At 46.0% G+C, this 72,089-nt stretch overlaps 2 protein-coding genes across 10 annotated transcripts; both read right to left on the bottom strand.

Moving 5' to 3' along the window:
• Positions 1 to 3,136: 3,136 nt before the first annotated feature.
• Positions 3,137 to 5,140, bottom strand: LOC144938428 (voltage-gated potassium channel regulatory subunit KCNF1-like). Its single transcript, XM_078866209.1, has 2 exons — positions 5,028 to 5,140; positions 3,137 to 4,553 (listed from the first exon to the last, which is right to left on the bottom strand). The coding sequence occupies exons 1-2, from the start codon at positions 5,138 to 5,140 to the stop codon at positions 3,179 to 3,181; spliced, it is 1,488 nt and encodes a 495-aa protein (XP_078722335.1). The 3' UTR covers positions 3,137 to 3,178.
• Positions 5,141 to 21,236: 16,096 nt separating this feature from the next.
• CSPP1 (centrosome and spindle pole associated protein 1) lies at positions 21,237 to 52,927 on the bottom strand. Of its 9 annotated transcripts, none has more exons than XM_078866379.1 (30): positions 52,842 to 52,927; positions 49,440 to 49,567; positions 48,887 to 48,986; positions 48,591 to 48,694; positions 47,702 to 47,773; positions 47,309 to 47,389; positions 46,900 to 47,030; positions 44,617 to 44,756; positions 43,600 to 43,696; positions 40,126 to 40,146; positions 39,581 to 39,638; positions 37,595 to 37,892; positions 36,655 to 36,817; positions 35,566 to 35,752; positions 35,083 to 35,230; positions 34,438 to 34,596; positions 33,685 to 33,797; positions 32,388 to 32,537; positions 31,498 to 31,650; positions 30,156 to 30,254; positions 28,541 to 28,756; positions 27,995 to 28,061; positions 27,483 to 27,615; positions 26,693 to 26,853; positions 26,267 to 26,350; positions 25,492 to 25,541; positions 25,191 to 25,263; positions 24,256 to 24,416; positions 23,416 to 23,545; positions 21,237 to 22,592 (listed from the first exon to the last, which is right to left on the bottom strand). In XM_078866379.1, exons 2-30 carry the CDS (start codon positions 49,539 to 49,541, stop codon positions 22,435 to 22,437), a joined length of 3,609 nt encoding a protein of 1,202 aa, XP_078722505.1. In that variant the 5' UTR covers positions 49,542 to 49,567; positions 52,842 to 52,927; the 3' UTR covers positions 21,237 to 22,434. The 9 variants fall into 9 exon arrangements, with proteins under 9 accessions (XP_078722505.1, XP_078722504.1, XP_078722503.1 ...); XM_078866378.1 differs by having other exon boundaries at positions 49,440 to 49,546; positions 52,816 to 52,916; XM_078866377.1 differs by having other exon boundaries at positions 49,440 to 49,546; positions 52,842 to 52,916.
• Positions 52,928 to 72,089: the final 19,162 nt, after the last annotated feature.

The raw sequence follows: 72,089 nt of genomic DNA, 5'->3' as shown, positions 1-72,089 counted from the left end.
GTTTAAGAGTTCGTAAGCCCACACCAGAGACTTCGCTTGTCCGTACGCCCCTGAAGTGCCGTGCCGCGACTTTAGCGGTGGCAATTTTCTTTGTGGCTAAAACGGCGAATTATGCAAAAAAAAACACGCGGAATGAGTGGTTTAACAAAATGTTTATTCGTATTAGCCATGTAAATAGATTGGTAAGATTCAAGTTTCGCTACAATTGGGTGTCACCGCGGATTTTAATAGCGAGTGGCTGAAATCTGCAGGTTTGAAAACCCAGGGTCTCAGCGGTTCCATCTCAGTGCTCTGAAACAGCCCAGGGCTTAATTTCACACTCGATATTTTCCGGAACGCTGTCAGTCTGGCTTGGAGTAGGGATTATTGGTGTAAGGCACTACCAATTGAGGACAAGGCTCACCCGTGCAATGTCTAATAATCCTAGCTTATTGTGCCATACGTTACTATAATCTCGTGATGATAATTACAAACTGAGTAATCATTGGAAAGATGTGATTAACCATGCAAAAAAGATTTAACTACACTTATTTGGACCATCTTATTTGACAGACAACTAGTACAGGTTATTGATAGACAGCCAGTTTTGTTTGACCAGGTTTAGTTTTTTCTTTCTTCACACTTTTGTTATGTAGGCTAGGCGTAGTCACAAACCGTACCTCTCCATAACAAAGGCTCAGTCTTTTGTTATGCAGTCTATTCTTAGTCTTAAGCCTCACCTTATCATATTAATAAAAAGTGTGCCGTACTTGGCCCTTCCCCTCTTCAACCATTATATATACGGAGTGGTAGCTCTTGTAATCTCTCATTTACTTGATACAGCTGTCGTGGCTGTGACGGTTCCACCTGAAGACTTGTGTTGCCTCCGAAACGTCGTGATTTTTATTTTATTTTACTTTTATTAATTTTAATTTTTTACCTACGTGACTTTACCGAAAAACCCTAAGAACACGTTTTATATACATCACAAAATAAGACCAGATGGATGCGGCGTGCTGAAATATTTCCGGATTGTTTCCAGCTGAAATAAAGCACCGAGTACATCCGCTGCGAGCTTCTGCCAACACCGTTATTCAGCCTCTTAAATGTCTCGGGGGCATTCGGCAGATACGGCGGCACATGCAGTGCCGTGGCCTAATGAATGAGTTGTCACTCGGGTTTGATTTACTTGCCAAGTAAACCGCAGCGGAGCGGCACTTGAATCAACGTCTTCAAGAAGCATCATTCAAACGGGCATTGTTACTGCTAAATTGCTTCTCTGAGAATGAATTGAAATTTGCGCTTGGGGCGCGGGTGGAGGGGGTGGGGGGGCTAGGGAAGGGTGAGCGAGGGGGGGGGTTACGGTTGTAATACATCGCGGTAGTTTGTGGTAGTTTGCAGTGAATAGTCGGATCGCCCGTGTCATTGGCTCATGGCTTACTGGCACCAAGGGGGGGGGGGGGGGGAAAGAGTAACATCGCAGCCGAGAGGAGTGAGCGAGAGGGATTTTTGTTCGTGGCGGTCATCATTCATTGCGAATTTTATTTCAAGCATCGTGCCACAACAAATGCCGGCAATGGATCAAGCGTGGACATTACTTAGGGGCCGTCCATAAATGACGTCACGCGATTTTGGACGATTTTTTACCCCCCCCCCCTCGTCACATGGCGTCACAAAAAGTCAGGCCCCCCTCAAATATGACGTCACAAAGCTCTGCCCCCCCCCCAAAAAAAAAAAAAACCGTGCTTCAAATCGCTCTAAACTATTGTCATTGTTGTGCGTATTTAATGTGCACTCTGATGTTGTAGGAGAAAACATGTATTATAAAGTCTATTTAATTAAGTAGAACGTGTTGTCTATATTTATTTAAAGTTTCGCATTTTGATGTGACGTCACATTTCTCAACCCCCCCCCCCCCTCGTCACACATCGTCACAAATGTCTGACCAACCCCCACCTATTTGCGTGACATCATTTATGGAGGGCCACTGAAACGAGAATGCAAGACGAGCAGAGCCCCATGGTCTGGCTCCACAGATACACGGACGGATGTTGAGTCCATCAACCCATCGGCATCCCAGGCCAATATCATTCGCCAGCGTTTTGGTTTCAAGCAAGCGAACTCTGGAGATAGGAACGGGCTCGCTGAATAGACGCTGCTAGATGAACAGCTGTCACTGGGAAGAGCACTCCATATGAAATATTGGGGGGGGGGGACAAACGCAAATACTGTAGCAATAGCGAACACAGGCACCATTATGCGTTATAGCGAGGCAGGCAGACAAGGAGGGTGTGAAAGGGTAGGTTGGTGAGGTCGAAAGACAGGTAGGTGGTGGGTGGGAGAGGTATCTACCCCAAGGGAGCTATCGTAGTCATAGTATTGTGTTGTCACGCTCGACCCACGCGTGCAGAGTTGCGGGAGAGTCGTGTGTCAATGTTGAGTAGCTGGTTCCTGGACCCAAAAAAAATAAATCACAATTTGCCCCTAATTTTGTCACCGTAAGCAGAACACGTGTAAAATAAATATCTTAAGGCGTTCAAATAAAGTGGCCACGGGAGATTAATTACGGGGTTCCCCCGTTTAATGCGGGTTCGGGTTTGCGCGATTTAGCCCTGGATATGCGGCTAACCAATTGCGAAACAAAATGCGCTCAATGATGCGGTTTGAATTCACTCATGCGGGACAACGTTATGTGTGTAGTGTGTGTACTGTGTGCACTCTGCGTATTGTGTGTACTATGTGTGTACTGTGCGTATTGTGTGTGTACTCTGTGTGTACTCGGTGCATTGTGTGTACTGTGTGTGTACTATGCGTATTGTGTGTGTACTGTGTGTGTGTACTGTGTGTGTACTGTGTGTACTCTGTGTATTGTGTGTGTACTGTGTGTGTGTACTGTGTGTATTGTGTGTGTGTGCACTGTGTGTGCACTGTGTGTGCACTGTGTGTGCACTGTGTGTGCACTGTGTGTGCACTGTGTGTGCACTGTGTGTGCACTGTGTGTGCACTGTGTGTGCACTGTGTGTGCACTGTGTGTGCACTGTGTGTGTGTACTGTGTGTACTGTGTGTGTGTATTGTGTGTGTACTGTGTGTGTGTGTACTGTGTGTGTACTGTGTGTGCACTGTGTGTATTGTGTGTGTGTACTGTGTGTACTGTGTGTGTGTACTGTGTGTGCACTGTGTGTACACTGTGCGCTGTATTTAGGGCTTGGCGGCCACGATGTTGGAGTGAACGAGATGGCCGTGACTGAGCTGAGAGCGTCCAGAAGCCCGCGACTCGCGCTGGTGCCCGTTGCAACAACACCGCTCGTTGGGACTGAGTCTCATCCCTCCTTCTGCTCCTCCTCCTCCCGCGTCCTCTTCCTCCGCATCTCCTCCTCCTCCTCCGCCTGCCGACGACGCTGCGATCATCTCGCCCGCGAGCCGCTCGGAGACACTAAGCAGCTCCAGCTGATGCTTGGCGGCCATCTCCAGCACCCGCTGCTTGTTGTAGAACTTGACGAAGTTGTTGATGATCGGGTGGATGGGCAGGGCGATCGCCAGGATGCCGCACAGGAAGCTCACGGCCGCGTTGATTTTGCCCAGCTCCGTCTTGGGGTAGATGTCGCCGTAGCCCACCGTGGTCATGGTGATGATGGCCCACCAGAAAGAGTGCGGGATGCTGCTGAAGAGCGTCTCCGGGTGGCTCTGCTCCACCGTGTAGCCCAGCGCCGAGAACAGGTAGACGCCCACGCCCAGGTAGAGCAGCAGCAGCCCCAGCTCCTTGAAGCTGCTCTTGAGCGCGTACGTGAGCGTCTGCAGGCCGCTCGAGTGCCGCGCCAGCTTGAAGATGCGCGCCACCCGCATGATGCGCAGCGCCTGCACGCCCTGCTGCATGCTCGCCAGGCCCATCACGGAGCCGCCCATCTCGGTGAGGGCCAGCACCACGAAGTAGGGCAGCACGGCCAGCAGGTCCACCACGTTCATGGGCGACGACATGAACTTGACGCGGTCCGGCGCGGAGAAGAAGCGCAGGGCGAACTCGACGGTGAACCAGCCGATGCACACCGTCTCGATGGCGGTGATGGTCGGGTGCTCCTCGCCCGCCGCGCCGTCGGCCCCCGGGCTCAGCTGCAGCTCGGGGATGGTCCCCAGGCACATGACGACGGAGGACACGACGATGAACGCGAACGAGGTGAGCGCCAGCGAACGGGCCAGCCTCGACGAGTCGGGCTTTTCCATGAGCTGCCAAACGCCGACCCTCGCCCGCTCGCAGTGCCCGCGGCTCGCGGCGCCCGCCGTCCCGGAGTCCCTTAGCTCCGTCTCCACCATCTGCACGATCTCGTCGAGCTCTTCCTGCAGCTCGGAGTAGCGGAAGCGGCAGCAGTCGTCCAGGTGGTCGGCGCCCACCCCCCAGAAGTCCATCTCATGCTTGAAGCACATGGGGCACGCCGAGCGGTCCATGTGCACCTCGCCAAAGTGGTACGCGTCGAGGATGCGGTCGAAGGCGCGCGGGTCGCGGTCGAAGAAGAACTCGCCGCTGTCGGGGTCGAAGTCGTCGTAGGGTGGAGACGAGGCGCGCGCGGACGAGGAGGAGGTGGAGGAGCAGGAGGGGTTGTGGACGTGGCGTTTGGCTGCCTCGGTCGGGACCTCTCCTCTCTGCGTATCTACAGGGCGTGCGTCACGCGGCCGTGGATCTCCTCCCTGCGTACCACTCGGCCGAACGTCTTCTCCTTGTTTCTCCCCTCCTTGCGTCTTCCCTCCCCGTGCCCCTCCTCTGCGCGACGACCTCCGCGTCTTCACGCGAGACCTCCTGCACGCGCGCCTCTGCGTCCCCGCGTCCGACCCCGAGAGCGTCTCCCTCTCCGTTCGCTCCCCCGCGTCCACCCCCGTCGCGTCCCCGTCTCCCGCGTCCCTCCTCGCCGACGAGTTCCTCTCGAAACCGCCTCGCCCCCCGGCACGCGACGTCGCCGTCTCGTCTCTCGTCGTCCCCGCGTCCGTCCGCGTCATCGCCGCCGCCTCGGCCGCCTCGCGTCCTGCGGTTGCGCTCGGCCGCGTCGCTGCCCCCGGGCGCACGATGAGCGTGGCGAGCAGCGAGTCGGGGAGCCGCGCGAGGAGCTCGGAGCGCAGCACGTGTCGAGAACCCCCCACGTTGACCGCGAGCTCGCGGTGAGGCGACCCCATTGCGCCGCGATCCGCCAACCTCCGCACGCCGTCCACAGCAGAGGTCCTCTTCATTCTGAAAGGGAAGTTGGCGCAGCCAGTGACAGTAACAATAATATCAAATATCGAGAAGTTATTATGGGCTGAGTCGTTAATGCCACCACGCTCCTCGCCAACGCTTGCTGAAAGATAAAGAGCCGAAATGATTTCCTGCTCAAACGATAATCGAGACGGTGCTCCTGTCCTGCTAACAGACCTGAGCCGGTGGTGGGAATGCCTCGTTCCTATGGCAGGTGTAAGTTGACGCCAAGGACACGTGCTTTTTTAACCGCGGCTTATATTCTCATATAATATTTTCCGGGGCCTTCCAACCCCTTAGACCCTGCCGCAGGGAAGGCTAGGGGTGGAAGGGGGTAGGGGAGGGAAATATAAAAAATATCTTTTTTAGAGCTCAGCCCAGAACAACTTCTGCTGAAATTGTGCCCTGCTTTCTACCCTCTGCTAGATGCCACAGCTGCGAAGTAAACTAAAACTACGATTTTTTTTTATTTTAGCAGGTGAGGCCCACTGAGCTATACAGCTCTTTTTCAGAAGCAACCTGTCCACACGTGATAGTCCAGTGAAGTGGTTTATCACGTGGACACGTATATCAGAAAAATACTCATAAACGCATCACCGATGTTGATTCTAAATGTGGAGGGAAAACCTGCGGAGGGACTGGAGAAAGTTCCACGTGATCACAGGGAGAGCACGCAAACTCCAATTATACAACCCACGACCTCCTGTTTACCAGGCGCGCCCCAAGGGGACAAACGCGACGCCGCCACCTCCCGTTGTCACAACCTTACACAATCGCTACAGCAATGCTCGTGGCAGGAGCGGTGGCGCAGCGGTTGGCGCACTGCACGGTGAACCCGATTCCCGGTCATGGCTGACATCGGTGGGTGGCGGGTGAGATATGAACCGTGCGTGGGCCTTCTCCGAATGCCAAACAAACGCGGCATTCATAATAGAGGTTTTTGTGTGTGGGTGAGATCGCGTAAATATAAATGTGTCGTTAAACCCGCCACCACCCGACACAGCCAATTAGTAAGGTTGGTCACGTAAAGAGAACGTACCAATTCGTTACTAGTACATCAGACCGGTGTGTTGGAGAGTAAACCCACAACATTTACAATGCGAGTACGACGTTTTGCCAGTAATTTTGTTCACGTGACAAACCTTACTAATTGGCTGTGTCGGCTGGTGGCGGGTTTAACGAAACATTTATATATTTACGCGATCTAACCCAAAAAAAAGCACTTATGGATATTGAGGCATTTATTTGAGCAAAAATATCATAGCAAGCATTAATATTAATGTATAAGTGTGTAAGGTGGAGGGGGGGGGGGTAAGCCCCCTACAACGGACGGGCAGCCGTGTCCATGCGTACGAGAAGAGGAATTCTTACCACTTAGCGCCTGGTAGAGGTGACTGCTGATATGCACAGAAGAGACGCGGGGAATGTGTGTTGAACCAGAGTGGATGTTGACTGTGAGCACAAGGCCCCCGTGTAAGTCTCGTTTCGTCCTCGTCAGTGTCGTCTCGCTCCTGCTCAAGTGGAGATCTAGAAGGGACGAGTAAACGAGAACTCTCCAAACGTGAAAGTTAAGTTTTAGATATTGTGCCACTGCACCTTTACGCGTTTTGCTGCTGTGCCTTTATGCATGCGTGCGCATTTGTATTTGTTTCTGCATGTGTGTGTCTGTGTGTATGCATGTGTGTGCGTGTGGTGTGTCTGTTTGTTACGTCTGTCTGTATGTACGTATTTGTATGCGTGTCGTCGGTGTGTTTTGTATTCGTATATATTGGTATGTTTGTGTGTCTTTGTATGATGAGGCACGTGCCTCTTTGCCAATGAATGTTAGTATGTATGTGTTTAGGGATATGAATGTGTCTGTGTATGCGAGTCTGTGTTCATTTATATTCGTGTGCACTATTGTGTGCCTTTCCCTGTGTCCCTGCGTGTCTCTCTGTCTGTGTGTGTATATGTTGCGTGTATTTATCTGTGTGTGTGTGCCTGACCCGCTATCCGACTGCGAGTCTTGAGTGAATCTGCCCGCGTGTCTATATCGTCTCCTGCCTTATAAACGGCGCTGCTATGCGGGCGCCACCCCTCTCGCCATATGCTAAACAAGCCCAGCATCCGTTGTGCACGAATCAAAGTCTTAGTGATCCTACACACAAAGGAGCACCGACGCTGAACTCAATTCCTGATTACAGCCCTGAGCCAAGTGATGGAAATTCAACATTCCCATGGCAGGGACGAGACAATCCATACGACTACCGCTGCTGAGTTTCTTACATTTTTTTATTGACCCGGGGAGATGTGATGAGCTTCTGGATCCACCAAGGGTATGATGATAACGACGATAATTCCATTCTAATCTTGCGTATGGCAATATGCTCAGGAGCTAAATGCCACTGTCGAGGTCTGTTGGCCACGACGAGAGGGCTTCAGGAGAGTTCGTTCGTGTAGTTTTGATCGTTCTCTTCCTTTGAACGAGCGCAGACCACAGCGGGTTCACGATTTGCTCCATACCTTTGGTTGCATGGCCACACTCGTGCGGTGGCTTATTTTAAACGTTCAATTTACGAAGGAGGATGGGTGCACCAGACTGTTGGTGTTTTGATGCGGTCGATGGTTAAACACCCCAGTGTATTTGAGGAGGAATGTCAAAGCCGGGAGGTGTGATGTTTTGGCCTGGACCTCAGCATGACGATCATGATGAATGTAAGAGATTGGAAAATCCCCCCCAAGAGATCAGCATTATTTTTTGCTGTAATATTTTTTTGCGTCTTTCAAGAATCCAGGACACAGTGGGGCAATCAAAAGGAGGGAGGAACAACAGATAACGTACAACAGGCCAGGAGTAATGCTCACCCTCAACATTGGGGAACGAATGAGGGCATCCGGGCTCGCTGCCCTACCGCGGTAGGGGGGTAACGATCAGGAGCAGTGAATTTAAGGGGCGAGGAAGAAAATGGGAGAAAGGGCGAGATAGGGGGGGGGGGGGGAGACAATGTAACGGTACAGAACCCAACATAAAATAACATAAACGCGATGTCCAAGTTGATCAGTCTTGTTATCATCTCCTAGGAGCAGCGATTACCACGCATTGAGGAAGGGTTGTTGTTAAAGATCCGAAATGTTCAAATCCGAAACTCATCCCGAGCGCGCGCGCGCGTGCTGTGTGCGTGTTGTGTGTCAGTTGCTCAGAAACAATCGCAAGCACAAACAACAACAACCGCCCTGTCATCAATGGATCCAGCGAGGCCGAGGAGTAAAATTTCCATCTGCGCCTTCCCCCGTCGGCCCCAACCCTCACTCAACTCCCCACACGGCAATGAAACTCCAACCTTCGCGGTCACAATTAAAACACGGGGTGGTCCATATGTCTTGTAACCCCCCCCCCACCCATTAAATTATCTAAAACTTTAAGATGGTTTTTTTTCATTTGAAAAGCAGGTTTATTTAAAACAGCAATTAATATTTAATGGCAAAACACACATGGTAGGCGTCAATTATTTGGGGGTCACAAGACATCTGGAGCGCCCTGTGTACCGTAAATTCGATCACAACCACCATTTGTAAATACGACCACATTATAAGATGCTACAGAAAGTTGTATGCACCCAAAAGTTTGGCAAAGGTGAGGGTTTGTTGTTGCTGTTAATTGTGCTTGTGCCCCATTTCCGACGCAGCGCGGCTTTTGGCCAACCATCGAACAAAGATGGCATCGCTCGCTTTCAGATGCTGCTTCTGCGGCCGTCTGGAACGCTCTTCCTTCCGATATTAGGAAGCCACTGGAGCTATGCACCTTTAAATAATCTAGATTTCTAAAAACAATTCTTCGTGATAACTTTTTGTCTTTAGTTTGTTGTCCTTCCCCCGCACCTCCGATGAGCGCGGTTTGGCTACGTACGGTGCGAAAGAAGTTTAAGATGCGTACGTTCAATTACAGCAGCAGCGTCACCTAATAATGTTTGCCAAACTTTGGGGTAATTTTGAAATAAGAGTCTGTTTTATAACCGCGCCGGGCGGTGGTGGCGATGCACGTGGCTTGTAATCCAGCACTGGTGGAGGCATGGAGGGTTGGTGGATTGGAACAATTACAAATGTAGTGAGAATCCCTTCGGGTGAGCATGGGGGAGGTGGAATCCGCCTGGCTTGCCAATAGAATTTAGTCCAGCAAAGTGTGGACTAATATCATCGGTCCCTTCTGTGTGGGATATAGAGTGTTGCCTTTCTGTCCTCTGGCTGATAATGTAATGGTTATGGAGAAGAGTCTTCCAGAAGGTTATTTGAAAAGCTAGCCAAAATCTAAGTTATCTTTATCTCGTCTGTATCTCTCTTCTCTCATCTCACTCCAACTTTGTCTCTTGTCTAAATCTCTCAGTCATCTCCATCTCTCATCTCAATACAGCTCTCTACCTTTTGCCTCACTCGGAATGTATGAATCCACAGGGGTGGTGGGGTGTGCAGGGATATTCTTCACAGGCCCCCCCAATGGGCATGGATGGGTTGGGGTAGGCATGATGGGGGGGGGGGGGCATTGTCTTCCCAATGCGTGCTTTTGATGTTCAGCTTTGAGTCGTGGGGCTGAGAGCGTGGGAGGGCGGCGGGTGGTCCAGGTTGCAGTCATCGTCCTAAACGCGACCTTGCCTTGATTAAATGTGGGCTTACCGCCTTGGCAGCAGCTGATGAATGGTGTCGCGGTGTAGAAAGAACGGACTCACAAGGGCGCAGGGCGGTTTGGGTTCCCACGTGCGCGCCGAGTCATTTAAAAAAGGGGGATCAAGGGACAGAGAGCCACTGTGAGGAGGGCGTGTAAGCCAGCCGATCTCCACCTGTGTGGGGGAGCAGGCCACGGCGTGGATACTGTGCAGGAGAAATGTCGAATGTGTGTCAGCATCACTTTGCGTCGACACAACACACTGATATCCAACGTGAAACATCCACCTTACTAACACAAAACACACCGATACACAAAGTACATCGCATGGCTTACTAACACGATACGCGCCGATACAAAAAGTGCACCACATGGCTTACAAACACAAAACACACCGATAAACAATGCTCATCGAATGGCTTACTAACACAAATACATCGATACACAACATGCAACACACGGCTAAATAACACAAAAACACCGATACAGAACGGTGAAACGCATGGCTTACTAACACAACAACACACCGATACACATCGTGCAACACACGGCTTACCAACACCGCGTTGTCTCGAGGCGTGGGCAGCAGCTGCCAGTTAAAGTAATTCACGCGCGCCAATAGAGATGTTTAAGTGCCATGCGGGGGGGCTGGGTGGAGGGGGGGCTGGGTGGAGGGGAGGGTGGGGCTGGGTGGAGAGGGGGGGATAAGGAGGGGGGGGGGCAGAGACCAATACTCTTGATGGGGTTTCCACAATCCCAAGTAGGATATATATTTTTAAAAATATGTATTATAATTTTGAATACCGCTTAATCCAGATTGTGCTATCTACTCAAGCGGATCTTAGTGCAATCTCCAAAAATTGCTTGAGGTCATCTCTGGTCCACACACTGCTAGAGGGGCGAGGACTTCCCACTCGTTCTGCATACGAGAGTCAGGTTCGTCCCGTGGCATTCAAACCGATATTCTATTCACTGCACTACCCGCGTTCCATTCTATCTCGGGCACCTTTTTGCCAGTATGATGAACAACAGTGGTGAGACAATGCCATAGAGAAGGCTGTCTTTGATGGAGGCCAGGGGTGGGGAACCTTTTTTCTGCCAAGGGCCATTTGGATATTTAAAACATCATTCGCGGGCCATACAAAATTATCAACTTAAAAATTAGGCTGTTATATTTGGTCAAACATTTAATTGACTCGCCCCTAATGTGATGGCTGGAACTGCTTCTCTTTGGTAAGGCGTGTGATGTTAGCTGGTATTGATGATGTTGCTACTCGCAACTGCTTTTCCAGGTTTGCTCCTAGATTTATTGAATTTCGAGTCCCGCCTGCGGTTGCCTTGGCAGGGCCGGACGTTCCCCACCCTGGTGTAGGCCAATCCGTTTCAAAGACAAGACGTATTTCATCAGAGCGTGTTTGTTTGCATGTTTTGCCACACGTATGTGTGGTTCATGCAGACTTGATTTCTTGCAATAGGTATCTATTTGATGTTTGAACAGCTTAACGCCTGTTTCATTGCCAGGAAGGGTCAAAACTATTCTTATTTTTCATCAGTGACAAATACATGAACCGGTCCTGGGCCTCCCCTAGGTCGACTCAGGCTTAAATGAACACCCGGTGAAGTGTGTAAATACATCAGCGATGGGCAGACTATTACCTCGTGTGCCTTCACCGGTGCTCGCTAACATCACTTGCCCCATCAGTTGTGTGGTTATCAGGGGGATCTTTGTATGTGTGGTCATTGTTTAAATGCTCCCGTGCTCAGCTGGGATCGATGCATCTCGTTAGGGTAAGAGGCTTGCTAATCTTGCTTTACTTGCCTTTTGCCCGTCCAAGGACGGGTGTATTGCAGTAAATCTGAAGCTTGCAAGCGAAAAGCAGACCGCGACGTAATATTCACTGCATCAATTCGTGTGCAATTTGCAAGGGCGCGGTGACACAGACCTATTTCATTTTAAGGTTATAATCCCTTGTTCATCGTGACGTCCTTTTTACTTCGATGTCTCAACAGCGTGACGGAGATCGCGTGACGTGAGGGTTCTGCCTTTGTAGTGAGGGTTGTGAGTTGACGCCGAGGAGGGGGGAGGAGGCGCCTCGCTCCCCCCATGTGGAGTGACGTCAGCCGCTAATTAATATTAATGGGGGGGGGGGGGTGTCCATTTGGAGGACGTCACCTTATAATGATTTTTAATGAGAGGGGCTGTTCGATGTGGAGTGACGTCACCTGCTCATGATTATTAATGAGGGGGGAGGGTGCTCCATGTGGAGTGACGTCACTTGCTCATGATTATTAATGAGGGGGGTGGTTAATGTGGAGGACGTAACCTGTTCATGATAATTAATGTGGGGGGCTGGTCGACGTGGAGTGACGTCACGAGCGTTGCACACAGACATTCTTGGCTCATTAGAGTAGGTAATCATAATGGAGGGGTGTCAATTTGGAAGACGTCACCAGCTCATGATTATTTTTTTTCCCTGAAGACGACCGCTTGTGTTGCGATCAAAACGTCGTAGTTTTTATTTGAACCTATCTACGTGACTTAACCGAAAAACCCAAAGAATATGAATTCCTGCAGTCACGAAAGCATTACGTCAAGATTCAGCTCATGATCATTAATGAGGGGGGCTGTTCGATGTGGAGTGACGTCATTTGCGGATGATTATTAGTGAGGGGGGGGGAGTACTCCATATTGAGTGACGTCACCCGCTCATGATTATTAATGAGGAGTGGGAGGTGTCTATTTGGAAGACGTCATCTGCTCATGAATATTAATGAGGGGGGCTGGTCGATGTGGAGTGACGTCACGAGCGTTAAGGACAGACATTCCTGTATGATTATAGAGGGTATGTGCGGACACGTGCCGGGCAGCCTGTACTTTCCTTTAGGGAAACGGGGATAAGTACACATACAAGTAGCGTGTATCATCACATGCCAGTGTATAGAAAATTTTCCCACTCCAGCAAAAAAAAAATCATTGCTGTGGTTTTCTCACCTCATGATGATTGATTGTGTTGCAATCGAAACGTCGTGATTACATTTATTTTATTTTATACCTACGTGACTTTACCGACAGAACCAAAGAGTACTGCAGAATAGATCACGTGAGTGACGTGGCACCGGAGCCTTGCGTGCCCTTCACGTAACCGACCCGGACTGAGCGCTTCATCTTTGTGAGATCGGGTTATTGGGGGCGACGGGCGGTCACTAATTTGCTCTTAATATTTCATTATTGACGCTTCGCTTTGCAATGCTCTTCCTTGAGGGAAATGCTGCTTGGCGCGATGGGGCTTAAAGCAAAAAAAAATCCCTGCCGCCCACTTTTCAAGGGTGAAACGGAAAGGCCATGGCAGAGAGAGAGAGAAATCTATAAAATAAAATAAATTCAAAGGTTGGGGTGCAGTCCCTGCAATTTCTTGCTTACGCCACTGTTGATAGAAGAGCCTTCTCCACGATACAGGCGTGCTCCAGATGTATTGTGACCCTCCCCATTTAATTCTCTAAGACGTAACATCTTCTAAAAGTAAGGTTTTATTTAAAACAGAAATGAATACGCAAAGTAAAAAAAAATTAGGTGGTGAATTGGGGGAGGGGGGGGTGTCGTCACAAGACATTTGGACCACCCTGTAGATTGGAGTTTGAGAGCAGTGGTTTCTCGCCTAGTTTCAGTTTCGTTTATTTGGTAGAGCCCTGTGAGCCATTCGGCTCTTGAATCGGGTGCAACCGCAACAAACAAAAACATGAACAAGAAACATATTAAAGTGACTCCGCTGGTAGTCCACGAGGCCCTGTCAAGTGGTCCGTGGAACCGTTGCAGGTTAAAAAAAATGTCCACTAAACATCAGAATGATTTACTGCATGCTGGCCCACAAAAAAAACCCGTTACGGTTGACAGAAATGTTGAGTAGAACCACCCTTCTGGAGAGTTCCTCTGCAGGGTATTTTGGCCTCCTCTTCAACGATGGCCAGTGGTCTCGGAAGAGGTGGGAATAGCCACGCTTTACCCCCACCACATGCGGCCTACTTATTTGTCTAACAGCGCTGCACACAATTTTTCCCGATGGCTAATCAGAGGTGGCAGCGTTTACGAAACTTTGCCAGAATTTCAGCCTCCTATAAATTTATAAAGCGTGCAACAAAACTATGCCACGTGGCTTTGAGGCGGCCGTCCTTCACTGAATTATTTGTGGCACTGTCGAAGTGGATTTGAACAAAAGTTTTGAAACTGCACCATTGATTTTTCTTGCTTTCACGTTAAACATGACCATGCTTAAAACACAATGATTGGCCTTGCCCTGTTGTTTGTTGTTTGTAAGTACAGCGGTCATTAATTTTTTGAAACGCATGGCAATATGCCAGGACGACGATGCATAAACATTGTATAATCCTTCCGTCAATAAGTTGCGAGATGAAGGCCTCCCCATGTATCGTTTGTGGATATTGTTTAACCATACTTCACTTTGATAGTCAGGGCGTTGGTGAACAGGGTGGGGGGCAGAGAGTTACAGACCCGAGGGGCATCAGAGGGGAGTGAGACGACCTTCCACGAAGCGAAGTTTAAATGGGTTCATCGATTTAATATCTTGGTTGCTGGAGTAGAGAAACCAACAAGGGGAGAGGTTCATTGAGGTGGAGGCGCAGAAACAAATGCATGGAGGTTGAACTTCTTTCGCACCGCACGTAGCCAGCCGTGCTCATCGGAGGCCGCCAGGGTGAAGCCTTCCAGTGTGACTCGAGTTTATGGGCACTGCAGCTCGGAGTCGAGGGGGTGGCAGTGGTGTGTCACGGTGGCGAGATGTTGACTACCTCGCCTGGTATACAGGAGGTCGAGGGTTCCATCTGGACCGGGACGCCTGCTGTATGCTTGCAGGTTGCACGTTCTCTCCGTGGTCGCCTGGATTTTTTCTCCGGGTTCTCAGTTTTTTCCCCTCCACATTTAGAATTAACATGCTTGAAGAGTATATATATACACATTTCCACAGTATCAGCTATCATTTATGGCCAGGTCGCTTCTGAAAAAGAGCCACATAGTTCAGTGCAACTTACCTGGTAAAATATTTTTTTTTAATAGTTTAGTTTGGTATGGTGCCATAGCCACACGTTGGGGGTGGGGGTATGGGGGGCAGGGAGCCCTACTCTTACCACTACCCTGGACGAGCACAGGCCCGTGGGCTGTGGGGTGGGGTCGGGGTTTATGGGGTTAAGTGTTTTACAGGATCCGGGGTTTTCGGAGGCAGTCCGACTCCCCTGTCATTACCTCCCGTGGCCACTAGCCCACTCACATTACCTCCCGTCGCCACTACCCCATTCACACTGCAGGCTGACTCCCCTGTCATTACCTCCCGTGGCCACTAGTCCACTCACACTGCAGGCTGACTTCCCTGTCATTACCTCCGTGGCCACTAGTGCATTTGCACTGCAGGCTGACTCCCCTGTCATTTCCTCCCGTGGCCACTAGTCCACTCACACCTCATGGAGGCTCTCCTGTCATTGCATCCGTATCACTGAAGATTCCACAGTCGTTATGGGCGTCATGACACCAAAATATGAATCAATGGCGAGTGATACCTTGAGCGGTTTTGCTAGCCATCCTCTCCGATTCAACGATTAGCGTGGTGAAGTATGGTCAACACACCCCACGAATGACACGGCATAGGTTGGCCTTCATCCAGCAGTGGATTCATTGACAATGGCTATAAACTATTTTGGTAAAAATGAGGTCAGTGGAAGAGTTTTGGTGAGGAAGATGATGATGATAAACACATTCCTGCGGAGGGAGCTGGTTGGGTTGCTCGATCAATGGCCAGGGTCAACGGCGGCGTGGTGTATTCTGCAAATATGGCCGACTGTGAGGGCGGGCACAAGCCGGCGTGAGTAGATTAAACGTTGAGTTTCATAAGGGCACCACGGGGTGACCAGCCCCTCCCCACCCAGCCCCACCCCTCCCACCCCCCACCCTCCCCACCCTCCCCACCCAGCCCCTTCCCACCCGCCCCTCTCCACCCCTCCCATTTTTGGATGCACGATGGACGGACGTACACAATATTCCCCTGTGGGCTGGTGTAACCAGGAGGTTCCTACCAGTACAAGAGTATAGAATAGGGAATGGTGATAATCCTGCTGTCGACTGTTGTTTGCACATCACAAGACCTGAAGCTGTCACTTCGTAATTATGGCACATTCCAGGTTTTTCAATCAGGAGATGGTTCAAATGCCCTCTGCCGTTTCCGCTTATTACAATCATTTCATAGATCACTCGATCCCGTCACCCCCGATTAAGCTTCCCTTAGGTTGATAAATTTAATCACTAATTCCCGTTTTGTGTGCGATGCCTGGTGGCCGGTGATGTAAATCACGGATGGGACTTTCATTCACGTTCCTCAGAAGCGCCGTCGGTGAGGCAGACCCATCGTGTGGACGGCTAAGCCCGAGAATGTCATGGGGTTGTTTTTTTTAGTGACGTGAAGCCAGATTTCCCGAAGGAGCTCAGATCAGTGTTGCGTGTGGCAGACTGGATGCCCTTCTGCGGAATTCGGAAGCCACTGGAGCCATGCACTATTACATCTAGACTGAAAACGAATCTTTTAGAACTGCTTTGAGTTTAGTTTGTTGTCCTTCCCCCCACACCTCTGATTATCACGGCTGGCTACGTACGGTGCAAAAGAAGTTCAACTTGCATACACACTCGGCTGCACACAGCATGGTAAATTTTGTCTATGTCAGCCAAACAAGATATCCAGTTTAGCTCTTTTCGGGATGTACCACATGTTGTTTGGCACAATGTCCGACGTTTTGCTCCATTGTAGTATCTTCAAGACGAGCAGCTGGCACTCTCTCAGTTATATATAGTGGAAAAGCTGACCGAATCATCGGCGAGTGATATCGTACCGATGCTGCCATACATCCCTCTCCCCCTACCCGAACCTTTGGCCAACTTGAAGTATGGTCAAAACCCTCCATGTTTGACACGGCATGGGGTGACCTTAATCCAAAATTGTATTGCCAATAGCCGTAAATTTTCGTGGTAAAATAAAGCCAGTGAAAGCCAGATGTGGTTATAACATACTCATATTAATCTTCAATTTACATCTTTACCCATTTCAAAGCGGCACATTCATGATCATCTTCTGGAAGATGGCTCTCCGTAGTGCAGTATCGCTGTACCCCACCAATTGTAAAACACATTTAAAAATGTCCCTTAAGTTTTGGGTGTGCGGCTTACTTTCTGGAGCATCTTATAATCTCGAGAAAACGGTATAAACATGTATTATTTTGTTAGAGGGCAGCGTTAATGACGTATTGGCACGAGTTTTTTTCAAATCAATATTCAGCGAACGCAGCAGTTCATTTTCCGTACTTTCATTTTCGACATCACGAGTTCCAGCTTTTCACCCGTCACCGTTGAAGAGATGCGAGGTGTGATCTAGAGCGCCAAGGGCGAGGTGCGGTTTGATACAAATGGCACTCAAGTCTGCTGGAAGACCTTTGAAATGTTATTTGGAGGGTGGTCGGGTGGCTTAGCAGGTGGCAAAGCTCCTGTTAGAACACGGAGCCAAAACGCCGTTGAGATTGCGAGTTGGAATCCGGGCAGCCACCCACAGATAATTCACTTTGTTGTTTCTGGCAAGGTCGCTTCGAAAAAATAAGTCAATACCTCAGTGGGCTTTGCCTTGTAGGATGGGTATGGTTTAGTTTTATTTGTATGTGTTTGTGATTTGTTTACCTTTCTTGTACTTTTCATTACTATCATGTTGTTGTTGCAACGTTCTTACCCGCCCTACTTGACATGTCAAAACGAGCTTTAAAGCTCAGATTCTTCCAGTGTAAATATTCTGTAAATATAACCGATTTTCAAGTGTTCAAACTCCCATCAAAGTATGTTGTTTTGTGTGACGATTTTCCATTGCTTTATTTTTATGCATATGCCTGTGCAAGAAATATAATTTATTTGAGACAAACACTTTAATATTATTGCAATAAAATTACGCGGCCTTTTTTTGTTGTTGTTGCCAAAATGACATGACCTGTTCCTGCACTAACATAGGCTACCACAGGACCTGCAGATGTGGGAATGCCAAAACTTTGGGGATCTGGCTTGCTTCAGCTTGACTGTCCCTGCCCACCAGGTTCTCTGTATGACAGAACCTCCCCCGGGGTGGAGGAGGCCAAGAGTTTGGCCACAAGCCTCATGATTGAACATTACTAACACAATTAGTTTACCAGAGAAAGCCCACCGAGCAACTTGGCTCTTTTTCAGAAGAGACACGGCCACAAATGATAGCTCGACGAAGTGGCTTATGATCGTGGGGATTTATAACAATTTAATACCTTAAACGCATGTTGATTCTAAATGTAGAAGGAAAACCTGGAGGACCCAGAGAAAAATCCATGCGACCACGGGGAGAAGATGCAAACTCCAAATATACAGCAGGCGTCAGGGTCGAGATCGAACCCATGACCTCCTGTATACCAGGCAAGGTCGTGAACATCTCGCCACCGTGGCATCCCATCGACTGTTACTGTTGTGAGCGATTGTCACTGTTTATTGCCAGAAAGGGTAAAACATATGCTTATATATTTGTAATAACAGCCATAGAGGGTTCACGTGGGGATTGGCTTGCCGGTCCTGCTTGTAGCCAATAAGGGTTGAGATAGGGACCATGGCCCAGGCGTGATCACGACAGGTCATCAGGAGTGATTGGCCTAGCCATTCGGGGCCCCAGCTAATGGGGAGCCGGATGAGGGGCGTGGTCCCGGGATTGACAGGGAACCATCGAGAATGGTCGAAGCTGTCCATGAACGATTGGCTGGGGGAACCACGTGACGAAGGTATTAAGAGCGAGTGGAGGAGAACGATCGAGAGCAGACTGAAACTGACAAGAGCAGGGTCACGCGCGGACGGGGGCTCCGGGTGCCACGTGCGCGGTGGGGACTTAGTGCGTAGTCTGTCCTCTCTCCGTTGTCTGCCAGCAACGGAGAGTGAGTGAGCAAAGTGTATTGTGGAGTGGAAATAAAAGGACTGATTCCGAAGCCGTCTCCCGAAGGATTATTACATATTGATACTGGCAAAGGAAGTCCCATGATGTAGCTGCTCACCCCGAGCTAAATTTCTATGATAGTGCATTGTCTTTGTGCTGTTCACCTTATGGCGTCCTCTCTTCTAACACTGTTTGAGACTAGGCTCTAAAGATGTCTCTGGTGTGGACCAGTTTCAAAGACAATGCATTTATTACCAGAGAATGTTTTTGTTTGCATGTTCACAAGTATGTGTGGTTAATGCAGACATGATTCCTTGCAACACATTCCTGCGGAGGGAGCTGGTAGGAATGTTGGGTGGCTCGGTCAATGGCCAGGGTCAACGGCGGCATGGTGTATTCCGCAAATATGCCCGACTGTGAGGGCGGGCACAAGCCGGCGTGAGTAGGTTAAACGTTGAGTTTTATTAAGGGCACCACGGGGTGACCAGTCCCTCCCCACCCAGCCCCACGCCCCACCCAGCCTCTCCTCACCCCACCCAGCCCCTCCCCACCCCACCCAGCCCCTCCCCACCCTCCCCACCCAGCCCCTCCCCACCCAGCCCCTCCCCACCCAGCCCCTCCCCACCCAGTAGTATTGATAGTTTATACATTCAGGGAATTAACAAATATTGCCGTAGGTCTCGAACCGCGCAACCCCTAAAACAAACAGCAGACATGCTACACAGTAGGGGGCACAATCTCACATACGCTGCTATGAGATTATCACGTGACAGTCAACTTCATATTTGGCATTTCCATAGCTGTAATTTAAGCAATTTTTAATGTGGTGGATTTTCCGGCAATTATTGGTGACCAGGTTACACACTGTAAATAAGTAAATTATATGTTTAATAAAAAAAAACATCAACATCCCTGCATGTTTTATTAAATTAATATTTATTATTCAATTTAACAACATATTTCAATTACATTCAACAACCATTACTATAAACTCATATTTTACAATATTAATAGCAATTACTCATCCGATGGATTATTTCGTTCATTTGCAATGAACTGCACAGCTTGTAATGCAAGTGATGAGAATGTGGGAATAATTTTCTAACAATCAAGTGCAGGTGCATTTGTGCTTCTTCTTCAATAATTTTGACAGACAATATTACTGACCGTGCCTATGTGAAATGGCGTTAGCTTGGGAAGGTCTTCATCTAGCAGTGGATAGATTATTATTAACAATAGACTTCTCACGTGGACACATTTTTGTATCTATCACAAGCGTGAGAATCCATTTTTAATTGACGAATTATTATATGCCAATGCATCCATGATGATGATGAATGATGAACACTACAGTTTGGAATGATATAGCACCTGCGTTGACGACATCTCAAGATGCTGGTGTTTAGCGTCCACTGATGCATTTTAAGAGCTGTTAAAGTTGCACTGTGCCCCAGTTACATAAATTCGCGTCTCCCTTATAACCAAGGATTCATTCCTTTGCAGGGATGAACTGAAATCCAGTTGAGAAGGAAAACAGTACGAAGCCAATTCTACACGTTATTCCACGACCTGAAACCTTGCAGAAACGATTGAGTGGAGTAATGTGAAGACGCCTCGCACATGATGGCAAACTTGCATATTGTTTCAAATCCAGTGTTTTTCCTTCAGCCCATTTGCGTGTTTTGCTCAACAAGCAATGCCTGCCTTTCATAAAATTGTATCATCATTCACTTCATGGGATACATGATGGTGAGTGCAGCTATTATCTCTGCCTGAACACAAAAAAACATGTGAAGTCAATGGTACAAATGTTACTTCAGCCGAAGTCAAAGTGTGCAATCTTCATGCAAGATTGTTGTTTAGGAATGCTGCCACGGTGTAATGGTTACCACACTGGACTTGCAATTTAGAGGTCACCGGTTAGATTGTATCTCCCGGCGCAACAGTTGAAATAATGGGGCAATTCGATAAAATCCCTCTTCCTCTTACCACCCAGTAGTATAAATGGGTATATTACAGTTAATCGGCAGACAGTGTGTGTCTTGGAATAAAGTGTGGGTACTGTCACCTTTTACCAGACGTCTGCCCAGCATGGAAGAGTCGGCCCTTTCGAGGGGCTCTCTTAAGTACCCTCCAGTGGAGGCCCTTCCGCCAGCAGTGGCACGAGTAAGAAATTGCGGGGCAGCACCTTTACCTTAATTATCGTAAAGTATAACCGATTTTATTTCGATTTAAAGCTTTCGTGACTGCAGGGATTCATCTTCTTGGTTCTTTCGATAAAGTCACGTAGAAGGGAAGTAATAAAATGATAATACAAAATAAAACATAAAATAAAATTATTTTATTATGTTTTATTTTTATTATTTTATTATAACATAAAATAAAATAATTTTATTATGTTTTATTTTTATTATTTTATTACTTCCCTTCTACGTGACTTTACCGAAAGAACCAAGAAGATATAACCGATTTTCTCCGTTTAAGATGAGATGCAACACGAAGTTAAGTTGCAGTGTTGTGCAACTCAAAGCAATTTTTTTCGCACCCAGTTTGAAATGTATTGCTTTACGATTGGCTAGACGAAGTTTTTGTGGTCATCACAGAGACACTGAATCAAATGCGGCCAATTTGTTACGGACGAAAATTTGTTAAGATTGACTAATCTATGTTTGGAAAATTGATAGCACACACACACACACACACCTTCGTTATCATCCCCATATTTCGTTAAATTAATATTATATTTCTACAAAATCGTTACTTTTATTGTACATGTTGTTAGTCAGAGGCTTAGCCAGCCCCTTTACTAGGCCTGCCTGCTGAGGTGAATTTCCTGTGCCAACAAGGTGAGATAATCACGGGTGAATAAAAATGAGACAATTCATTACCATATTCTCCACAACTACCAGATTATAAGACGCACACTCAACTTTTTCCATAAAATCAAGGGGAAAAAAGTCAATCTGATAATCTGGAGAATACAGTTAAAAGGTATTAAGATTTCTGATTGGGTGTAAACATGACAATGGGAATCCATGCAGAAAGCCGGCTGGCATTGGAATGTGACGTGGTATAATTTAATATTTCACATTGTGCAGTGTTAGCTTTTGGAGAGGATACTACGATCCTGGTGACGGCATGAGTTGTATTCCTGGCCATGGATAACATCGGTAGCCATTCACAATTCACCAATTCACACTGACCAGCATGGTCAAACAATCCCCAAAACCACACAGCAAGTGGACCCCTCCATCCAGCAGTAGGATGATAAAACAGGCTGTCAATTGTGTATAGTGAGCATATGAATCAATTTCAACCAAGGAGTGTATGTGTTGTTACATATCTTGTAATGGACTGTTTGGCAAATCAAGTTTTAACCTAGTGCATCTTTGTAAACTCGGTAGAAATGGATGCAAAAATAAATTATAGGACCATCGAAACATGGACGGACTGCAGTGAACACCTGGAATAAGATTATAACTTCACACCATGTCCCAACTCTGTCCCCAGTACATAGGATGGGGTGCTATTAAAACGCCCGTGTCAGCTCACTCATGGTTGAACGGGCAGCTGTCCCTGCCATCCGTCCACGCCTTTTCCTCGGGGCAGCGGTGGCGGGGTAAGGTCACTCCCCGTTGAATCGCTCGGTGAATGCTCCCGGCGAATCGCACGAGCCGGGCCGCAGCCACACGTCTGTCGCCGTGGTGACGGCGGAGTACGGGCGGCTCGGCGACACGAAGCGGGACAGGATGTCGTCTGGGTCGCCCAGAGAGACGTCGTCGCCTGCCGAGCGAGAGAGGAAAACGCTCAACTCAGCGGTTCTCAGCCCATGGGTCAGGGTAGGGCGCACGCACATGCACAGGTTGTGGCATGGATACCATGCAGGATAAATTATGTTGATGTTCGACTGGCTCAAGAGCAATATCAAAATATGTAATATGACCGGCAGATTTGCATGTATATTGCAAAAATAACTACACTGACTTGGTGCAATTATCATGATTTTAAGAATCCATTGAGATGTTTTTACACAGTTGCTGAGCACAGGCCAAAAGGGCTAAAAATTTAAATGGCCAGCAACAAAAAGCCCATACTGCTCTTGTAACATCTCAGATGGTCTCAGTAAGATCAGTCACATTGGGTTACGAAAATGACATGTTTTGTATAAAAGAGACTACTTTGTCTGGTTATAATTATTACACAACTGCTGAACACGGGTCCAAAGGCATCAAACGTCCCACAATGAACAGCACTATCAAAGTTGTAATGGATTATTGTTCGTACATTTCTTGAATTGAGCAAAGTTATAAGAGCTTCTAAAGAGACGGTGGAAGGGAACTCCAAATTCGAGCAGTGCTAGGGAAGGAGAATGAGACTTGTTTTGATCTGCAGTGCAGCGAGTGAGAGAGTGGATGAGTGTGTGGCCAAGTGTGTTGTTGCGATCCGCATTATGGTGGACAAACACAGTGTGGATCAGATGAAACAGTCAGTGTGTGGTAGACTGAGCCCTCAACATTGGTGGAGGAATGAACGAGTGAAGTTTACGGGAACAGGAACAATGGTAGTGACGAATCGGTCAATCGTCTGAGCTGTGTGTGAGGAGGACCTGGCGTCACCATCTGTTGGAGGCGTCGCATCCTCTCCGCGTTGCGTGCTCGCAGACGCTCAACGTTGATGCTCGACTCCGACAGGAGGGACGGGCTTGCAGGCGGTCGCCGGGGCTCGTACATGTCCACCTAAATGGACCCAACAATAACCGCCGTTCACCACTAAGTGGCAGTGATGTCACCACGGTGCTTGTGCCATGCTAGGAGCATATTGAGGCCACATGAAGTGTTGAAGGCCCTCTGGCTGGAGGTTATGGATCAGACCCAGGTGTCATGGGTTGACCGAATCGCCCACACACATGCACAAATACAAAGACCCCCTTTGAGTCTACTTGGGCTTTTGGGGCAAGTGATGTTAGTGAGCACCCTGTGAAAACATCAGGCCTGTAAGAATGGGGGCCTCAGGCCTGTAAGAATGGGGGCCTCAGGCCTGTGAGGATGAGGACCTCAGGCCTATAAAGATTTGGATATAAGGCCTGTAAGGATGGGGACCTCATGTCTGTAAGGATGGAGACCTCAGGCCTGCAAAGATTGGGATCCCAGGCCTGTAAGGATGGGGACCTCAGGCCTGTAAAGATTGGGATCCCAGGCCTGTAAGGATTGAGACCTCAGGCCTGCAAAGATTGGGATCCCAGGCCTGTAAGGATGGGAACCTCAGGCCTGCAAAGATTGGGATCCCAGGCCTCTAAGGATGGAGACCTCAGGCCTGTAAGGATGGGAACCTCAGGCCTGTAAGGATGGATACCTCAGGCCTCTAAGGATGGGGGGACCTCAGGCCTGTAAAAGATATAACCCAAACGATGAGTTTACCGTTCATGCTGCAAAGTTTAACGACGCACCTGGCGCTGCTCCAGGGGGACTCTGTGTCTTTGCCGTCGCCTCTCACGAGGGGAAACTCCGACGTCTCTGGACTCCGGTTCCCAATCCCAAGCTCCATCCTGGCCTGCAGTGGGAGCTTGATATCCCTTTGCATCCGTTGGGAAGACCTCCCCAAATGCACCTGACCACAGGAAAGATATGCTGATTAAACACACACACTCTCGACATCTAATGCTTTCACGTGAATGAGCGGGTTTTGTCTTCTCCTAATCTACTCACTTCCCCATTTCACCTCAGACGTCGCAACCGGGTACCCGATACCCGTACCCTACCCGATACCCGGCTACCCATACCCGGCCGGGTATCGGGTAGGGTACGGGTATCGGGTAGGGTAACCCGTACCCGGCTGGGTACGGGTACCCGTTTGCAACCCTGGTGCGGCCGGGTACGGGTACAGAATCAAAACCCGTTTGCGACCTCTGTTTCACCTCCACCAATGTCAAGGGCTTGATCTACCAGATTGTTTAATCTGTACTGGGTTCAACCACCATAGTCCAAGACATGTGTCCCTATATACTCATTTCCTGACACGTCTCATTTTGGAACTGCCTCCCATCATCTTATTTCCCAAGTTCGTATAACCATTAGTGCTCTTAGCTGCTGGCCACTTTTTGTTACAGGCCTTCATGGGTACTGGTGGAGATCGGGTGGCATTCCGGAAATGTCTTCTCTGCATCGCCTGGAGGTGTCTCGTATCGAGCAGCATTGGCTGTCTGTGCTGCCAGGCCAAAAATGTGAATTTGTGACAATCAAAATCGTTGCATGCCAACTAACGACCTTCATTCTTGCACAAATTGTATCACGGGCACAAGCGCATATGTGGACACTTTGTGCTCATGCTCAGTGCCAGCTGTGAAGTGCCTCGTGTGCTGTGGCCTAAGTCCCAGAGACTTACCGATGAACGCGCTGTCCGATTGCAGCATTGAAGACCTGGAAGCTCTCACTCCCTCATCTTCTGGCGGCAAATGCTGAGCAAACACAAATGCTTATTGTTTCTTCACCGCGAGACACACATACTTCTGTTTTTGCATAGATCTATAGGAACTATGCGAGCCATACGTGAAACCATGCATCATTGTATCAAACTTAAATAATAAATATGTAACATAGATGACGCCATCTAACATTTTACACGGCAGGTGAGAGTGTTGTCCTATGTGTTGTTCAGTGGGTGATTGTCCTGTTTAGCCACGTACCAAACCCAGGTCTCTTGTTTTCATTCCAAGAACTTGGTTCTCAAAAGAGCCTGTTTTCAAAAAAGGGAAGAAAAAAAAATCAGCTATTTATCCAGCAAAAACTTCCTTGTGGCGGAAATTATTTTTATCACAAGAACCATGCTTTGGGATGTTTGGCCAATTCCTCTATAAGATGCTACGATTTGAGAAAGAAAAAACACATTTTTATTTATTTATATCATCTAAATGCAATTGCTTCTCAAGATGTTGTATTGACGTGTAGGCACATTTATTTTACAGACAGACAGAGGCAGTGAGTCTTCAGCGAAGGGAAAAAAAGGAAGGTTTTGAGCCTGGAATTTAACAGGGGCATGGAGGGGAGTTCCAGAATATGGGAGCAGCAGAGAACAATGATATACCTCCTCACTGACCAAAGGTTGGCTGAGGTCTTTTACATAAAGCCTTGGTTGCTGGAGCAAAGTGTGCATGCATAGGGAGGTAGGACGGTCTTGATGATGGTGAGTGTGATCTTGAAATTGATCCGGGATTGGAGGGAGTGAAGTTTTGGAGTGATGTGACCTCGTCTATGGACGCAGGCGAGAAGTCTGCCCGTGGCATTTTGGATCACGTAGAGTTTGGAGTTGAGGAATTTGGAGCGAGGACATAGACGAGATCGTTGTATTAGCCTTGTCGATATATCATGCAGGCAAATGTTGGATAAGACCAACTGACGAATGATAGAATTGAATAAGCTTAACACTGCCCAAACCGAGCAGTGCCGGGGCCACCCTCTCACCGGGGTCCGGGCGACGCATTGCGTCGTGCCGTCTCCTTTGGTCCCGAACGAGTGCCGATCGCTGGATGTCCAGCAGCTCATCATCTGCACAGCGTCGCCAGCATTGCAAACAGAATGCACGCACGCATGCACGCACGCCTTGATTAGATTTTTTTGCCGAGCATTGGTCAACAACTTGGTAAAATTGCCCGGTTGTCTATAGGTTAAGGCTTGAATAACAACACCACTTTAAGACAACATTTTACAAAAATTGGACCATCATCATGAGAGTTGCCATGACCCACCCGCTAGAGAAACACACGGATGGACATCAAGACAGATGGACAGATAGCCAGACGTATTTATGGACATGGCGAGAGAGCGAATACATGATTGGAAAGTGAAAAAAATATATTTACAGACAACTGCACGGACAGTCTTCTGTACCTGGGTAATTGAGGGTGGGTGGTGGGGGATGGTGGCCAGCGTGCGGCCCATGTTGAGGGACGCCCTTGGAGCTAGGTCGACGCACTGGGGCCTGGACGCGCATCCTCGCCAGCTCAAACACATCGCGAGACGCTGCCCTGCTGTGTGCACTCCTCTGGGCCCTGACGGAACACGAGACGCCACGGTCAACCCCGGTCGTCATCCCTCGTTGTAACATCCACAGCAATAGTAAATAATTACAACGCAAATTCGTTTATCGCAACAATTGTCAAATGCTCTTTGGTTCTTTCGGTGAAGTCACGTAGGTAGAATTTTTTTTATAGATCACGACATTTCGATCGCAACACAAGCAATCGTCGTCAGGTGCTGACAACCACAGCAAGAAAACTGCTGAAGTAGGCTGTAGTTGTCTCACCTGATGCCGATTGCTTGTGTTGCGATCGAAACGTCGGGATCTATTATCTTTTCTACCTACGTGACTTTACCGAAAGAACCAAAGAGTATGGATTCCCGCAGTCACGAAAGCTTCAAATCAAAATTGTTAAATGATTAAAAATTAATCTTCTTGGTTCTTTCGGTAAAGTCACATAGAAGGGAAATAATAAAAATAAAACATAATTCTCACGACGTTTTAATTTCCCTTCTACGTGACTTTACCGAAAGAACCAAGAAGATGAATCCCTGCAGTCATGAAAGCTTTAAATCGAGATTAAAAATTCGATATCGCACCATGCAAAATGATATCGCGGCAATCCTGCCGGTGTGTTACTGTGGGGCAAAGGGCACAGACCCCGCTCCGCTCCGTGCGTCCCGGTGCTCCTCGCTGGACTCCTGCTGCCGCAGCTGACTCTCCAGACGGCGCTGTTCGTTCTGCAGCTGTTTCCGGAAGAGCGAGAGTTCGCCCAGCACGTCCGTGCCCATTCCTGCAGGGACAGTCGCCCCAACAGCTTGCACTACCTCGCGGCGAATTCACCCGGCAATACCGCCACTCGTCGCGCTACTTTACACTTGGAGCTTGAGAAGCAAGGCTGCGATCACCAGTTCAAGAGATAATGGTAAAGTTTATATATTCTTGGTTCTTTCGGTAAAGTCACGTGACTTTACCGAAAGAACCAAGAATATGAATCCCTGCAGTCACGAAAGCTTTAAATCAAAAGTTTATATAGTTCTGTGTATTTGCAAAGAACTGAGATTCTGTGTGCGAATTACATGTGTTTCCACATGCAAATCTGTGTGTACAGATGTGCAAATCTGTGCTGCAATGTGTGATTCTTTGTGGTCGGACATGCGATTCCGACTCACCCTCTGTACGCAGCTGATTGCGTCGTGCAGGAACCGGCGGAGACCCTCGTCCCGTGCTCACACCGTCCTACCAACAGCAGCGTGGCGTCAATGTGCAACAACGCATTACCCTCACACGTTCAACAAACCACAAAGCGCACACGGTTCAGTGTGGCCAAATCTGTAAATTATGAGAATAACTCATCAAAACAGATTTAATTGTTTTTCGTATTAGCCAAGCTTATGGACCCCATAGTGTGGAAGTGGGGACTTCACATATATGGTTCCCAGAAACAAGACTTTGCAGCAGTGAACACTGGTGACTATACTGTACTGATGAGTGCTAAAAAGATGAAACTGTTCTTCAATTGTCAATCTGTATCACTGCTGCCTGTCAGTTGGTTATATTTGCTCAAATTCGTTTTTATGGGGACCTCAGACAAGAGGACCACAATGCACTTCTTCAGGTACTGATGTTTTTTTTGTATAATCAACAAAGACTGACTGCTGTTCACATATTTGCGTATGTTGTTTGGAACCTCCAAGCGGCCGTCATAGCCGACTCACGTTTGCCGTAGTGGTCGCCCGGCTGTGCAGGTCAGCTGGGTGCCTCTCCCGGCTGAGTGGTGGCTCGGAGCGAGGGCTCATGTCGGCTCTGCGAGATGACACGCCCGGGCTCGCGTATCTGTCCTCTTGCACCTGAATGCCATTTCCCTGCTCCTCCCGAGTGCCAGGAAAGCCTTGCTTCTTCACAAGTGCTGGAATGGGCGGTGATGCCCCACGCTGCATCAAAGACAAAGGTCCTCTGTTTAGCCATATACACTTTTTGGGGCCAAGAGTTGTTCATAAGCGGTGGTGGTGTGGCCAATACGTTGTTGTCTCCCAATTTGAAGTTCACACGTGGCACTAAGTACTCGCTTAAGGTTGACTCAACCTAGGCAGGGCTCAGGACATAGCTCAGATACCACCAACTACTGCCAAAATCTTTGGCCAAGGAATGGAGTTGATAGTCGACTGCGCAAACCACTGTGCCACCGCACTCTGCTACGCTGTACCGTACACATCAAAACACACGTACATATGCAAACACATGCAGTGATAACGAGAGCCAGCAAACATTTTTTACGTACGTTTACCAGTCAATAAGAAACCACAATTGATCCATGATTCACAGTGCGAGTACAAAGAATAAACTCAAGAGCGTGGTTCTCCATGTGATGTTATAAATTATTGAAGAAAAACACTTAAGGACTGAAAGCCCCTGTAAATTCATCGGTCTGGTCGTAGTGCATTGCCCAGAGTAAAAGTGACGCCCGGTCTCTTTTCCGATTTATTGAAATTGTGATATCGGTATTGCGTTGGGAGCCAAATACTCAATATGGAAATCTCGCAACAGAGTGAACCCCCTTTTGTCAGACAAGAGCTGATAATAGATTTGTGACAATCCACTTGAAAAACATTTCAAGTGGCCTCTTCATCGTTTACAGAGTATGGGGTGCACGTTCCTACACACTCTGCCAAGAGACTGTCGCATGACAGTCAAAGCAATATTTTGAATTCTCAGACCTGGAATTGAGACAAATTTAATGCAGCTCAAAATTGAACGCCACGGTCATTGGTAACGAGGTTGAGATCATCATATCGCTGCACTAAAATAAAATCTGGTTTGTGCATGCCTGGATTTAAACCAGGGATGTCAGCGGTACTGACTTGGCGTTCTGACCTTTGAGCCACCCAAGGCATCTCCAGAATCAATTTATTATAATCTGAATACACTGGGGCTTTGAGTTCAGGCACACACAGAGAAGAGGACAGTGTGGGCAGGTAAACATCTCCACATGCGTTAAGACTCAAGTGCAAATTAATAAAACGTGTGGACACATATTTATAAAGAGGAATACTGAGGAATCAATCTTATCCCATGGCCACAAAGAAGCACTCTTGCTTTGCCTTGCTGCAAGAAGTACAGCAGGAAGCATGCAACAATCTGTGTGCATAGTGCAGAGTTGGCAGTCGGTGAGGTTAATGAACAGGTCTCTTCTGAAAAAAGATCCGTGCCGCAAATAAAAGCAGGAGCGCTTCTTTGTGAAACCCGCCGGTTTAGTAAGGTTCATGCCCTAATCAAGGTTAACCACCTTTCGAGAAACATAAATATTTGTTTAGTTGAATAAAAAGCACACACAGGGCCAGAGCTGCACACACAGACCGTTGACTGGTGGTCAGTAGCACCAGCCTCGTTCCTTTGTTGTCGCCTGGCCTGTGGATTCTGTGCAGAACTTGTCTTTGGGAGGAAACAAATAAAAGCAAAAGAGCATTTCAGGCGCCGACAAGCAGAGGCCACGCTTGTCTTCCGACCCGGTTTGTTGTGACACATGCTAGCGTTACAGACGTATCAAGGCTGTGGATGTAACACACGAGACTCGTCACTGCCATCGGCTTCATCTGCGCGTTCGGTTAAGCTGAAGTTAAGCTGTGCAACTTTCCTGCATGCAAATTTGCTATGGTCAACAATGCAACTTTGTTGTTACCGGTGGTCATGCCATGAGATGAAGTGTCCATTTTTCAACTCTTGCAGAGCGCTGCATCACATCGTGTTATAGAATTGCCCGTGGAAGCAGATATCACAGAACTACTTCTGAGATACCCTCAAGTTACTATTTTGTTTATTATCCACGTTTGCCAGGAGGCAGTCAAGGCAATTTTTGTAACTCTTAAAAACTGGGATTTTGGCTATTTAAGTGAAAAAGAAAGTGTATGAATGTGTTTTTTGTGTCACTGATGACTGTACTGAGAACATCAACTCCCTATACTTGAGAACACAACTTAAACAAGGGTATCTGAAAACTTTTGTTCGACTCCAGGATCTCAGGGGTGCCAGATCAATACACTAAAATGTTAACTTTAGATTTATTGCTTCTGTTTTACAGCATACTTTTCAAATGCTTGCACAATACTGAGCCATCAACGCAACCATTAACCATTAATGCAATCTCTGCCTGTGTCTTTCATTATTAATAAAGTATCGTGAATAAAGTATAGGCTGGGAGGCGTTTATCTTGTTACCAGACAGACTAGCCCAGGGACCATAGTTTGTGCCGATTCAACTTTTCAATAATACAACTATCCAGGGAATTTAGGCAAGGGAAAAGTGAGAACACGAGAAAATGAACCAAAAGTGTTATTTACTTTTTTAAAGACACTAATCTGCCACGTTTGTACAGTTTGCCATGATGACCTCATGACCCCATCCAGCCAATCAGATCACACGTGTTTGCTTGCGCAATAAAACATCCGCATGAAGGCATTTGACCAAAGTAGCTCCGAGCACCTTTATTAATGTATTCGCCTTCATTTGCTTGGCATTGCAGCGCACGTTACGTGGAGCGGCACGCACACAGGGCAGCATTGCTTTTACGCAGCAATATTCCAGGAAAATTGCACACGAAAATTCAACTCCAGGTTGCGGACTGCGACGGTGCGTGGTGGATTGCGGCGGGTCGTGGAGGGGGCAGCGCAGCACTCACCGTCTCGACCTCTTCGCGACGAGCCTGCCTCTCTCGCTCAAACTGCCGCCGGTACTCATCGGTCCTCTTCTCCTCGTCCTCCCGCCGCTTGCGCTCCACCTCCTTCTTGCGCTCCTCTGCCTCACGAGCAAGCTCCTCGTTCTTGATCCTTTGCTGCTCGGGGATCCGACGCAGAGGACCGCGTGGGGCATGAAGACACTCTGAAAGTAATTCACTTAAAAGTAATTTGTCCGAGCCAACTAACATTCTGGGAATTTTGTAAAATTTTTATTTCTTTAATATTGATTTATGTTTGGTCGCATTTGAAATTGCAAGTGATCGTTAAGCTGCTGCAATTTCATGTTATGTACACATAGGACTACGTGTGATATTTTGCTGTACTTTATTTAATTGATTTTGTAATTTTATTGACCCAGGTCACTCTTTGCAAATTAGACTATATTGGTTTCTTGAGTTCTAACCTGGTTAGTTAGACTATATAGTACATAATCAAACGTTACTGTGCAGCAGAGGTGAGTTTATAATAGATGTCATTTTATCTACCAGAGTGCTAGTGGCAGGGCATGTTCACTGGTTCAAATATTACATTCACAATACATGTATCGAATCCTGCATCTCAGAAAGATTACTTACGATTCATGCAAGTTAAATGTTGCGAAATTAAAATTTGATTTTATCTGTGTACTCTGGTTTCTTCCCAGTTCCACACAAAGCACTTGGGACTCAGCGAAGCCTTCCTGTATAAATACAAGTAATGACTTTTATCATTTCTGTAAAATTTGAATGACATCGCTGATATGGTGCGTGGAGTCGTAGAATCTTCAGAATAAAATCTCTTTCACCCCGACTAAGAGAGCAAACAAAGTGTCAAATACAAAAGGGCAAGTTACTTCCTCCTCCTTCTTGCGTTTCTTCTCGGCTTCCTCCTCGTACTCGCGCTGGATTCGCTCACGCTGTTCGGTTAGACGTCGCTCCTCCCTCTCCTCCTCCTCTCGGATCTTTTCGCGCTCCTCCGCTTCCCGCTTCCGCTTCTCCTCGATCTGAGCAAGGTGGACGAAAGAAATCGTCTGTTGCTCGCACGTCGGCTTTCAATTAATCGTCTCTCAAGCTCTCGCGCGAACTATCCCAGGTGGATTTGAGGCCTTTATGCAATGGTGGATTAAGAAAGGGCCGTACACATCACTATATTGTGGGGATGATGTATGATGTACAGACTAATTGTTTCCTCCATTAACATCATACATCTTCCTACTAAACAATATCCTGAAGCAGAAGATTAGTGCTGGATATAGTCACATTTGCGAATGTGATTTATAACTTTGATCATTACGTGTGTATCGGTAGTTTAATGTTAATTTGCCATTTCATTGAGAAATGGCAAATTAAATCTTGGCGTGGTCTGGGATTTTTTTTTTTTGCCGTCTTACTCTTTGGTTCTTTCGGTAAAGTCAAGTAGGTATAAAATAAAATAAATTAAATCACGACGTTTCGGGCGCAACACAAGCGTCTGTCATCAGGTGGGACAACCACCGCAAGAAACAATTGCTGAAGTGGGCAAAAGGGGCTGCTGCAACAAGAGGCCATATAGGCAAGAGAAGGAAGGGAGGAACCAGGGAGGAGAGACAGGGAGGGTTGGGGTGTGGGGTAGGGGGAGTGGAGGCTACAAGTAAGAAGCAAGCATGGCAGAAAATGCCGGGGTGGGGAGGGGAAGTGGGCAGGGCTGGGAGTGGGAGGGTTAGAAAACTGGAGATGCGGATATGAAGGCAGGCCAAAATCAATTATGGTTTTACCAGGTTAATAACATCCTTCAAATGATTGCTCAATCTGTATCCATCTTCCCGGTTGAAGTTATGTCTATGTTTATATATCTGGATGGCTTCATGAACAAACCTTTAATAGTAGCCCGAAGGTTTTGCTGTCTTGCCCAATCTTGATAAATAGGACTTGTATAATTAACGTGTTTATTTATATTAAGTGTTTGGCTTACAATTTGATCTATTTTGCACAATCAGACCGTTTTTTTTAATTGTTTCCTGTTGTAATTTGTTGACCACCACCCACCCCCCCACAAAACTGGACATCTGAGAAAAAAAGCTTCATATCTCATCGGATTCCTCCTGCAGTCTGTATAAAAGATTCTGATTCTGTAATGATTATGAGGAGAGTACGTGTTGGTGAATGGTTAACCTGCTGCTTAAGGAAGTCCTTGTACCGCTCTTGCTCAGCGGCTTGCGGAGGTAGGGACGGGTCCAAAAGTGTGCCCCCTCGCGGTGTCTGCCCACTCCCATCTCCGTGCACAGCTGTGAAATGGGACGGCAGAGGTGTTATACAAGCCCATGCAAAATTTAAATGTATTCAACTTAATATAGATGCCGATGCATCTCAAGACGTTAAATCAATTATTGCGAAGCTCCCAGTTCAGTGAGAATTATTTCACTCGGCAAGAAAGCGACAACCAATTGCAAGAGAGGAAGGGACATAAACACAATGATAAAAACACAACATAAATTAATTCAATACAATAATTAATTATTCCAAACAAAAAATATCACTCAAGAAATGCACATATACACAGCAGAAGGTAAACACAATGAAAAAAAACATGTAGAACATGTGCAAAGTTTACATTTTAAAACAATTAAAGAGTTTGAATCATGTTATTTAAATTACAACGCACTTAAACGAAGATGCAATCAAACACCAAAGCGTTATTTCTTTTCGATACACACCTAGGCTGTGGTAATAACATATTTATAGGTTAGAATACATTCACAATTGAAAATGCTTTGAAAATTATCATCACTTGTAACGATTGCTGGTTGTACAGCGGAAAAGATGTATTAAATACAGGGGCAACGTGAGACCGGAAACCTAGAGGCAGCCTTTGTATCCTGCTCAACATGGAGGCAAGGGGGCCACCACTGCTGTGCGAGTGCGTACCTGCGTCGTCAGGTGTGCCGGGACGGTGGTCGCCGTGGTTGTAGAGTTGTGGATCGAAGGAGGAGGGGGTGCCTCTTGAGTCCGGCGCCACACGGCGCGCCGACTTTAGCGGGTTGTGCACCGCAGCCTCGTTCTGCCGCCGCATCTGCTTGAGGTCGGCTGCACAGATGGGCGATACGGCTTTCTGTCGCCACCAGGCACGCGATGGTTCACCCTCCGCCAGAAATTCACCAGATGCCGATCATTAAAGTTCTTCCCATTTTCAAGAATACAAGAAGGAAGAAGCATGCTTGAACGGGCAAAGATGAAAATGCTAAGATGGATGTTGGGAATATCTGTCAGAGAAAAGAGGAGGGTTTACTAATCTGAGTGAGCAAGAAAGGCAGGTTAGACACAGATGGTGTGGGCATGATGTGACACAATGAGGACGCAATTACAAGGCTATGGCGATGCCGGTGCAGGGAAGGTCGGGGACCGAGGGCAAAGATACAAGGATGCCGTGGAACGAGATACAAGAACAGTGGATGTGATGAGAGAAGAGTTACAGAAGTAGAAGTACAAGGAGAGAGAGTATCCGAGCATCAGAGAAGGAGAATTTAGAAGATTCACCCACATGACAGGTGACGTTGGAAGCCCCGCACTCACTGACAAGGTTGCCGTGGTCATCGCGTAGAGGAGCCCCTCCGCCTCCCTTGCCCCAGGGGTTGTATGTGTTGGCCTCCGCCTCCAGCCGCGCATCCTGCCGGTCTCGCTCCATCCGCTCCCTGCGCTTCTTCTCCTCCGTATCCTTTATCTGCCGCGTATATTCCACGCCGGTCACGCAAGGCCAGGTCAGTGGCTCATGACCCCACGCACGGTGGTCGGGGGGGGGGGGATAGGTCAGCCCGAAAAGCAAGTCGATGCTCAACTGTTCAGGTTGTTGCCCCACAACTTCTGCCTTTGCTAGAGATGTAATGATTTGTTGATTAATTTAACTTTTTTGGAAAAGGTGGGCATACCAAACTTTTACCCCACCACAGACTACCTGCCCATCAACTGGCAGTGGTGTACCCAATTATATTGCTAGGTGGGCCCTCAAAATCCGAGGGCCCGGGCTGCACCCACCAAAGCCTCACCCATACGTCTTACCTGCCTTTGCAGATCCTCCTGGTATTTGTTGAAGGAGCCTCTTCTCCCCTCAGTGTTGTTCGTTTCCCCGAGTCCACCGAGGCCGATCGTCAGCCCCGGGAAGCCTCGTGGGAGCTGCGCAACCTGGGGTGGCGGCCCTAGGACTGTGTTATATTGAGCCTGGCCCAACGCGGCCTGCGACCAAGTACTGGACACACACGGCAATTGCACGAAGAGACAACAAGAGGAACATGGGGATCAGCTAACAGAGCAGAACGGTGGAAACGCTATTCTGGAAATTACTTCGGCATGCTATATCCATCTCTCGCCTTATTTTGTGACAACAACGGTGAGTCGTTGCATCTTATTTGTATAAACCTGTTCATAATATAGAATTATTCAGAATACGTGCATGTTGTACTCTGGTGGTAGTGCCTTACACCTATAATCCCAACTCCAAGCCAGCCTAGAGTGAGAAATTAAGCCTTGTAGTGCGGTATGAATATGTGCCCAAGGCATTGGATAGAGAAGCAATCACAGGCAGAATAGATAAGGCATTAAGTAATGGGAGGTCATGTGCAATGTGAACAAGCAAAAGTTCAGACCCTAGTAGTAGTAGATGAGAAGTGATAGCCACACAATGAGTGCAGCATGACTGGGGTGGCTACAGAAAGCCGTGGTTAAGAAGCATATATCAGACTTTGACATTGTACTTCTGAATAAATGATATTATCAGAATCAGAATATGTATTTATCCTGGAAGAATCTGATAAGCTATGAAGCTCTTTTTCACATATGTCCAGTAGGGGCAGGTAAGAATGTTACAAAAACAAGTCATTACAAAAGCATGATAGTAGGGAAAAGTACAAGAAAGGTAAACAAATCACCCAAAAAACATACAAATGAAACTAAATCAAATCCATTCTACCTGACAAAGCCTACCGATTAATTAACTTGTTTTTCAGAAGTGACCCGGCCACAAATGATAGCTCAACAAAGTGGCTTATCATTTGGACATTTAAAGCAACAAAATAATCTAAACAATCTAAATGCATATTTCTAAATGTGGAGAGAAAAACGGGAGACCCGGAGAACTGTGAAACCACTCACCCCGTGAGAGGCAAGCCCATGTTTTGCTGGGGTGGTAGTACCGCCTGAGAAGGGTGAACGCCCCCGTCCCACTGGTTGGTGAAATTCGCCGCAAGAGGAGGGCCGTTGACTTGACCGTAATAGGGCAGGGGCGGCTGACCTTGACCGAGGCGCCCAGGTTCAACTGCAGTGTGAAAAAGAGCATGAGACATGATCAAATAACAAAAGTAACTAAACACATTCAACAATACCACTGCCGTAAAATAAAACATATGTTCGGTGACGTTTCGGGCATTGGACCTTCCTCATAGCACGGTCACATTTATTAGACAGTTTGATCAGACTGAAGTTTTCAACATTCACCATGAGCAGAAAAATACAAGCAGCACAATGTTGTGGAGATGTATCAAGAATAGCACTGTTACAGCAAATTTGCATCTTGTGAAGGTTTGTGAATTAGACACTTATTGCACATTGGGATCAATCTGGTGGTAGATAAACACAAAACGTCAGTCATAGTCACACTATACATGGATAATGGTACTTTACACAGGAGCGCCAGTTGTGTCCAGACGGGGGAAGCACTTACAGGTGGTAACGTAAACAAAACCGGAGTTCTGAGCAATCTACAGGGATGGACAGGGGTGACAGTGATGCTTCAGATGATGGCAAGCACATTCAGGGGAAGGATGGTACCAATTCACAGACAGCATCAAAATATGGGGGGGTAGCAGATATGTATAAGACGGTGGCAATAAGTTTCATGGTGGAGGGCAGTAATGCACAACAGTTGTAACAAAACGGAAACGAGTGGCAATAACGCAGGGGATGACAGTAATTTACACAAGGGGCATTACTATTGTGCAAGGTGGGTGAGGGTGAAAGTGATGCAGAGGAGACCGTAGTAATGTTCAGCGACAGATATTTGCAGGGGGGGGGGGGGGGAATGAAACCAACGTACATGATGGCAAGCCAGGCTCCAGTGGATTATGCACGGCATAGTAGTAGTAGGCTGGATCGTACGGTGTGGCGAAAGATGCCGGATAAAACCGCCCGCCAGGCCCAGGTAAGGCGGCAGTGCGGGCCCCCTGGAGGCCGTTGGTATGGCGATGAGCAGCGGCGTCATTCTCGTTGTCCGGGGGAGGAGGCGTGTGGAAGGCGCGGCGGGGCCGGTCCGGGGGCGGGATGTCTTGAGGGGGCATGGGGAAGCGTGGCCGCTCAGTCGTACCGGAGCCCAACATTTTCAGCATTCGCAACGGCTGCGGGGGATCCAGAGGAAATGGAAGTAAGTGGGAGGAGGACGAGGTGGCGGCAGGGGTGGGGATCGGAGTCATGTAGAAGATGTGGGAGATCGGAAGAGCGGTAAGAACCGAAGGAGGGAAGGAAAGATGGTGATTTTGTTGAAGTGGGATGGGGAAAAAAACAATTTGGGAAGAAGAGTGCAGTGTGATAGGAGAAAGGAAAAGAGTGTGAGGAATGGAGGATTGGACAGATTACACATGAGTAAACAAGACCATTAATCAATGCGAGAATAGGGTCAGAAGAACAAAAGGCACAGAGCCAAAGGTTAAATGGGAGAAAATATGGCAAATTCAGCTATTTGTTTAGGAGCATTGTTCATACTGAAGAAGACACGGACTGCCATGCATATGTCACAGCAAATCACATTTGTGGAATCGATAATCCAAGACATGGAATTTGTCACTTCAGTCGTGCACAAAACCCATTACCTCATCGTCTGCGTCCTGAAAGGCAGTATGCAAAGGGGGATTAAAGGCTGCCATAATTAGACTTGGACAGTTTTTGGTTCTTAACACATGGAGATAGAAAAAAAATATTAATAAAAATTCAAGCAAAAAACCACGACGTTTCGATCGCAACACAAGCGGTCTTCATCAGGCGGAGAGAAATGAGGGGGCAAGCCTCCAAATGCAACTGCTTATAAGGGCTTTCAGAGTGAGCAAAGCTGTGCGGCTGTGTGGCTATGCGATCGAAACGTCGTGGTTTTTTGCTTTAATTTTTTTTTATTTTTATTTTCTATCTACGTGACTTTACCAAAAGAACCAAGAATATGAATTCCTGCAGTCACGCAAATTTTAAGGCAACATTTTCCACGTGGACTTTGTGCATTCATTCTTCAGCCACGCATTCAAAGTCACTGACATTTTTAATTATTTATTTCTTTATAAACAGTTATAACATAGTTTGCATAAACATAATTTTGCCAACAGTTAATGAAATGTAAATGTGCAAAAAAACTGAATGAATTTGAAATGTGCACAAGACTGGCGGTCTAATGCAATGAAACACTGAAAAAGAAAATGGTGCGATATCATTTTTTATTCAGGAAAGCTCCGCTGAGTCTCAAGACTTTTTTTGGGAGGGTCCTGCATTAGGATGTTTGGAAAATCCAAGTTTTACGGATAACTTCGTGGAAGAAAACCAGAGTATCTAGACAACTGTCCTGCCATCGCCTAGCTTCCTTGCAGAACAGCATGCTTGGGAGTTTTCACCAATTTGCACTATCACCCGACCCTTGCATGGAAAGCACTGGGTGTTGTGCGTGCACCCCCACACCCACAATTTGTTTTAAGGTTTTTCAACTAAGGTTAAAAGCATTTATGCATATAGCTGTGTCCATCCATGACATGTGGGGTGCAATAACTTTCCGAAAGAAGAGCCAATGTGCACCAAACTGTAGTATAATGTTGTGTTGATGTTAAGGACTTACCCTAAAAAAAACTGGTAAAAACATTCAAAAAGTTGCACAAAACCTGGAGATGTAAACCAGTGCAAAATGGCCTACGTTAAAAAAAGATAACTGTCGGCTTCTGCACTGCTAAAAAAAGTACGTCTGAGAACAAGCATATGTTGGAAAGTCTTCCATAATCCACGTGTGTGCAAGATCTTTTAAAATATTTGTTTAAGTCCGTGTGTGCATTCTTACATCCTTCTGAGGGTCCACTACTCCCGATACTGGCACGGCCAGGTTCCATTGCTTCTCCCTAAAAAGAAAACCACACGTTAATAATTTCTTTACAATACATGCGTACGTATGGTCATTTCTCACATCGTGAAAATACAGCATGGGACACAGAACCAAATAATCCCAAAATGTAACATAAGCCATTGGACCATTACAGTTTAGAAAGGTTATTCCACAACAGTGTGGTTCAATACATGTGAGCCCATTTCATCGCCGTGTCCAATATGCTTATTTTTCCGTTACCATGGCATTATTCATATATGTATGTTGAACTACATAGCACGGGTGTATTGATGTATCAATCCGTACAATTATATTGATTCTCACAATCACGACACATGCATCATATTGTTTGTGTAAGAATCATGTTAACAACATAACGATTATGAAATCGAGTCATAACCTCGAATTGTAACAATGAATTGAATGGCATGGCGATAAAACGCTACGCCCCAAATACACAGCACTCTTATTGGCACTCTCAACGGCAGCCAGTCAACACATACTCATTGCACGTCCTTGGGCTCCTGACCGCACGGCACAGGGAAAAGAAAAAAAAATTAACAAAAGAACAACTCCACCAATATATGAGTGACACTTTAACTTTTTGTAATAAAAAAAATCCCTTTGTTTTCACAGCCGGCATTCGTAGCCAACGGTAAAACCCTATTACTAAAAACCTCAGAGGCGAAGCATTAAATTAAACTGTGCCACAGCTGCCACTGTGGATTCGGGCACTCGTGGCTTAGGCCTTCGCTTAAGACCGTTCCTCCCGCGCGTGCTATGCACTACGTTTATTTAAGAAATGTTTTGATCCAGCCAGGTGGCTCAGTAGCAGAGCAAGCGACTCAAAATTAAAAGGTTGCAAATTTTCATCTTGGTTGGGGGTTGACTCAGCCAATTTCCCACTGAGCACCCTCTTTAAGAAAGGCCGAGATACAATGGCATGTCCAATGTAGATCATACGTGTGATCGTTGAAAACATATGCGAATAGATTTTTTTTAAATTGAACCGTCCACTATTAGTATTTATACAAATGTAGTATTAGCAGCCATGGTGATAATACTGTTCTACAGGCTACGTGGACAGTAACACTCGTAAATAGCACCAATGAAAACAAATAAAATCAGTTTAATGCAAGTGGTTTTAGATTTATGCAAAAGATATTTGTTCCAAGTCTGATAACAATAAATAACAGCCTATGAGAATCTACTGAGCGGAGCAGTGGTGCAGTGGTATAAGGGCATTGTGCTATGAATCCAGCTGCCCGAGTTCATGTCCTGGCTATGGCTAATAGCAGTGGCGGGTACAAGTGAACCAGTCCTGGCATCTCCCCCCACCACTTTTCCTACGCTAAGCTAAGTAGGGTCAAACAACACCCATAAGTAGCATGGCAAATGGGGAAGCCTTCATCCAGTAATAGATTGACCAAGTACAGTAAAACCTTGGATTGCGAGTAACTTGGTCTGCGAGTGTTTTGCAAGACGAGCAAACATTTTAAATAAATATTAATTTGATAAACGAGCGAGGTCTTGCAATACGAGTAGTACGTGTCTACGCTTTGTCTGCCGAGCGTCACGTGATCACAACTGATATACGAGTGCTTTGGATTACAAAACACGTTTCTGGAACGAATTATGCTCGCAATCCAAAGTTTTACTGTACTGCGAATTCTTATTTCAATCCTTTGTTCCTACCTCAATTTGCATTCTAGCATCCAACATAAAGCAATTAATTTGACCGATAACCCTGCACTCAAATCACTCGAATCACGAAGTTGTATCTTCATGATGATTTTATTGCGACTGTGGTGCCACCGCCGCGAAGCAACTCTGCAAGCGCCGCGACTCCCCCCTGGCCCCACGCTGAGCACACACACGGAGCACCTGAGCACCCACACGCAGCGCACACATGTAGTGTCCTGGCGGGGGATCGCCTGGCGCAACGTGTTTTCATCCAAAGGGTCCCTAGGAGGAAAGTCCCACGGTTTCCCCGTGCCATGAGAGTGGCCGACCCTCGCAGGACAGATCACATTGCGGTGCCCCCGAGTTGGCTTAAATTGTATGGGCGCAAAATGAAAAGGTTCACTGGGCCAGCCGCAATGAGTTATTCACGACATCGGGAGGGACTGAGGGTGTAATGTTAAGCAAGAAGAGCAGATCATGAGGTCAGGAGAATCGCAGCGCCACTGCCGCCCATCTCGACCCTCATACCGAATACATACTCGCAGGTACACACTTGCAGGGTGTGTGTTTGCCAGCCGGGTGCCCTTCCAGACAATGAGCAACGAGGGATAATGGGTGGCCGGCGCTGCCACCGCGGCACTCCACGGAGGACACGTTAACAGGGGGCGGTAACCACAGGTAGGCGCACGATTGGCCGCACGGTACAATGCCACCCCTGTCCTTTGAAGTTAGGGGAATAGGCCATGCAGGAGAAGGTACAAGTGAGCGATGGCACAGGTAAGTGCACGATTGGCTGCGTGGTACGACGTCATCCCGGGCCTTTGAAGTTAAGGGAATAAAAAGAGTAGCCCGGGATGATTTTCGCTCTCTTGTCTTCAACCTCTGGGCCGCCAAGACCCACTCCCTGTCGTCCTGCCTCCTCGAACCGCTCGCAGCATCTGTGTGATGCCAGCGAGTGCTGCTATGAGGCAGTGATAGGTAAAGTTTTCTCTCGTCCTTTTCCGTCCGACTCTCACAGCGTCCGTGCGACGCCGCGAGTACAGCTCCGAGGTACGTGGTAGGACGTTTGAGTGACTGGGCACTTAGGCAGCAGTAGGCTAGGCGTTAGCGTTGGCTGTGGTGTACGCGCGTGTTAGGAAATAGTCGCCCGCAGGTGCGAGAGCGTTCACGCGCCTGTGTTAGCTGTGGTGTGCATGGGTGTGTGGTTTAACTCCGTGCGGCGGTGAGCCAGCAGCACGAGTATGTCCCTCAGAGAGGGCGCTAGGGCGGGGGGCCCGATCACTCGGTCGGCGGGGACCCAGCGGGAGCCGACCGACGCGGTGGAGGAGGGAGTGGAAGGGGCGAACATCGCACCCCACCTGCCTAGTGAGGGCGGTGGGGTGGACTTCGGCCCCCACACTACTCACACCGTCATCGTTTCGATGAATTCTACACCTTGACAACTCCAACCACGTCAAGGCCTTGGGTCTCTCATCTGTACCGTGTTGAACCACAACACTGCAGGACGAAAACTTCACTATCTCCCTTTGGTACTCAAAATGCTCGATTTCAGAACTCTTCCATCGTCCCTTTTCCCAAGTTACACAAACCCTTGCTAATTAAAATAAACGTGTTCGTTCCTAACTGCTATCGTGTCATTAGTAGTTTTAGCTGAGATCAGGTTTGCATTATAGGCCTTTGGGCCTGTGAAAAAAAAAAACTATCACCCGACAGGTAAAAAATTTAAATACCATATTCTACAGATTATAAGACTCTAAGGTAAGTAGGAAGCATCCCAAACTTTTGCTCGAGTCAATAAAAGTAGACAAATCTGGTCTCGCAAGACAAAGACGAATACGAAGATCCCCTGTATAGCCTTAACAGACTGTTGGTGGCAAGTGCTGTTTGCGAGCACATATGAAGGCTGGCACGTCACACGGGGGAGTGGGTGGCCAGCACTACGCCGGGCTACCTTTGTCTCCCGAGTGGCAAAGTTCACACTTTGCACCGGGTACTCATTTGAGGCTGAGTCAACGTAGGGGAGGCCCAGGACCGATTCAGATAATCGTCACTGGTGTTGGCCGCGAGTGGGAATCAAACTCGGATCGCCCGGTTCGCAGCGCAGCGCGCTAGCAGTTGCACTATACCGCTCCCCACATGGTCTCAAAAACAAACAAATTTACACGCACCGACCGGATTCATTATAAGATGCACCCCCAACGTTTCCTCTCAATAATAGGCGGGTGGGGGGGAAGTTGCGTCTTATAATCCGGAGAATACGCTGCGCATTTGTCAACCTGCAACGAGTGTATTACCGCCGCTTGTTCTGCTCCCTCTCGGCCATCTGCTCCAGTAGGTCCAGGCGATAGCGCTCCTTCCTCCGCTTGTCAACGCTGCACCTACCCTCGTGAACTGCAGATAGGGTGGAGATGGTGGCTGTGAATGTCACCTACGTCATGAATCATCGCACCACTGCTCCCCCCTTTCTTGCACTTAAACTGTCACATTTTGATTAATATTTTTGCATCTTCAATTATTTTGTTTTGTCTTGTAATAACACAATAATTAAAATAAAATACTGTAGATATGACAAATTTATTTAGTACTTTACAAACTTTTTCCAGTGTAATCAATGGCGAGGCAGTTATACGACATCATACTTTTTAATATATATACACACATTTATTATTAATTGCACACTGTGTATAATGGACAGCATGTGCATTATCAGAGGAATAAGGTGTAAAGTTGCAATAATTAGCAAACTTATGGCAGATTTACGTGGACTGAACTAGAGTGTGAAAAACTTTTAAGTACACTTTATGCATACTGAAATTACAGCAAGCACAAAAATAATACAACAAAATTGTGAAATACAATTACAAAGCTATGGGAACTGAAATTGTTAATAATCATCATATCGGTAATCATCATATCGGTAACATTAATGTTGAACAATATCATAAAAAAAAAATGTGGCAATCCTAGTACTAGACCAGCAGTACTCAACCCGTGGGTGCAGGCTGCGGCATGGATATTATTTGGATAAATTACTAATCAATGGCTCAGTAGCCTCCTGTAGGCTAATGATGTGTCACTCCACTACATCCTACACTCTATCAAGTTTGAGCCACATATGAAGTTTAGTATCAGAGGCACATGCCAACATGTTGTTCTGGATGCAGCCAGTGTTGCTATTATACGTAATATAATTTCGCATCTTACGAATAATGTCTGCAAGAGCTGCCGCCACCACGACTGCTCTGTGTGCGTATTTCTCAGTGGGGTATGTGTGAGACGAGGCTTCGTGGTTGGGCGATGGGGCGACCTACCAGGCAGGATGCCGTGGGCACGCGCAGGGGCGTGCATAGGCGCGTGTCGCGTGCCGGCTGACTTGGTGCGCTCCTCCCGTTCCTCCCGCTCTCCCACCGGTTCCGCACCGGACTGGTGCCGGGCACTCATGTGGCGAAGCCTTTGTGGGCACGCCACAGGGTTAATATACGTGTCACATTTAAAAATGTTTAAGTTATATCCACACCTTGTGATTAAAATTACAATAACAACACTTTGTTCTAAACACTATTCAGACAATACGCAGACAGCTCTATATGTAACTAGTTAACTGTTCTTGTGAATTCATTCCATATGCCCGTGTAGAGGACTCAGTCTACCAGATTGACTGTTTCGTCTCATCCATACTGTGTGCATCTACTGCACTGCAGGTCACAACAACGCACTCACAATCACTCACCACACTGCGGGGCCAAATCACTTCTCTTTCTGCTTTTTTGGTCGCACTGCTCGACTTCGGAATAACCTTCCATCGTCTCTTTTCCAAAGTTCTCATAAAATTGCTCAAGTTTAGAAACGTATTCTCAGATTTTTTCGGTAAAGTCACGTAGGTAAAAACATTAAAATTAATGAAAGTAAAATAAAACAAAACAAAATAAAATTCACGACGTTTCGGAGGCAACACAAGTCTCCGTCATCAGGTGGGACCGTCACAGCCGAATTAGCTGCATCAAGCGTCGTGAATTTTATTTTGTTTTGTTTTATTTTACTTTCATTAATTTTAATGTTTTTACCTACGTGACTTTACCGAAAAAATCTGAGAATATGAATCATTGCAGTCACGAAAGCTTCAAATCTAGAATTTAGAAACGTAATTAAGGCTTATCTATTATGCATTAAATAGTGCTGTCTGTCGCTGGCCCCTTTATGTTTTGGGCCATTGGATCTGTTCACAGCAACCGTGGTTTTACTTAAAAAATAAGTTTTTTCAACAAATTCGCTTCAGCTTCCTATTTGCCTAGTGACTTTACAGTTCGGTGTAATCAATGTAATCACGATAAACTAAAGTTTCCCCAAACAGTGTGTAGTTTTGAGCAGCCATTCTGAAGCCATTTGTTCTAACTTGCTGACCTGCCCTCCTGGTCATCTGTGAAAAAGAGCTTCATAGCTCATCGGATTCTTCCACGATAAAAAAAAAAGATTCTGATTCTGATTATTCAGTCTCAAGACTATTTCAGGAGCATTCAGTATTCGAATTTTTGGATAATTAAACTTTAATAAGTGCTTTAACATATGGGCGGAAACGGCAGGACTTAGATGGGAATACAAATAAAACGCACGCTGCATATTAGGGAATAACAATCAGAGGTCTGCACAGAAAAGTTCACGAAGCTGCTTACATGTCATGAATTTGGAAGTTTCACACAGTTATGTGATCCACCAACCGTTGCCTCCAAAGCGCTGGACTAAAGCCACATGCCACGACATGAGAGTGTAATCAAATATTATTTTACAAAACGATTGCACGATATCAGCAAAATGTGGGTATTAAATAAATGCATATATTTTTCTGAAATAAATAACATATGGTCCATCGACCAAATGACCTTTCATTACTTGGAGCCCCACATGTTCATGGAAGGTTCATGTCAACACCAGACAGGCCACTGGCATTTGTTTCATGAGCCACACAATGCTGATAAGACTCAAGGACTGATCCATGTAGCTATTTTGGCTGTTATTCCAACTATTTTTGCAAAATAGAAACCAAAATTCCACATCAAATTGGAAACAATCAGCCACCACTCATCGAATAATTGCGGAATCGTCCAAATTTGATGGAATTTTCAACGATATTGGAACATCGTCAATCGCGATTCGAACGCGTAGAGGGCATGGCGCCTCATTCCGCAACGTTGTAAAAATCTCGATTTAAAGCTTTCGTGACTGCAGGGATTCATCTTCTTGGTTCTTTCGGTAAAGTCACGTAGAAGGGAAAATAATAAAAACAAAACATAATAAAATAATTCTCACGACGTTTCAGTCACAACGCAAGCAGCCGTCCTCAGGTGAAGAACAGGTATATCGAGAAGACCTGTTCTTCACCTGAGGACGGCTGCTTGCGTTGTTTATTATGTTTTATTTTTATTATTTTATTATTTCCATTCTACTTGACTTTACCGAAAGAACCAAGAAGAAGTTGTAAAATTCGTTCCACGCTTATTTTCCAGCATCTGATAATCATTGGTGAACATACAATCTGACCGGTGGTTCCAAAACGCATGGACCAAAGTCAACGAGCATTCCCCGCACTGTCGTCTCACCGGGCGGTCCAGGGATCCCCTAGTCCATCCTCGAACGAGACGACCCTGCCCCTCCGGTGCTCATTGAGCAGCTCCTCGTACGCCTCCATCGATGTCGCCGCATCCTTCTTGCGCGAAGAGGTCTCATCCTGCTGCAACAGTGCACGGTCAACATAGAGACCCCAACGTTTCTTACTGGGGTTTCGCTGTAAGCGGTTCTCAACCCGGAATGGATGTTGTGTGGCAGAAATGTATAATGTGCATGGGGAACATATGTGCCATATCGCGGCAACAAAACACTTATACACAACTTGAAACAAATGCCTAGGTCACTGTATGGACTAGAGGCATGGGCATGTGATCTTTTTGCGTATTGTGGCCTTCGTAACCTGGAAAAGGGGTTAAAGTTGTCTTATTCCCCTCTCTGTACCTGTTCATGTCTCCTGTCGGCATAGCCCCGCTCCTCAAGAAGCTCGGCCAAAGTTTCCTTCACGTGTGTTCGCGGCCTCTCCTAGTGCACGGCAATGGAATGAACAAGAACACGCATGACAGTTAAGTCAGAAGTGCTGTTTTGATAATATACCTCTGATTACCACGGTTGGCTATGTATGGTGTGAAATAAGTTAAACATACATACATTAAATCTGAAAATGCTATTGAAATCATTTTTAAGTATAATAGCAAAACATCTAACTTTCTGTGCCCAAATGCTGTGGTAGTTTCCATCAAAGGTTAAAGTGAGACTTTGTCATGAGTTTCACAATGATCTGGTTGCTTGGTGGGGCTCAAATATCAAGTTTGATTGAATGTGGATATACGTTACCTTCTCTAGGGCTTGGCTGGGAGATGTGGTATCAGTCTCAAATGCCACGACTCCCTTCGAGCGGAAATTCTTCTGCAACACAACAGCAGCATGCTCCTCAATAATATACCATGATGTAAATTAAACATACCACTTATGTGCTTTTAATATTCTTTGGTGTGATTATAGATAACTCTCGGTTCAGGTTAGTACAGACACTAATGTATGTTAGACTTTATAGAGTATTATAGATTATAGGGCTAACATATATTAGAGATTATTTATAGTGTTTGAGTAAAAAGGCCATGTGCATTAACTGTAAGAACATCTTAGGCTTAGTTATCATCAGCTGTGGTCAATCCACTGCTCCATGAAGCCCCTCACAAGCCAACGCCATCTGTCATTCCTTGGATGCCACTTTGTAATTATTATTGGTCAATGGGCATCATCCCTTCTAGTGACAACTCTTGCCCAAGAAGACACCACGAGAAGGAACTACGTGGACAGGAAACACGAACAAGTAAAGAGAGGGGCGTAATAATGTATTATCCCTTTTCCACTGGCACATCCAAGCTGAGCCAGCGTAGAGCCCTCACAGTACGCATGGGTTTCCACTGGCTATTTAGCTGTGCTGTGCTGGAACCAAACTATGATACGCTCACCTCCCAAGACATCTGGATATGGCTCAGGCCCAAACTGGCTTGACTTCTGCAGTGGAAAAACAACCTGGCGTCTCCCGAGCTGCACCAGACTGATTTAGAACAGCCCCGCCATGGCTTTGTTGTACAGTGGAAAATCGGTATTAGATCAGAACTACCTGACAAGGTTAGGGCAAGCCTTAGGACTGGTGTTGGTTTTGGGCCAGCTGCTACATACAAGATGGGCACTGAGGGATCATCACAGCTCAAACCTCGGCCATGTAGCGGCGGTAATCCTGCCGAAGCTGTTCCTTCAGCTTCTGCTTCTTCTTCTCGTACTCGGCCCCCAGTGGCAGCCCGAGGGTGGATGAGTCATCTGCTCCCCGGGGAAACACACGTCACCGTTACCCGGGCTCCCGTCTACCTTTGACACAGGAGAACATGCACTCCTGGTGGGATCACCTGGGCCATGCGTATGCCACACAATCGCTCCGCTGTTAGATAATTTCCATGGTAAAATGGTGACCTAGCTTTAACACATATTTAATAGATCACCACGTGAACTCACCATTATATTTCAGCTTGTCATTGCTTCCCCTTTGTGGAATGTTCTCCTTCATTGATTCTGATTCATGGTCCTGAATATGAGTGTGTTGCTTTGGTTGTGCCTGGGTTTTTTTTTCAAACAAAAGGAAAAAAGAATGATAAAAAAACTCAAACGTTGCTAAAACTAATAAATTAAATGAATATATAACCCCTGCAAATAGAAAAACGTAACTCAAGTTTGCCCTACTTGTATGCAGTGCTCTAATCAATTGTACTTCCTAATTCCATTATTCGCTTAGCAACTTGTTTTATACTTGTGTGGGGTGTGAAATCAAGTAATAATGGTGATTGATGATTACAGATAAACAGCTTATACAATCAGCCCCCAGTGGCTCCTAATTATGTTCATGAAAGAGGATTTCCATTGTATTTCAGACTTTAAAATGAAGCAATTTAAAAAGTAAGCTTTTTTATCTAAGCCAAGAGGCATATCTGCACATTCTGTTCTGTTGTTTCCGGCTGTGACAAATGGCAGTACAACAAACAGAAAACGTAATTTCATTTGGGCAATGCACCTGCATCTCCATGTAGGGCAGGTCCCTTTCCAGCTGGGCCTGGTCGCGTGCAATCTTGGCTTTCTGCTCACGAAGAAACCGCTCCAGCTCATCGTCGTCCATTCTTACTGCACCAGAAGGACATGTCGCTAGAGTCAGCCGGGAGAAAAAACACAACTGCACATTTTATTTGGCTATTTTACAATGCCATCTTCATTCACCACCACAAAACCTTAGGCAAAGTGTTTAATACCAAAAAGATTCCCACCAATCAACAGTTTGAGGAAAGTGGAACTGAATCTGTAAACTGGTATATGAAAATATATGTTCATGTTTTCGCCACGAGAGTGTAAAGTGTGATATTCTGTTAATATATCTATGCTCACTCTGTTCTGAAGAAGGGCCAACACGAAAATCATTAGCTCGATATATTGTTATGGTATAATAATCATCAGCCATGTTCAATCCACTACTGGATGAAGACCTGCCAAAGCTGTCACATCTCACAATCCTGCAATGTAATAATCCACCTAGCACCTGCATATAAACTAATTTCAATGCTCCATCTCCTTAATAATAATTTACAAGACTTTGCTAATCCGTTGCTGGTTGATGGCCAAGTACAACCGATTGGAAATTATAATAATGGTGGTTTTCATGTGAAATGTTATCAATTGTTGATAAAATGCAAGTGCAATGATTATGTACTCTGGGCTCAACCGATACAATTACACTTGATTCCGCAAACTTTGCTGCGAGACCTTTTAGGGCCACACACACATTGGTAGAGAGTGTTCTTGCTTTTTAACGGCACTCTCACAGACCAGTCGGGGTATGAATTTGGACTGAAATTGGAAATTCCCTGGACACTGGGTGAGAACATAAGTGACCACCACTTGGCCACCACAGCCACAATGTTTTTTTTCCATTGCAAAGTTCATACATTTTATCACAACTGGCATGCAACAGTTGTCAGATCATAATCATGAGATGCTCCAAAAAGGAAGACACATCGCTGACTTTGGTGTAATTTTGAAGTTGAGCGTTTTATAATTGGGAGAATACGGTACTATGAAGAGCTGTCGTCCGAAAGATTATTATGAATGTGCTATTTTAAAATGGAGAGAGATGTCTAATAAAATATTATTCTGAACAACTTGATTAAAACATGTTTTCTGGAAGAATGTATTTTCTAGATTATAAAATTTACCCCGAAGTTTCCTTAAAAATGCAAGGTAGAAAGTTTATATTATGGTATAACCAATCACACAACGATGGGTAAACAACAACAGGAAGATATGTCAGGATGAACTGAATCAAGAATACATAAATCCACAATGCGGTAAATGAAGTACTACAGAAGCATTATTATGAACACAAAAATAACGAAGGCATCAATTTTGCTACATAAAACCCAAAATGTAAAAAAACGAAGCAACCCAGGTTTTCCAGGGTCAAGTACTATACGTGTGTAATGATGGATCAATTAATCAATTAAAATGAACTCTCACTCACATTCCATTCGTAGTATTGCATATGAGAATATGTTATTAATTATTTTCGCTAAATAATATGCGAATTGTATGCTACTTGGCCTCAACCCAGCCATTGCACCATGAACCCGATAATCTGAGTTTGGATGCCTGCTAAGGTAAAATGATATCTGAACCAGACCAGAGTTCCCACCAGCTTTACAAATCCACATTGTTCAGCATGGTTAAGTATGGTCAAGTAGCACCCATCACTGACATGGCATGGGAGGCCTTCATCCAGCAATGGATTGTATGTAAGTTTAACTTATTCTCGGCAAAAAAGTAAAATAATTAATATACATCAACTGTATAAGTCTTTGGAGGGGCCAAAATTGGACAGAGACACAAAAATGAAAAACAAAGGAAATGTAAACAAGGAGAATAGACAAATTATTCTCGAATCAAATAAGAGACTCTAAATTGTGACTTAAAAAGATTGGACGGTGAACCATTACATGCAATAGTGCTAATGAGGCCACAGGCACTGATGGCCACAGCAGTCTGAATGAGTGACAGTTTTAGAAGTGGTTAATGCCACATCGGTGGGCCACGCCTGACTCGAGTGCCCTGGCAACCATTTAGCGTCTCCCGTGTCCAATAACGTCAACAGACTGTTTATTCCACACGCAGACACCAAGCATGCGGTTAATGTAACTCGAATTCATCATCCTAATTACGCTCGTCAATTAGCCATACCTGTCAACCCGTATTCTTGTACAGGAGAACTTAATTTTCAGGTCTATACGGCGTACAGTCGTGTCAATACGGGCAAAACCATTTTTTGTCTAATTGTTTGTGTTTCTCCCTTGCGATGGGATTTCGTAGAATGAACGTTGAGATTTATAGGGGCACGGAGTGACCAATAAGGTCTAAATTTGTGTGTAATAAGGTAGAGACTGATAAGGGATTGGCGGGTTTGGGGTTAGTGGAAGACTTCAAGCGCTAATGCTTGTGTGCGTTCACGTGTGACAGGTAATGGAATGGGTCCCTCAGTGTGCGTGTCACACGTGCAGTGCTTGGGACTCGTCGGGTTGACAGGGGTAGTGGTGTTCTTGTATCATGAACAAATAATTCCATTTCGGCGTTACGCAGGGCATTCATTAAAAACGTTGTCAAGCGACGCAGGCGCTTTAACATGACAAGGAGACATAGGCACGACCCCAAGACACTCATGCAATCAACAGGTCTCAATTGTCTGTGCCTGGAGCAGCAATGCCTTCTACAATTACCACTCAGAAGTCAAGGCCACCTCAAAGCAGTTGTCAACCCTCTTCTGCAATGTGTTTCTTGCAAGGCTTGAAATAAATACAAGGTGCGCACTTCACGTAGAAAATTCAATATAGTTAACACAACTGTACGATCTGACGATTTAGTATTGATGAATGCCGTTTAGTTGGGAAGTCAAGTGGCTTAAAAACAGACAATGCAATAAACAAATTAGCGGGTATGCAGTCGATATACAAGTACAGTATAAATAAATAAAAACTATTATAACTATGCGACTCTTGGCTCTATGACAACCGCTCACAAACACAGGTAGTCTACGTCAGACATTGCTAAGACACATACAACAAAGACAACGGGGAAAATCACGAGTCTTATATGAAGTTGTTAGATAACACGATCGTAATTAAATCACTTTAAAACCAAACGCATTCCCAGTGCGCGTTCATAAGAGTTTGCGGATTGGGGGACCCCCGACTACAAGGAGGCCTCGGTGAAGCCTTACGCTTTTCCTAGTCGGCCTGCCGGAATAGGGGCCCGCCTCTCCCGAAGGAAGAGCGCGGGCAGGCCGGTGAAGGGATACCGCCAGACCACGTCAAAAAAAAAATACAACATTCAACTTAAACCGCGGCGCACCTTACCGGTCGGGTAAACGTGGACAACTTACAAAAATGATGCTGTTCGCGTAACCCCCCTCCCGTTGTTATAACGGTTAAAGAGAAGAGAGAGTGTGTGGGGGGGAGGGGATGAGGGAGGTGTGAGATCGACACGGTCGTGATGGACGCAAGTGGCGTCACCGGTCGCGACAAGCCGCTCTTTAAAGGGGCCGCGTTCGCGTGCGATGATAACTGCCAAGCGGATCGTGGTTATCGCGATATGTGGTTATCGCGATATGTGGTTATCGCGATATGTGGTTATCGCGATACGATATCGAGCGCGTGCCATAACACATATGGACTTCGGAGGGCCGTCCATAAATGACGTCACGCGATTTTTGACGATTTTTTACCCCCCCCCTTCTCGTCACACGGCGTCACAAAAAGTCAGATCCCCCTCAAATATGACGTCACAAAGCTCTGCCCCCCCCCCCCCGCAAACCATATTTTGAAAATAAAACATGCTTCAAATCGCTTTAAACTATGGGGCCGTTCATAAATGACGTCACGCAATTTTGGACGATTTTTGACCCCCCCTTCGTCAAACGACGTCACAAAAAGTCAGACCCCCCTCAAATATGACGTCACAAAACTCTGCCCCCCCAAAAAAAAAATATATATAAAACATGCTTCAAATCGCTTTAAACTATTGTTGTTGTAGTGCGTATTTAATGTGGCGCTGCACTCTGATGTTGTAGGAGAAAACATTTATTAAAACGTCTATTTAATTAAGTAGAACGTGTTGTCTATATTTATTTAAAGTTGCGCATTTTGATGTGACGTCACATTTCTCACCCCCCCCCCCTCGTCACACATCGTCACAAATGTCTGACCCCCCCCCCCCCAGGTACGTGACGTCATTTATGGACGGCCCCTTACACTTATTCAGTTGTTCGGTCACGACCATCTTATCACGTTAGATATAATCAGAATAATAATCTTTTATCTAGACTGCAGGAGGAATCCGATGAGCTATGAAGCTCTTTTTCACAGATGTCTGGTACGGGTGGGTATGGTGGTGGTGGTATGGTTGAATTGGGAGTTTCGTAATAACATGTCATTCATTGCCAGAGCCAGTGCCACTGAGATCCTGGGTTTAAATACAAGTTTCAGCCACCCGTGATTATGTTAGGGTTTGGCTGAGCACAGCGTTATCTGGACATGGCAAAATTTGTTAGATTAATCATATTTACACATGGGTATCTATCTATTTTCATCAAGTTTGACACATAGGCTTTCGCGACCAATATTATTCATAATAAAGGTTTTTTGAGTTAGACATATGTGAAAAATAGCTTTATAGCGCATCGGATTCCTCAAATGTAAATACATTTTCTGATTCTGAAGTATAAATGTGGCGTTAAGCCGCGATCACCCGACACAACCAAATTTAGTAAGGTTTGTCACGTAAACAAAACGTGCTAATTAGTTACCACTGGTGTGTTGGAGAGTAAATCCATAACATACTGACGGGATCTAACCCAAAAACCCTTTATTATGAATATTTTTTATAAATGTTATGTTCCTTTCAATTAATCCAGGGTATTATTCAAGACATATGTCCTCATGAGGAATAAGGTTGACAATGGCCAATGGATAAAACATTGTACAAGAGGGTATTCGACCGAAACATTTGAGATATGTTGTTGGTTCTAGATTTGAAGCTTTCGTGACTGCAAGGATTCATACTCTTAGGTTTTTTCGGTAAAGTCACGTAGGTAAAAAAATACAATTAAAATTCATAAAAGTAAAATAAAAAATCACGACGTTTCGGAGGCAACTTTTATTAATTTTATTTTTATTTTTTTACCTAAGTGACTTTACCGACAAAACCTAAGAGTATATGTTGTTGGTATTTAGGTAAAAAAGGGGGGCCCCTTCAAAAATGCATTATTAGAGCCCTCGATGGGCCAGCACCATCAGCTGGATGAATGCGTCTGAGAAACATGTTGCAATTTTATTTTCTATATCAATGTCACGTGAGAAAATATGAGAATGCAGTAAAATTGTGGGTTTGATGCAAACGAAAAAAAAATCACAGCATCCTATTTTTTCCACCAAATTATCATTTCTGAAACCCCCATAGCAGCTTGCGTCTGCCAAATGTCCCCACTATCTTTTAAGTGTGGGCATTTTTGCAGTCCCGCTTCTAAAATGTCCTTCGCTGAGCTATTAAAAATGCAGCCGTACGTGGGAAGCATTGGCCCGCAGGATGAAATACGGAGCGTTTTATCAGGCTGAGTGGATAAGGCTCGTCCAATATAGCTGGATGTGCGGCGCCAAACAATCTGTGGGGTATGGCACAGGGCTGCGTGTAGAGGACGGACCCAAGGAAAAACGAGTGCGTGCAGGTCCCCGCTCCGTGTGGTCATTACGATTCGAATAGCGCACAGAACAGGCAGCGCAAGAGCTTTAAACCGCACGTAAGTGTACGACGCACGCACGCACGCAACTCAACGAATGTGCATTTATATGGAGTATGTTGTGAGTTGCAGCGCGTTTATTGTTTGTTGCAGAGGCTCGCAGTGTCAAGAACCTAAGCCGCCTTGGTTAACACCGCCGGTGTTACCAAAAAATACCTGACGTTTGTTTCACGGTGGATAATTTCCCGTGATGTTATACGAAAGAGGCCAGGAGTGCAGACAAAAATAACAACCGCAAATTGCAATTTTTAGTTAAACTACGTAGTATTCTTGCCCCGATACATCTGTGAAGATTAACACCCTTGTAATCGCCTTGCACAATAAGAATAGCGCAAATGCCTAACGTAGCGTGTTCATTCTTTATTATAATTCCACGGTAACGGAATTACAGCAAGGGACCTTCAATTGTAAATAGAAAATATCTAACGCTCCTGAGATAGCAGGTTTGTGCGTTGCATAAACGCCACATCTGATGATTGCATTGCTCTTTTAATTCTGTTACTTTGGAATCATCCATATGTACTGTATACATGAAGCTGTGCAGACGTTCCATGTTGTTTTTAACGTTGTTTTGGTTATTATCCTCGTTCTGTCCACTCGTGAATGAAAGCTACTGTTGGTCTCATTACGTGCCGTATTATAACACACTGAGATACACGAGTGAATATGTAAAGGCTCACTTTGAGCATTATGTAACCACGGATTTTGAGCACCAATGCCTGTAGTCACAATTGATCGAGATTTTGCGGTTGGGGGGGGTCACCTGAACAATGAGGTAGCAAATTAAACCCTTCCGAGGACAAATGTGTGCAGAAACGCGTTACAAAATCCATGTGTATGCACACTTTTTTTTGTTCAGATTGAAATATCCAACTTTTAAGCTACATGGATCCCATCCATCCCGTCCGCACGGCCGGCCCCACACGCCGACCCTGCATCGGAACGTGGGGCACACAGCGCAAGCAGACCACGCGCAGGCCATGCCAGGGCACCGGACCCACGCCGCAGCAGCAGCAGCAGCAACAACAGCAACAGGGGTCTTCCCAGCGTACGGAGACCCCCATCCCGAGGGGGACGCGAGACTCCAACGTCGATAAGGAGTCGTCGGGTGCTAACAGGGAGCGGTCACGCGTGAGAGCCATGCGTGCCGCCTTCCTCGCGCTGCAGAAGAGCTTGCCCGCTGTGCCGCCCGACACCAAACTTTCCAAACTGGACGTGCTGCTACTGGCCAGTGCGTACATCGCGCACCTGAGCAGGACTCTTGGCGTGGAAACGGGTCGTCCGTACGTTGATGGAGTTCCGCCTGCTGTCGCCGGGCCAGACCACGTGGCCAGGGAGTTCTTGACAAGGAGGATGCATGGAGCCACCAAGGGGCCCCAGTCTCTTCATCAGGATAAAGAGCAAGCGGAGGCACGCGCCACGGGGAACTTTCCAGGATTTTTACACCCAATGAAGGTGAGGACTGCATTGGCTTTCAGGGTCACACAAAATGTATTTGGTCACCTTTAACTGAAGGTGGGCTTACTCACGCTTTACCCTACCTCATGTGACTTGCCTATTGACTGTGATGCATTCATTTATACTGCTGGTTGGGCAGAAGCAGGAGGATTTAATGTGCCGCGCTGGGAGATCGAACTAGCGGCCACTGGATTGTTATTTCTACATTCTAGGATGAGAGGTCTCTCTACTTGTTCTATGCCTACCTCGTGTCTGTATAATATGTCTCTACTTATTGTACACATGCATCTGCTTTAACTTAAATACGAACTGTGTGATTTTGTTAATTATATTTACTTTTAGATTTACTACGTTTTAGTAACATGGTTTATTTATTCAGGAGAGTCCTGCATTGGACTATTTTGCCAATTGCATTTGAAGAGTCGTTTGTTGTTGAGGGAGGAAACTGGAGTTTCTGGAGAAAACAAACGACATAGAAAGGGGGGGATAAGACTAAAAGCGTGTTGGGGATTGTCACACAAGTACATGATCTATCAACGCTTGCTTCCAAAGTGCTAGATTATGGATGCATACAGTATAACCACCACGCCTGGATCAATTGTCACCTCCGTGCTCATTTTTAAATCCTTTATATTAAGTTCGCTTGCTTGCTTGCTTGCGTGCTTGCGTGCTTGCTTGCTTACGACCGTGTAAATCTTTCGGTCGTTTTTTAACCCACTTCCCGTGATCCAATCGAGTTGACATTTTCCACACAGACTCGTTGTGCGTGACAATTAATGTTCGTGAAATTTTTTTCTCCAAAATTTTACACTTTATAGGACAAAAATATTATATTTAATTACCAATTGCTTAATGGTGCAATGCAATCATCTGACCCATAGGTGGCAGCCATCTCAAGCCAGAGGACGAGAGGACTCTAGCCGCCACGCATATAAAGGATTTATAGTGAAAAACTTTGTTTTTACGGGTTTACTTGTTTTTGTATTCTGTCGTTTGCATCTTTCAGAAGTGGCCAATGCGCTCTCGGCTGTACGAGGGGATTACCACAACAGCAAGGCTTCCATCGCTCCAGAACTGCCAGGACGGAAGAGAGAGGGCCCAGCCAACCTTTCTCGCATGAATGTTCAGAGTTATTTCTTTTGTTTGTATTTTGACTGCAGGTATTGCGGTCTATGCAAACATGACTCCTTGTAAAAAGGTGTCAGTTTTGTTGCCAGATAGAAGGGTAAAAAAACAATTATCATGAATGTTCATGTTCGACGAATCGATGTGTACTCTTTGGTTCTTTCGGTAAAGTCACGTAAGTCGAAAAATAAAATAAAACAAAAATAATATATCATTATTATCACTCTGTAAAGGCATACTTGAATATAAGTTGTGATTTATTTGTACTGTACGAGTGATTATACAATGGAAAACCGTTTGGATTTTTTTAGTTTAATTTTTCTACCTACGTGACTTTACCGAAGGAACCAAAGAGTATGGATTCCTGCAGTCACGAAAGCTTCAAATCGAGATTGAATCGATGTGCCTGTCACTGCTATATGGCCATAAATCATTGGGACAAATCAATGTTAAGTTTTGCCAGCATTAATTGACCTGAGTTCAATTCCCGGCCATGCCTTGCATAGTTGGCAAGTTGATATCAGAATCATTGTTGAGTCCTCCTTTGCCAACCTGTCATGAGCAGGGCGATCAAGTTTGGTCAAACAAGCCTCATGACCGACGCATCGTGCGGAGGCCTTAATTCAGCAGTGTATTGACACTATGCTTGTACATTATTATTACGTTGTATACTAGTTACAAATAACGGGTTAAAAATATAACAGTATGTTTATTTTTTTGCTGCCGTTGAGGATATTTTTTTTTGATGTTTTAGGAAATGCATGCTACGGTAACATTGTTATTCTGTATTATCCGGATTATAAGATGCTCCGGAAAGTCAGACGCGCCACAAACTTATGCTCGGTGTCAATCAAGTAGAAATCTGGTGACACGCCTCTGATTAGCACGGTTGGCTACGCACGGTGAGGAAAAGTTCAACACACATACAAATAAAGCCTCACCGCTAACTTTTGCGTTACAATATTGGGGGGTGGGGAGTCAGTGCGTCTTACAATTTTGAGAATATACGGCATTATTTGTAATCAACTTAATATTATGTAGGTTCACTGCAGAAGAAACGATGTTGTTACAATTTACACATTAACTCAAGCGTGCATTAAAATAAACTGTGTACACTCTGTATACGCATACTTGAATATCATTTGTGATTTATTTGTACGGTTACGAGTTATTATACAATGTAAAACTGTTTGGATTATGCTAGTTTGGATACAAAGCTATGTTAGCGGTTCTGGCTTTGCATGCTTAAACAAATGTGTTTCACTATATACCAGGATAACCGAGTTCGATTCCCAACCGCTGCTAACATGATTGATATCTGACCCAGTCCTGCCCCTTCCTTTATCACCCTGCACTCACTAATGTGGTGAAGTATGGTCAAACAACCCCTATGACCGGCACAGCCTTTGTCCAGCAGCATCACGAATCTTCACAATTTTACAAACAAAACAACCTGAGATGTTGATTATGGAATGATGTAACAATAATAATGATTTACAGCCCTTAATCAATCCACTGCTGGATGGAGGCCTCGTGCTATGTAGAACATGGGGGTTGGTGAAGGGGTTTATATTCCAGTGTACTAACCACTGCACCACCGATCACCCCAATAGTGAGATATGTTGAGTTACTCAAGAGAAATAAAACTACATTTGAGATTGACCTTGAAGTGCACGCACTACTGCACTACTCTCTGTACCTAGCTAGGGGGGAGCAGTAGTGTTAGTGGTTAGTGCACGTGCTGCACTAAGTATCTGGCAACCCGAGTTCAATTCCCACTTACGGTCAATACCAGTGACGATTATGTGAACCGGTCCTGGCCTGAACCTAGGTCGACTCAGCCTCAAATGAGCACCTGGTGCAGTGTGTAATCATTGCCACTGTGGTTAGACAAAGCCGGCCGGGAGTGGTGCTGACCACCCACCCCCTCGTGTGCCATGCCGGCCTTCATAAGTGCTCGCTAACGACACTTACCCCAAAAGTCTACTGAGGCTTAACGGGGGATCTTTGTCTTTGCATCTAGCAAAGGCTATGTCAGTTCACTTGCTACTATCTTCACAATGCACACAAACTATTTGGGGAGTTTCACTCACAATGCCAAATAAAAAAAATCAAGCCCCGGCCTTGAAATATCAAACCCTGAATTAATGCAGTGGCCTCCCATCCTCGTTGGCTTCGGATAACTCAATTCAAACCCATTCCAGACCCCCAAGTCACTTCCTCCACTCCCCCTATAATGCCGGGTGAATGAGCTTTAGACACCAAGACCCCTCCGAATCCTGAACTCGACTCACAGGGCAATTCATTATAAGCGTAATGGCTTATAGTTGCTGCTCTGTGGCAATGCCACGACATATGTATTATAAGATACTAGGGGTTGTTCTAGAGCGCCTGTGGCACCCCTCACAATCAATTACGAAATTCGGCCAGGAACGTCACGAAAAACTGCACACGAACGACGCATTCACGCAAGCACCCGATGTTCCGTTTTGAAGTTTTACAATGCAACATCTTTGAATTGTATTATGTTTTAAATTAGAAAATTGTATTTCTTCATTAAAAACTGATATAATTTTACATAAGTAGATGGCCTTGCTGGGGGTTCGGTTCGATGCGGACTTTCACCAGTTTGGGATTGCGGGATCGAGATAAGGCGACATAGAGCTGCTGGCCGTGCGAGAAAACCGCCGTCTGCAGATCGATTCCAACGTGATCGAACGTCTGTCCCTGCGCCTCCGTCGTTCATGCAGGGGGCGCGTCGGTTTGCAGCGCCCCCTGCATGAAAACGACGGAAAGTGCAGCGTTCATCACAGATAAAGTTGTGCGCTTATATAAGAGTATAATAACATAATATCCACGATCATCTACCGTCCATTTTGATATTGTTATATCGCAATTATCGTGGCTTATGCGAAATGTAATTACAAAATGTGTCAATACAGGAATTACAGATGCAATAAATATCCGTTATCCACTCAGTAATAGCTAGATCAGAGGCGTCGTATTCATAGCTGATTATTTATAATTGCTGATGAAGATGAGCGACTTGGTCCCTGTGTCACAAAGCCCCTCGCCACCTGTGAGGTGCGGGGAACCGGGTAGGGAAACCAGGCAAGGCAGGCCTGGCCCCGTAGGCCCTATTGGTGATGATAACTTCTGCACTAACACTTTCAACTTCAGTTGAAAGGCGCAACATTTATATATATATTTTTTTGAGTCTGTTGACGAATGGGGCAGAGGAGTCGAACTCAAGCTGTTGAGATCGTAAGGCAGAATCTCCTTTAATGAACCCAGCCGCTTCATGTCCCAAAATGAAACAAAGCGGAGCCAGCATTTTCCAAGGACGTTTCAACCCCGGCCTTTGAAAGCCCAGGAACCAAACTCCTTTGAATACCTCCCCCGTTATCACGAGATAGCCCTTCCTTTCCTCTCCCCCCGTTCCTCTGGCCAGGCAGTAAATCTGTCACGTTACTTGTGGCTGCACTGGCACATGTATTGAACAACCTCCCAAACCCCCCACCAAATATGTTAACTTGGCAGCAGAATAAACCCCAGGATGGACTGGAGTGCGTTACGTTATAATAAATAAGACGTATTCCGTCTACGATCTGGGTGGGATGATGCCGTGGTGTAATGGTTAAACAACACTGCATGGGCTTTGCAATCTGGTCTAAAGTCACAGTGGAGTTGCAATCCAAGGTCACACTAAACTTCCAATCCAGAGGTCATACAACTCTTCCAATCCGGAGGTTACACTCGACTTCCAATCCAGAGGTCATACCGCACTTCCAATTCAGAGGTCACACCGGACTTGCAATCTAGAAGTCATACTATTCTTCCAATCCAGAGGTCACACTTGACTTACAATCCAGAGGTCATACCGCACTTCCAATTCAGAGGTCACACCGGACCTGCAAACCAGAGGTCATTCTGCACTTAGAATTCAGAGGTCATACTGGATTTCCAATCCAGAGGTCACACTGGACTGTCAATGCAGAGGTCACACTGGATTTTCAATTCAGAGGTCACACTGAACTTCTAATGCAGAGGTCACACTGGTTAGCCCACTCTGGCCAGCGCAGGATTATCCCGATTTTGTTTTGTTTCAGAGTCACGCAGTTTTTTAGCACAAGCGACCAGAAACAAACAGTACGACTGAATATATAATACAGTATACTGTATACGAGTTAAAGTTTCATGAATCGAGCAAGGTTATACGGACTTGAGAAAAGAGGAAATCTAAAGCGAAGCACTACGAGTGAAGAAGCAGATAAGTGAAGTGTCTTCATCTGCAGTGTGATGGTTAAACGCTGTGTGGATGAGGCCAAATGTACTGGGAGTTCTGAACATGCGCGGTGGAATCACCGAGTGAAGTTCACGGGAACAGTAACGATGTAGTAGCCATAGCGATAAAAGTAGTGGTGATAGAAGATGATAAAGAGGAGGGCTGACCGACAGTGATCGTGTGACTGGAGTGAATTTGCCAGTGTTGGAAATGTTTGTTTCAATTGCTGCATGTAAATACATTCTTTGCAGTGAACGCTTTGCGAGGTTTATACATTTGAATTCTTGCACTATACTTCCATCTACTGGCCACAGATGGGGAATTCCTTTCCGTGGTAGCAACCTTAATATGTTAAACACCAGTGGCTTGGCACACGACGTATAATCGATGACAATGGATTATTACCACGACTTAATGTGGACAACGCTGTATTGTCTATGTCGCTGGTTGGATTTAGCAGACGGCGCATGACTAGGAGCCACAAATTGAAATTTATTGTGGACGTGGTGTGTATGGTGCCAGATAGACATTGCTAAAATTATGCCCCGATTAATAGGTTCAAAGTATGTGTCAACCGACTTTTAATCAAGTTTAATTTGCGCAACAATGTGCGATGTTTTATTTACCTGCAATTGAGTACTTGTTGTGTGTATTGTCACACACTTTCTGATGGCTTGGTCATGAAAAGCTATAAACGTCCCATTTACGATTATAATTGCATTAAAAGAATACCTTCAACATTCCTTTATCTAAGTGTCCCTTGACTTTTGGTGTCAGTGGTCTCTGAATTAAATAGTAAATAAATATTATGCAGGGGTACACTGCTGTATAAAGATGATTATACGTCAGCTGCTAATTAATTTGACCATTAATTGTTTTTAAGGCAGTCAAATATGTGTCGTAAAGCAATTAAGCTATGTCACCCAAATTGTACACACCCAGTTAAAATATAGTTCCTCGAGTTACCACAACATATAATTCAGTAGAGTGTGTTGTGTTTATGAACAGCACTTATTCCGTCATTTTGCGAAATACACCGACACATTATTTGCCTGCAATTCCGTGAAATACAATAGGTGGCAGTTTTGCCTCAAAAATGAAAAAAAAACGTGAACCGCTACAAGGTGTCAGAAAAGCCATACGGTGTATATCTTGCACAGTGCTGTTGCTTAAGGTAACTAACACATTCCTGCTGAGGGAGCTGGTAGGAACGTTGGGTTGCTCGGTCAATGGCCAGGGTCAACGGCGGCGTGGAATATTCCGCCCGACTGTGAGGGCGGGCACAAGCCGGCGTGAGTAGGTTAAACGTTGAGTTTTATAAGGGCACCACGGGGTGACCAGCCCCTCCCCTCCCCACCCAGCCCATCCCTTCCCACCCCCACCCAGCCCCACCCTCTCCACCCAGCCCCTCCCCACCCTCCCCACCCAGCCCTTCCCCACCCTCCCCACCCAGCCCCTCCCCACCCTCCCCTCGCCACCAGTAACCAGGAGGTTCCTACCAGTAAAATGTGTAGCCTGGACTGTTGAATAGTAACTGCATTTATTGCGAGATGTATCCCAGGTCTGTTTGTTATCTCAAAGGGCTCTAACCTGGTTAAATAGTTACATGCACTCAGAAATGTGCGCACACTTTGTCACGCACAAAAACAAAGGTCTCGTCAATTTATTCCGCACAACTGGCTGGGGAAAGTGCTATTCGTTTTGGGTCGCAATGCCCCTCCTTGTGATTTGCAACAAGTGAGGACAACAAGGGGCATGAATGACATTTGTCACACCAACACCCAGCGTCCTTAGCAATGGGATTATTGAAATAAGCAAATTGGCAACAGCAACAAGACAAAATACGCGTTAACAGGCAGCACACGAGAGTGAGCAATTACGCGCAACAACGAACCCAAACAATGATCAGTGTGCAGATTTTTTTGGAAATATAATAAAGGACGGCAGACGGTTACGAAATCACGGAGGGAAAAGGGGGCGATGTTTTCGATTAACGAGCAGGTAGTGGATAAATAGCTTTGTTTGAGGAACAAGAGGAGGTCGGTAGAACAGAGGGACTTTGAGAAGTCCTCAATGTCCCACAAGGGGCTGCACAATGACCAATTTGTCTCACGGTACAGTGAGCAATTCCACCCTTAACTCAGTACATCCAAACAGCGCTCGTCTGGCACAAGCATCCTGTGTGTGTGTGAGCACTGTGTGTGGCTGAATGCGTTATTGCGAGCGGGAGTGGTTGACGCACTGCGCTCCAAATCTCGGCGGCCCGAGTTCAATTCCCGCTCACAAGCAACATCAGTGACTAGTTTCTTAGTATCTTCGTGGATTCTGTGCATCCCCTAGGTCGACTCAGCCTTTAATAAGTACTTGGTCTGGTGTGTAAACATCGAGGTGGAATTTCTGGCCACAGCACCACCTCGTGTGCTGTGCTGGCTTTCACCACAGCTGCTTAACGGAACTTACCCCAACAGCCTGTGTAGACTATAGTGGTGACTTTCGTCACCTGGGTTGGATTGCCAGCCACGGATAACGTTATTCCTTCATATACATGGGGGTTTGTGGAGGGTAATGCACTGATGTGGTATCTGGACCAGTCTTGGTTGACAACCCACATGAAATGGGGATGCATTCATCCAGCAGTGGATTGATCGAGAGAATACATTTATTTACTTTTCGATTTAAAGCTTTCGTGACTGCAGGGATTCATATTATTGGTTCTTTCGGTAAAGTCACGTAGAAGGGACATATAATTATTTTATTATTTTATTATTTCCCTTCTACGTGACTTTACCGAAAGAACCAAGAATATGAATCCCTGCAGTCACGAAAGCTTAACATCAAAATTTATTTACTTGTTTAGTAAGCCTTTTAACAATGTTTTTGCGTGAAAAACTGCTTAACTTAAAGTATTCCCATTATAAAATTGCATTCATGGAGAAGAGTCGGTGCAGTGTTAATTACTCAATTAGGATTACACGTGGAAATCATCGCCCCGAACCGCAAACACTTGGCGTGACTCTCCTGAAAGAGTCACAGAGCTGAGTCGTCCCTGAGGAAACCAGCAGAATAATTAAACAACTTTGTGGGGATGATGGGAAAGCTCCACCGATTAAAGGCGCGCTTCGGATTCAGCACCTCCGATTAGTTCCCGCACCTCTGATTAGCACGATTGGCTACGTACGGTGCGAAAGAAGTTCAACATACATACAGCAGGTTCTCAAACTCCTTCTCAGACTGAGCATGAAACACCCGACTGTCAGCATACATAACATTGTCGATCGGTCGGGAGCCATCCCTTGAACGCCCCAAGTGATCAATCCTCGTCCTATTGTATCTGTACCAGATGGAAATTCCTCTAGTATTGCATCCTCAGAGGGATTTACAGAGGACACAAACATACAGCCACAGATCCAAAGACCCCCCGTATAGCCTTTAACAGACTGTTGGGGCAAGTGCTGTTAGCGAGCACCTATGAAGGCCGTCGCTCCACCACCAGTCATTCATAAGCTTACCATTCTTGTTCTTGTTAATCTAGAACAATTACAACAATTTGAATATCATCTTACGGTAACATCCATCCCTACAGCGGCAACAATGGAAATATTCGTGAATAAAGTTGTTATCCTGCAATGGATGAAGATTGCGGTGGCTACAATTTTCGGCACGGTTCAGCAGTTTAGCAAGCGGCTCGCAATCGGAAGGTTACGAGTTCTGGTCAGTGGTTGACTCAGCCCATCATCCTTCTGGGGGGTAGATCGACAAAATGAATATACCACATTGTGGGGAAGTCAACAGTGGTTTTCCTCTAGATAGACTCGCAAACGCCTTAGGAATGTGGAATTTACACCACTGCTTCATGGCTGTAAACAGGAGACGAGCTCTGCCCCAATGGTCATTTGAGCAGCAAACCACGTGGGGCTTTTAGTGATTTTTTTACCTGAATGCTTAACTACCAGCCAGGCCCCACAGTGGAGCCACAACTGCACGCACACGAATAGACTTTTCCCCGGGCAAGAGGAATAGTGGCACTAGACTGTGAAATCTCCAAATTGAATTAAGCGCTGCAGACTTCTCTAGAAATCATTCAACTGAAACCCACCTTCACGGCAATGAGAGAGGCAGGCATGGCTCTCACTTATCACCACCAGACATTAACTTGCAGCATATTTTGGTAAACATCACGCCACAATGTACAACGACAAATTGTAATTTACCCAAAAAAAAAGTATTTCCGGATTTAAAGTTTATTTTCAGAAGGAGCTTGACTTTGGATGTTTGGTTAAGTGTTATTTTAGAATGTTTTATTTCTTGCTAGACTTAAACACGAGTACACGGATAAAATCCACACGAACAATGGGACACTGCTAAAACTCCAAACGGAACGATAATCCGGCTACCTTCTGTGCTGCCTCATACATGTGTGCGGTATTGTGTGTTCCGTGCCTGCGCTAATATATGCATGGTTGTGTCGTGATGAATGCACTTGCGCTACGAACTTGTAAACCTGAGTTAGACTCCCGCTCATAGCCAATTCATTTAAACCGACGAATATTTCAACCGGTCTTGGGTATCCCCTAGGTTGACTCAGCATTACATGAGTACATGACGTGTACACATCACAACCGAGGAGACACACACCACCCTCGTGTGTGCCGTGCCTGCCTTTCTAAGTGTTCACAAACACTTGCCCCAACAGTCGGTTGAGGGCTCCACGGGGGATATTTTTGTCTTCTTGTTGGTTCTTTCGGTAAAGTCACGTAGAAGGGAAATAATAAAATAATAAAAATAAAACGTAATAGAATAAAATTGTATTATGTTTTAAATAAAAATAAAATAAAATAAAAATCACGACGTTTCGGAGGCAACACAAGCTTTATTAATTTTAATTTTTTACCTACGTGACTTTACCGTTAAAACCCAAGAATATTAAACATTGCAGTCACGAAAGCTTCAAATCTAGAATTATGTTTTATTTTTATAATTGTATTATTATAAAAGAAAAATGTATAATGTGGTATTTTTATTATTTAATTCTTTCCCTTCTACGCGACTTTACCGAAAGAACCAAGAAGATGAATCCCTGCACTTCACGAAAGCTTTAAATCGAGATATTTTTGTCGTGATGTTATGCGCACGTATGCCGTGTGTGTAATGTTAGCTTATGCGTATATATATGGGTATGTGTGTCTGTAGTGTTACATATGTTCTTGTATATCATCCATTTGCTCTTCCACACGGCAACACATGGCAATCGTCGGCTGGATACTTGGGCCATCCATCTGGTTTTATGTTCACATGACATCCTCTATAGCTGTCCCCCCCCCCTCCCCCACGTGGCTGATAACCTCCAAATGCACGCACTCTGGAAAATAGCGGGGAGGCAATACGAGGAATAGAATTCGTGCGGTGTGCAACGCATGACTATCATTTGCAAGAACCGCCTTGACGTGGAGGGGGGCATCAACACACCAGAGACGATGGCGTCGCCTCCGAGTTCTGGCGACCGGCTTTGAATTCAGCCTCAAAAATACGGGGACTCTTCTACTTACAAACTCGCTAAGTTCCGGCGGTCTGTTTCGTAAGTCGATTTGTTCGTAAGTCCAACTTAAACCCCTTGTCGATTGCAAACATGTTGTACGGAATGTACACCAAACACGGAGAATGGCTTTAAAAGTCGTCTCCTGGAGACGTAGACGCCACTGGTTCTTCACGTTCTGCAGATGTAGATGACACTGGTTCTTCACATTCTGTAGATGTAGATGACACTGGTTTTTCACGTTCTGCAGATGTAGATGCCACTGGTTCTTCACGTTCTGCAGATGTAGATGCCACTGGTTCTTCACGTTCTGCAGATGTAGATGCCACTGGTTCTGCAGATGTAGATGTAGATGCCACTGGTTCTTCACGTTCTGCAGATGTAGATGCCACTGGTTCTTCACGTTCTGCAGATGTAGATGCCATTGGTTCTTCACGTTCTGCAGATCTAGATGCCACCGCCGCCATCTGTTACGTGGCGGTTGAACTTACGACGCTTGGTCTGAACAGGCAACAACTGGACATACGCCCAGGTTTGTTCGTTTCTCTGAAAGTTCGTAAGTCGAATGTTCGTACGTGGAGGAGTCCCTGTGACCAGAAGTGTAAAATAACAGACGTGCTCTACTGCCATGACGGTCACAGAAGTGATGGGCGAGAGAGAGACAAATAAGTAATTTTTTAAATACTTTTTTAAACCACGCTTTCATGAAATGTACCGTACGAGTAATGGCAGAACTCCACGACTCCAAGAGGTGGCCCCGAGGCTTGCCATAACGTAAGGGACCATGGTGATTTACAGCCAACGTTAGTTGAACGTGGACAATTAGAGCCAAGGCGAAACATAACATATAAAAAACATGGTTTAAAAATCTTTTTTTTTTATAGTAGAATATAGTATTGTCGATACCACATTGGGAAGTGGGTTAAAACTGAGTAACAAGATTTGACGACAACAACAACAGACAGTGAGTTAAATAAAAGCGCGTAGTAAAAATTAGGATTTAGAACTGCGGCAAAATTATTTAATTAACTACTTAACAATTGCCCAATAATTACAATTATACAAAGTTCGCGGAGAATAAGTTGCAGGTTGAAATGTACAAAGCTACTATACAAACTATGACCTTTCGATTTTAAGCTTTCGTGACTGCAGGGATACATCTTCTTGGTTCTTTCGGTAAAGTCACGTAGAAGGGAAGTAATAAAATAATAAAAATAAACATAATAAAATAATGCTCACGACGTTTCGGCCACAACGCAAGCAGCAGACATGTTCTTCACCTGAGGACGGCTGCTTGCGTTGTGGCCGAAACGTCGTGAGAATTATTTTATTATGTTTTATTTTTATTATTTTATTACTTCCCTTCTACGTGACTTTACCGAAAGAACCAATAAGATGAAACTATGACCTGACTGAGATTTACTGGCAGACGCACAACCCTGCGCTCCACAACATACCGGCTTGTTGTGTTTAAGCAACCTGGTGATCTGCTCATTACTGTGAGCGTCCTTCCTCCGCCCTCCTTTGTTGCTGGAGGGTAATTACTCACAATTTTTATTTTATTTTACCAGGTAAGGCCCATTAAGCTATATAGCTCTATTTCAGAAGTGACCTGGACACAATTGACAGCTCAACGAAGTGGCTTATCACGTGGAAATGTATTGCAGCCAAATAGTCTAAACGCATGTTGATTCTAAATGTGGGGGTAAAAAAGAACTGGAGGACCCGGAAAAAAATCCACGCGACCACGGGGAGAACATGCAAACTCCAAATATACAGCAGGCGTCAGGGTCAGGATCGGGATCGAACCCACGACCTCCCGCATACCAGGCGAGGTAGTTAACATCTCGCCACCACGGTGACCCCATTGCTTTCAACTGCCCAGTAGCGTTCTTTATGAGCTTCTTCCAGAGGCCGATCTTGTTACTGCCGGTCACAGTCGTCGGCAAGTCCAATTTGCTCCAAATCCTCGCATACCACGTCAATCCATCTTCTTTCCAGCCCCCTTATCTGGCATAAGCTGCTTGGGCATGCTGTGGCTGGTGGGCTACGTGACCCAGCCAATGCAGCCATGCCTTCTCACTGATGGGACTGTGTCCAGATCAGGGATTTGTGAGCTCCTCGCACAATCCAGTGAGGTTAAGCCCGTGGGCCAGGTGTTCCTGTGAAGGGCTCCACAATTTTTTGCACGCATGGAGAAGAAAAGGCAGAGTTGTGGCCGAGAAGATTTGGGAGGTTTGTTTGGAGTGACGGACGAGGAAGCTTCCACACAGTTTTATGAAGCCGAAAAAAGGCACTTCTACTCGACCGAATTAAAGTGACACCCCCCACTGTCAAACCGAAGCTGGTTGTGAGTACATTGCCCAGGTATGAAGACCCACCTGCTCTCTCCACAGCTATCCTATTACTCACGAAGAGTTGAGGGATGTGGACTTTTTGATGATGTAAAATACCATGGCAGGTGCTTTGTTTTAGTGGGGCCGATGGTAAGGCCACATCTTGTAGTTGCACGCTCCAGGTTCAGCAGCAAAGTCTCAACAGACATAACGCGCACACACAGATTAAGTTCACAACAATACTAACATGCGAACACACACAATATTAGCACACACACACTAACATACATCAACATACAAGCAAACATTCCCCCTATAATATTAACAGACACTTGGGACAAATGTTATTTATCCCCAATGAAGATCAACACGGCACACGAGGGGGTGGGTGACCGGCACCATACCTGGCCGCCATTGTCTCCTCAGTGCCAATGTTTACACACCCTACCAAATTCTCATTTGAGGCTGAGTCGACCTAGGGGAGGCCCAAGACCAGTTCAAGTAATCGCCCTCTGACAGGAGGTCACGGAACAGACCCAGGTGCCGTGGGTTGACTGACCGAGATGACTGGCAGATGCACCAACTGTGCTCTCAACTGTGCCAACTTTCTGCGTCTTAGCCACCCGGTGCTCCGCTCGTTTTTGTGAGCGACGCTACTCTCCACACACTAACACGCACAAACACACGCACATGCCACACATACATAGAGAGAGAGAGACGCATACACACGCACACACACACAATCAGGCACATTTTTCCCCATTGGTGACCAGTCCTATATTAACAAAGGGGCTCGCCAACCACAGAGCAAGCTCTGATCCCCCGTGTAAGGCAATCCCTGCTGGGAGCCTGGGATTTGCAGGGAAATTGAGCGTGAAGGTAAAACCCCTCTGGGCCATGCAACGCCTGCTTTCGAGTGATTGGAGAAGTCTTGGTCCATCACTGGGAACTCTGCAATTATGTCCGAAATTGCAATCACGGTACACAATGCCTGCACAATTTAGACAATTCAATCACGGTCACATTAACGGAGCAGACCAACCAGCTCAATGCAGGACTCCCTAAAAAAACGTCTTAAAACTCAGCGAGGATTTCCTAAATAGTTGGAATCGTTGCGAAACTTCTTCTTCGTTGAACTTCTTTCGCAGCGTACGTAGCCAACCGTGCTAATCGTCATTATGATTATGCATGTTTTTATTTATATGGTAGTAGTGGCACAGTGGTTCACGTGCTGCACTATGAACTCGGCTAACAACAGTAGTGGGTCACATCAGAATCGGTCTTAGGTAGGCCCTCTTGCCCATCGGCAGCATGCACTGCCCAGCGTGGTAAAGCATACTCTTATATATAAGCGCACAACTTTATCTATCTGTGATGAACGCTGCACTTTCCGTCGTTTTCATGCAGGGGGCGCTGCCAACCTACGCGCCCCCTGCATGAACGACGGAGGCGCACGGACAGACGTTCGATCACGTTGGAATCGATCTGCAGACGGCGGTTTTCTCGCACGGCCAGCAGCTCCGTGTCGCCCTATCTCGATCCCGCAATCCCAAACAGGTGAAAGTCCGCATCGAACCGAACCCCCAGCAAGGCCATCTACTTAACGACGAGAGAAAATTCACACGAAATGTCCTTTTCAATTAAGTCTTCCAGATGTAAAATTATATAAGTTATTAATGAAGAAATACATTCATCTAATTCAAAACATAACACAATTCAAAGATGTTTCATTTTAAAACTTCAAAACGGAGCATCGGGTGCTTGCGTGAATGCGTCGTTCGTGTGCTATTTTTTGTGACTTTCCTGGCCGAAGGCCGTCAATGATTGTGAGGGGCACCATAGGCGCCCGCGAACAAACCTTAGTGGTTATATAACCCCCATGATCGAAAGGCATGGGGAGGGCTTCTTTCAGCAGTGGATAGACAGAGGGCTGTAAAACAATACTTTAAACTAAAATCTTCATTGCAAGCTTTGCCTCTTATCACTACGAAGATAAATTATTCATGAAGACAATCATGAATAAACAAAATATTGGGAAATGTATAAGCCCACGAGCCATGCGTGGGAGCTGAATTTAGATAAGAGTTTTATTAGGGTGA

Source organism: Lampetra fluviatilis, chromosome 22 (genome assembly GCF_964198595.1).
Source record: "Lampetra fluviatilis chromosome 22, kcLamFluv1.1, whole genome shotgun sequence".
NCBI classification, from domain to species: domain Eukaryota; kingdom Metazoa; phylum Chordata; class Hyperoartia; order Petromyzontiformes; family Petromyzontidae; genus Lampetra; species Lampetra fluviatilis.
This window is presented reverse-complemented; position numbering and strand designations above follow the sequence as displayed.

Bases quoted from the DNA above. Each gene is read 5' to 3' on its own strand.
- LOC144938428 (XM_078866209.1), bottom strand. From the start codon at position 5,140: ATGGGGTCGCCTCACCGCGAGCTCGCGGTCAACGTGGGGGGTTCTCGA. The intron at 4,554-5,027 runs CCCGGGGGCAGC...CTGCTCCTCCAC, and splicing joins CTCGCCACGCTCATCGTGCG to CTCCTCCTCGTCCGCGCGCG.
- CSPP1 (XM_078866379.1), bottom strand. From the start codon at position 49,541: ATGGACGACGATGAGCTGGAGCGGTTTCTTCGTGAGCAGAAAGCCAAG. The intron at 47,031-47,308 runs GTACAGAGAGGG...GCACTGTTGCAG, and splicing joins CCGACAGGAGACATGAACAG to CAGGATGAGACCTCTTCGCG. The intron at 35,753-36,654 runs GTGAGTGGTTTC...GTGTGTGTCCAG, and splicing joins ATGGGCTTGCCTCTCACGGG to TACTTGGTCGCAGGCCGCGT.